This window comes from Mytilus edulis, chromosome 7 (assembly GCF_963676685.1).
Source record: "Mytilus edulis chromosome 7, xbMytEdul2.2, whole genome shotgun sequence".
Lineage (NCBI taxonomy): Eukaryota > Metazoa > Mollusca > Bivalvia > Mytilida > Mytilidae > Mytilus > Mytilus edulis.
In genome coordinates, this window is record NC_092350.1 from 72,288,082 (window position 1) to 72,360,170 (window position 72,089).

Below are 72,089 nucleotides of genomic sequence, written 5' to 3' on the forward strand. Positions count from 1 at the left end.
CGTGAGCGTGAGTGAAGTAATTTATTTTACAACATTTATCTTTAAGAATGAACTATTTTACTATTTTACTACGTAAACATATATAATTCCCCTGTATATATGTCCGGTAACTAGCCTATTAAACGCAACTAAGAATACATACTACAAGCTATACGTGCAACTAGAAAGTGATCCTGTATATATTAGTGGAGGATATAGTGTACATATTATATTCCTACATTCGTGGTGGTAGGTTTTGTTCTACACGCCGTAACGGTGTGGTTGTCCTACAAAGGATGTGAAGATTTAAAAGAAGAAGTTTACCTTATCTCCCTTCCAGAACTATTTATAGGTGGCGCTGTATACAGCATGGATGCTGATTTGTTTTGTGCATACAGAGTATAGTTTCAGTAAATTACATCCACATGGCGCAAAATTATTTAGTAAAGTTGTTTGATTGCCACAGGGATGTTACATCATATCTCAAAAGGTTAGGACTGAAATGTGGGCAGAGACAGAACAGAACAGAACATATTTTGGGCTCGCGGGTCTAAAATTATTTGAATTTTTTTTTATTTATGAAATATAGGATTTCTCTATATTTTTCTATAAATGAACTTTATCTTATACTTAATAGAAAAATGAAATAAAAAATGGGGTCACCGTTCATTTACGCTCACAATCTGCCTTCGAAAGGAGCATACATTTTTGTTAATGTCCTTTTTTTCTGTTGAACTAATAGGAGAAATAGCGGCAATATCGAAATAAAAAAATAACTAAATTACAGAAATTGCTAAAATTTTACAATTATTTAGTCTATGTACAGCTTATTCGAACTGATTTTTTGGAATGATTTTTGTACCATATGATAAAGTAACAGCTACTTAAGGTAATCAATAAAATTTGTAATGAAAAATTAATGTTTAATTTTTTTCTGAAAATCTTATACCCGCGAGCCTCCTTAAGGGCCCATAAGGGGCATATGTAACGGGTTATTTCTTCCTCTGTGATATTTTATCCTGAGGATAATTTGTCCGGGTAATTTTTTTCCAGGCATGGTACAGTACAGCCTGTGACTTCCTCTTAGTTATGTCCACCCTCTTGCATGGTCAACATCCAATGGTGAACATTTATTGGGGTATTCAATCTTGAGATGTTGGCCATTTATTGGGGGTCATAAATCATGGGCAGATTTTTTTTATCTAATTATGTTACCTGTTAAAATCAATCAGGGTTGAAGTTTTCAGCTGGTATGTTTCATTAAAATTTACCTGTACAGGTAACTTGGGTTTCTTTTAAAATTGACATTTCACCTTTTTTTGAAAATGTAGAATAAAGTATTGTTTTACTCTGTTAATTTATTATTATTTTTTGTCTTTAATGTTATTTAAATTTTTTATTTTTTAATTGTTTTTTTTTCATTTTTGTTTGTTTTGTTTCTTACTTTTTTGTTTCTTATTCTTTTAATTTCTTTTTAGTAAGAATCTTGAGTCGAAATGGCAAAAGTCAAAGCCAAAGTTATTGACTATAGCATTTGAAATAAACAGACTTTTAATAATTGTTTTTGAAGTAAAAGGTTTATATAAATGTACATCATTGTACATGATGTACATTGTATTCAATTGTTTGTTAACATTATTAAATGATTTATTATTATTAATAATAACTAATAATCATGCAAGTGATATTTTAAATAAAAAAAATGAAAGTAATTAAACAATTTGGTTTCTTAACAAAATAAGATGATCAATATCAATCCTTTTACAATAGATTTTGATATTAACATCTAATATTATTCAGGAAAACTACAAGTATCATTATATGGTTTAGGAAAAAAAAAACAATTTTGTTTATCTAAATTTTCTTCAAATCTCAAAACAAGAGTTGTGCACAAACAATCACCGAAAAGACTTATTTTCCAAATGTCCACCTAGTTATCATCAAATTTCTAGTATTTTTCACAGGTTGATTTTTTCCAGAGGAGTGAAAATCTATCTGTGTTATGCGGATAGTATGTACCGGTATATATTTGCCGTACTATATTTCACAGAACCGTGTGAAATAGAGTCCCATTAACTACTATGTAAGTTACTCACAATCAATATATACCTGACTATAATTATAAAATGTTTCACAATGGTAGACCAAATTTGCATAATTTATCAAAGGGAGGTAATTATGAGCAATTTATATTTTAAAGATATTTCCGAATCTATTTTAAAGTGAAATTTTTCCTTGAATCTTATTTTTTATATATTCATTTATATAAAAAGATGACTTACAACTTGATTTAATAAGACAGATAACATTTCACAGGTTAAAACTATCCAGCTGTTAAACATGCTTTTGTTCCAATATATTGTTATGCTATGATTTATCTGATTTCCATATAATCATGGAAGTAATATTTAGAAGGAATAACAACGACTAATTAGCATGTATTTATAGCATGCTGAGCTCTGTACTAAAGTCATACAATTTCATCCAATTATAGTCTCAGCGGTAAGACCCCTTTGGTTACTATCTGCGTTACCGCGGTTGTAAAATGGCATCTGGAATTTCTTATCAGTCACGTGGTTTTATCGAGTCCGGTAATTTTAAAGTACCTGTGTGAAATCCGAGGTTTATTAATAAGAAGGTGGCGCTGTATCATATAAAACCTCTGCCTTCAGATGAAGTCGTATGATGTAAAAAACTTGAAAAACGGACGAGAATTGTTCAAACTACAGCAGTTTAACATGGAAAATTGTATTTAATTTAGCATATTTTTGCTTTTTACCTTTTGTTTTAAACTGTTCTAAAAGTATTTTCCGGTTAAAAGCGGATCCCGAGTTAAACAGATAAATACCGTTGAATCGATCAGGTTTCACATGATGTTAAACAAAATAGTGTAGGCAAATGTAGGCATAGATTTTTTTACTGTTGAAATGTGCAAAGTTAATCGAGATTGAATAAAAGAATATTTACTTTCAAGTATTCTAAATTTATGTATATGTCATAAATGTCATTGATTGCATTATTGAAACTGGACAACTAAAATGGGGATAATATTTTCGTAAATATATATTATTGTGGAATGCTTGTATTAAGGCCGTTTTTATTTAATAAGTTGGTTTACGGACATCAGCCCAAAAAACTTCGGGTAGGAGGAGGGAAAAAAAATAAATTTAAACTAGATCTTTCCAGTTTTTGTTTTTTTACTTGGTTTACGGATATCAGCCACAAAAAAATAGGGTAGGAGGAAAAAAAAAAATAATTTAAACTTGATTGAAAAGACTTTTTTATAGTTCTGTAAAACTTGAAAAACCTTTTGATAATACCTTTTATTCAGCATCTTTTGTAGGTTTTGTGGAATTAATAAATGCGACAACAAAAACACATCACATAGAACAAGTCAATATTAAAAGACAAAGGCAAATCTATTAAAGAGCATATTGCATGTCAACACCTATAAGGACAGAGCATATCAGACAGTATTTAAAAGTATAAACAGAAATTTACTGTCAGGAGCCTGTAATTCAGTGGTTTAATATTGTTTGTTGGTGTGTTACATATTTGTTAATTTTTTTTAGTACATTTTTTTACATTTAATTAGGCTGTTTGTTTTCTCACGTAAATTGTTTTACATTTGTCATTTTGGGGCCTTTTATAGCTTATGCGGTATGGGCTTTGCTCATTGAAGAAGGCTGTACAGTGATCTATAGTTATTAATTTCTGTGTCATTTGGTCTCTTTATGAAAAATCATCTCATTGGCAAACACACCACATCTTTTTTATATGTATCAACCCTATAAACATACATCTGACAGACAAAGATTTGTATTAAGTGAAATATGCAATTGATGAAAGCAGTATGCATGTTTTTAATTATTAAAAACAAATGTAAATTGTTATTTTTTTCTTTTTTGCCCGACTTTGAGGGCATTTCTGGTATTTGGAATGTTTCCTTGGTCCAAACATGATTGGCATATGGGACGAACAATTCCACACTGGCATTTTATCATAAGGTACTTGGTATTAAAGTTGATAAGAACGTCCACCGGTGTAGTTTCAGGTGTAACGGTTCCATTGTCATTTATTTTGCCGTGGTCACTACTGCCGGCCCTTATTTCTTCAATCACAACATTAAAGTTTTCTAATTGTTCATTAATGACTTGACCTATGGTTTCATGACGAAGGCATTTCACAAATTTTTTGTCTGATAATATTGAATTGTTTAGGACGTCCACATCCAGATGGATGTACACTGGTTCATTCATAGTAAACAAACCATGCCCTGATATCGTCTGGTTCCTAAACGGAAGTCAGGGTTTAAGGATGCGCAAACACGTGAACAGCTAACCAGTCACGTTTCCGGTGCACTGGTTCACGATTTTTTAATGCAGTAATAGGAACCAGAATTACGAAACGTAAACACAAAAATACCGTTTAAAATTTTCTTAGTAAATCGATAAATATGAGGTCGGCGGAAATAATTTTTAAGGGCAAATGTGCGTTTATTTTTATTTGAATTAGCGAAAATTCGGGTCGGCGGATCCGTAAACCAACTTATTTAATAAAAACGGCCTAATATAATTAGCTATACAGCAAAAATTATAACAAACCGACGAAATGGGCTTGAATCTATCTGTCTTACGGTAAATTCATTTTTACACAAATTAGTTTATGTATCAAGACCTTAAATTGAAGGATAGAACCGTTTAGAATTGTGAATATTTTAATTGACTATAAATACAAGAAGGATTTAGATTTTTCGTATTAAATAAAGGGGGTCCAAATGTATTTTTTTTTTACAATCATCTTCTTAACTTACGGAAATGTTTTCTTAACTGTCTGTAAATATTAAAATTGAAATGACACAATCTTGTTCTATGTGATAGCTGTCGGTTTAAACTATTATGATCAAACTAACCAAAAAAAGGCAAAAATTGGACTAAAATAAAAATTGAACGAATGACTCTTTCGGCAGCGTACATCAACGGAATGTAACGAATGAACTATTCGGGTTACTTCGCACGTATAAACGACAAAATCTTATCTGTTCGTAGTTCTCCGTGAACACGAAAATGACCGATAAGTGTCAGTGATTTGATCGATCACATGCGGAGAATCAACTTCCATGCCAGATATTGAACCAATTAACAAGTTATTGAAAGATGGGCGGTAACGCAGATGAAACCTTTGAAGTGACGACGTTGTTATTCCTTCTAAATATTACTTCCATGATATAATCAACAACTACATCTCTGTCCCCAGACAAAACTATTTATATAGTTAAAAATATCATCATAATCAAATTCTTCTATTAGTTAACAGTAGTCATGGTAGTAATGCAACTATATTTCTACCTTACTTTTAAATTTATATTTGTACTGAGATCTAAAAACAACTCACTTTTACATGTATTTCATTAATCTTATTTAATCATGATATTATTTTCACAATTACGATCTTTGAAATTACTTCTGGTTTTCTTCCCTATGTTTCATGATAATTTTCTTTTTAAAAGGATAGATATTGACTTGAATATTTCAGGAAATTTTTTCAAGGATAATTTGTGAAATTATTTCCTATTATAATACATTTTTTTTTAACAATTTCGCTTTATTTCAAATACACTATTATTATTTCATAGTATTTTTAAAGGACAAGTTTTTTCTAATAACTATTCAATAAGTTAACTACCCAGATAGAATTTCACGGCAAAGGAAAAAATATCCCAGGGAAATATTTTCCTCCGGATAAAAAAATAACAACAACTACTGTGACATTTTTTCCTCCGGATCAAATTTCACCCGGATATAATTTTGCTTTACACATACAGAGCATACATGAATAAGGGAAAAGAACATTGATTTGCATAGATACATGGATACAAACAATTTTTTTTCATACAGTTACAATACAATTACTAACTCATATTCACAAGATTTTACAGCTGAAATTCTGTCGGAAGGCAATATAATCGCTATGCAGATAATTTGGGCAGTTTTTGTTTAAAATTTATTATGTGGGTTCGTGGTCTAGTATTTAAGACCGATGGCTACAGTGCTAAAGGTCCCAGGTTTGATCTTGACTCGGGGCGCTGGAAATTCAGTACCATAAGTAGGGTGATTTTCATCCTCCCACACACATCTCGGGGACCTAGACCGGAATGGGTATCCAACCGTAGTCTAAAATCGGTCATCTTGTCAGTTCGTTAGGTATTTGTGTTTGAACTTACATAATGTAAGACATGGGGAAACTACGCATTGACGTCACTACAGCGTAGAAAAACAGTGTTGAATACGTTTTTTTCTGCACTTTTGAATAAAAAAACATTTCTTAAGGTATGTTTTCATACACCTTATCGCTAATCCTGGCTGACCCGGCCGCTTAAACTTTTGACGTCAACAACAATCACTTTTTCATTGTGGTGTCAGATATTTTGCTTTATGAAGTCAAAATTTTATGGGAACCTGTGTGATATCCAGTAATAGCAGACAAATAGGGATAAGGTGTATTGTTGTTCCCAATTATTGCTAAAAAATGCCAATTTTCTAATGCTCATTTCGATCCTGATTTCCTATTGTCTAAAAACATTCTAGAACTTCACAAAATACCACTTCCTTCATCCATTGCTTTGTGTACATTGTTAATGTTAATTATCACTGAACTAGTATATATGTAAGCTTCAAAGCTATGTCCGGCCTCAAATCTATGTCCTTTCAGCAAATCTATGTCCTTTTTAATATTGCGTCATAGACGTTCCAAATATTCATCCTTTACTGTCTTTTTAGTAAATAAATATGTGCAGTTTCATTTTTGAAGGCGGCATACAATATTAACACATAAGTCATGTAAAGATTTTAACCACATACATGGAGAAATGACTTAATAAAAAAAGTCATAAGACCGTACTTTAAACAATATTATAAATACCAGCGAAATAATTTAGCCAGATTTACTTAACCATAAACTATATTTGAGCCCTTGCACACACATGGAGAACACATACCAACTTAATATTAAATTAAGGGAAATGACTTATATTATTGGAGGTTTCTCAACATCTTAGGAACGAACGAAAATTGCCCTAACTTAACGTTACTTGCCATAACGAGAAAAGAGGCAGAAATAATTTATTTAATAATATTGGACTATCGGCTGTGTTCTTCTTCCTTTTGAAATGTCTTTTATTTAAAAAAGAATATATACATGCTGTATTTTTTAAGACCATTTAGCATGTTTAGAGTCGTAGACATATCATACTGACTTGATATATATCATATAATATACAATTTATGGTTCAATCAATGACAGTTGGAAATCTTATTTATTGAAAAATTTTGTGAAAGAATATAAAATATTTAGACCAAGGACATTTATAAAAATATGCACCTTTCAACAAGAATACACAAAACTATTACTTTACGATTGGTCGAGTGCTCCTGTATATTTCTGTAACCTTTTCCTAAAAGATAATTTTCTTTTAAATAAATAGTGGTGTTCACGACATATTTATCCAAGATACTCTTGAGCATGTAAATGACGCTCATGCATACGCTCATGCGTATCAGCAAGTCGGACTACTTGGACCTAGTGCACCTTAAGACTATCCTGTTCGGTGCTTTATTTTAGGAGACAGTCTATACCCAAACAATTCTCCTTTATTCGTTCCATATTTATAAAGGATGTGTCGATATAATAAAAGAAAAATACTAAACTTGTGTCATATTAATCACTTTTCAATCCGTTATCAAACGCTAATTAATCTTGTCGTGAAATTCATGGAATACTTGCCACTGAACGTTTAACATCAAACAATCAATCAAATACAAACCAGACGCGCCAATTGTTTTTAACATTAACATTACATAACAATGATCTTTTAAAATGGATTAGGCAGATAAATGAAAAGCATATACGACATGTAAACAAACGAAACTCAACGTAAGAATATGTAACATTCAACAATAGAAAACAAATTGGAACACTAATGTTTACCCACAAAAATAAAATACAAGGTTGCAAAAAGACTAAGAAATTAATAACTGTTGTCTTTAAACACACGGGTATATCGGAAGAAATTTATCGTGGATTTTATTTTTACAAAATTACTACTCCATAACAATACGTTGGAGAGTTTCGTTCGTTCGTAAACTATGATGTTGAGAAACGTTTTATAAAACAAAAAACCTACAATGCCGAACTTATTAGATGGGCATAAATGTGCACATGGCGAAACAAACTGGAAAAAGGATTTAAAACATTACACAGATTTGAGGCCTTATCTTTTTTAACGGACATAGATTTGCAAATGACGTCACGATTGAAAATCGGACACAGATTTGAGACCGAATCTTTTTTACGGACATAGATTAGCGATGGACGTCACAATGGGGCATAAATTTGAGAAACAGATTTGAGGTCGTACACAGACCTGAGGTTTACATATATATTTATTTAGCTGTTTAGGGGACATCTGAAGGATGAGGGAATTTCTGGCTGCATTGAAGACCTTAATATGTGATACAAGGGGAAAATATTAATGAATTTAAAAAAATATTATAATCAAACGATTGTGTAATTACAATGAGTAGTTTTTATACGACCACAAAAATTTTAATTTTTCGTCGTATATTGCTATCACGTTGGCGTCATCGTCGTCGTCGTCCGAATACTTTTAGTTTTCGCACTCTAACTTGAGTAAAAGTGAATAGAAATCGATGAAATTTTGACACAAGGTTTATGACCACAAAAGGAAGGTTGGGATTGATTTTGGGAGTTTTGGTCCCAACATTTTAGGAATTAGGGGCCAAAAAGGGCCCAAATAAGCATTTTCTTGGTTTTTCGCACAATAACTTTAGTATAAGTAAATAGAAATCAGTGAAATTTAAACACAAGGTTTATGACCACAAAAGGAAGGTTGGGATTGATTTTGGGAGTTGAGGTCCCAACAGTTTAGGAATTAGGGGCCAAAAAGGGGCCCAAATAAGCATTATTCTTGGTTTTCGCACCATAATTTACGTAAATAGAAATCTATGAAATTTAAACACAAGATTTATGACCATAAAAGGAAGGTTGGGTTTGATTTTGGGAGTTTTGGTCCCAACAGTTTAGGAATAAGGGCCCAAAGGGTCCAAAATTGAACTTTGTTTGATTTCATCAAAAATTGAATAATTGGGGTTCTTTGATATGCTAAATCTAACTGTGTATGTAGATTCTTAATTTTTGGTCCCGTTTTCAAATTGGTCTACATTAAGGTCCAAAGGGTCAAAAATTAAACTTAGTTTGATTTTGACAAAAATTGAATCCTTGGGGTTCTTTAATATGTTGAATCTAAAAATGTACATGTACTTAGATTTTTAACCGGATTTTTGTGACAAAAATGTCGGTTATTGATTTGGGGATGTACGGCGGGCGGCCGGGCGGCCGGGCGGTCGGGCGGGCGGGCGGGCGGGCGGGCGGCAATCAAATGTTGTCCGTGCATTAACTCATGAACCGTTCAACCAAAGCTTTTAAAATTTTAATATGTTATTCCTGACAACTATACGAAGGTCAAGTTCAATAATGGCGATTTTGACTTTTACCGTTCAGGAGTTATGGTTCTTGAAAGATTGAAAAATGCAGTTGTCCGTGCATTTACGCATGAACTGTTCTACCAAAGCTTCCCAAATTTTAATATGTTGTTACTAATGAAAGAATGGAGGTCAAGTTCAATAATGACGAATTTGACTTTTATCGTTCAGGAGTTATGGTTCTTGAAAGATTGAAAAATGGAGTTTCCAGTCGTGTCCGTGCATTTATGCATGAACTGTTCTTCCAAAGCTTCCGAAATTTTAATATGCTGTTACTGATGACAAAATGGAGGTCAAGTTCAATAATGACGATTTTGACTTTTACCGTTCAGGAGTTATGGTTCTTGAAAGATTGAAAAATGGTTTCCTGTCGTGTCCGTGCATTTTCTCATGAACCATTCAACCAAAGCTTTTGAAATTTTAATATGTTGTTACTGATGACAAAATAGAGGTCAAGTTCAATAATGACGATTTTGACTTTTACCGTTCAGGAGTTATGGTTCTTGAAAGATCGTAAAATGGTGTTTCCATTCAGGTTGTTGCATTTACTCATGAACCATTCAATCTAAGCTTTTCAAATTTTAATATGTTGATACTGATGACAAAATGGAGGTCAAATTTGATATTGACGATTTTCACTTTCACCATTCATCAGTAATGGTTCTTGTGATATTGCCAGGACACAAATTAATGTTAATAAATCCGGTTTGCTGTCGTTGTGACAGCCTCTTGTTTATTATTGGCCCAGTTTTCAAGTTGGTCCAAATCAGGGTCCAAAATTAAACTTTTTTTGATTTCATCAAAAATTGAATAATTGGGGTTCTTTGATATGCCAAATCTAACTGTGTATGTAGATTCTTAATTTTTGGTCCCGTTTTCAAATTGGTCTACATTAAAGTTCACAGGGTCCAAAATTAAACTAAATTTGATTTTAACAAAAATTGAATTCTTATGCTTTTTTGATATGCTGAATCTAAACATGTACTTAGATTTTTGTTTATGGGCCCAGTTTTCAAGTTTGTTCAAATCAGGATCCAAAATTATTATATTAAGAATTGTGCAATAGCAAGAAATTTTCAATTGCACAGTATTCAGCAATAGCAAGAAATCTTCAATTGCACAGTATTGTGCAATAGCAAGAAATTTTCAATTGCTCAGTATTGCGCAATAGCAAGAAATCTTCAATTGCACAGTATTGTGCAATAGTAAATATTTTCAATTGCACAGTATTGCGCAATAGCCAGAAATATCTAATTGCACAATATTGTGCAATAGCAAGAAATTTTCAATTGATTGGAGTTATCTTTCTTTGTCCAGAATAGTAATTGAGGCCATAAAAAAGAATAGGTATGTTTGCCCAAACGCTACCTACCCAGAAAAAAGCTGCCTACTCAAATTCTTTTTTTGTCCTGATTTGAAGAAGTTTTTTTTTATCAGATAGGCATTAAGACTAATAGACACCCGATACTTCAATTTCTCTTTTTCAAAAAAACAAAAAAGAAAATGCCTACCTACCTACCCACTGTCTCAACCTTTGGGTAGGGTTTGGGCAAACCAAAATATTTTTAATTGTGGCCTGAGTCAACTTAAATCATTGTTTTATACAATATACAATGTATATTCACTTTTACTACCAACTGATAAATTAAAACAATCTTTACCATTCAGTGATAACAAGCACCTTTTGTTACATTTTAATATTTTATGATATATTTAAATGAGTAGTTATTGTTGCAAACTCCATTAGAAATTTGAATTGAGATCAGTTTTGGAAAAGGGGAAAGGGGTGTGTGAAAAAAAGGGGGGCGGGTTAAATTTTTCTCATTTGCTCAAAGGCAAAAACAAATTTTTAAGTTCATTAGACCACATTCATTCTGTGTCAGAAACCTATGCTGTGTCAACTATTTAATCACAATCCAAATTTAGAGCTGTATCCAGCTTGAATGTTGTGTCCATACTTGCCCCAACCGTCCAGGGTTCAACCTGTGCGGTCGTATAAAGCTGCGCCCTGCGGAGCATCTGGTTGAGTTATCAATTTTTAAAATTTTATTACCAATCAACATTATCCAGTCAGTCTTTTTAGGCAAAATTTTTAGATAATGGGTGAGGGGTACAAAAAATGATTTTACCAGAAGCATGTACATCCCATATCTCTTTTTTCTTTTCAAATTTCTTAGATATGTATTTTCTCAATCATTTATAACAAAGAAGTTAAAAAAATATGCATTTTGTTCTTCAAACACACAAATTTACAAAATCGACAGCATGGTGAATTTGACTCAAAAAGCATCAAAATATGATAAAACTTTCTTATATTAATACCTACCTATGTATAGTAATTTTAATTTAAACTTATTCAGATTCAGTGGTGGATCCAGCCATTTTAAAGGGGGGGGGTCCCCAACACAGAGTAAAGGGTGGATTCTAACTATATGCTCCCATTCAAATGCATTGATCGGCCAAAAAAAAGGGGGGATTCCAACTTTCGGAACCCCCCCTGGATCCGCCACTGCAGATTGGTCCTCTTCATCTTAATTGAAAGTATGAACAATGATGAAAAAAAGTTTAATTGTGGATTTGGGTGTTTTTTTCATGATAATAGCCCAAAAATAGGTAAAAATTGATGAAAAATGGGAAAATCATGAAAATTTGGTACTTTAAAAGGGCTGTAGCTAAACATTGCTAAAAAAGAAGTGCACCACCATATGATTTATAATGTCTTTACAAGACTTATAAACCCAAAAATCACTCAGAGGTGTGCATCCTTAATTCAATTTAAATATTTTCATAATTTCATTTTATTTCAGCACAATTACACTGTAAGTGGTCAAGTAACATCAAGCCAAGTAAACGTGTGCAATAATCCAAATTTAATTGTACGACAGTCTCCTGATTCATACAGCACACCTGCAGGATCAAATGTATCTACTTTGAAGCAACTCACAGAGTCCCATTGCATAACAACTGAAGAATATGAAGTCAATTATCCTATGGTAAGTTATCAGAGAGTGTTGGCAGTTTCTTAAAATGTTGGAGATTTGTTTGCCTCACCTACTACAATGTATAGTAGAGGGAATTATGTTTTCTGGATATTTGTTAATTTGTAATCTTTTTATCTATCTATAGTAGAACTTGTAAACATGAGAATTGTATTGAAAGCAAATGTCAAAATTAATGTTCGTCTTATATTTGTAGGTCAGACCCAGACGTGAATTTCTTGACCGTCATTGTACTTAAACAAGTAGGTGCATCATGGGAAGTGTTAACCAGAAAAGAGTAAAAATTTCTCTGAATTCAGAAATTATTTCCATGATTTTATTAATGCCAAAACTGCACAGCACCAGGTTTCACAATAATTAAAGCTTTTATTCATATTTTCAGTAGTGATTTTATCTTTATTGCAATCAACATATTTAAATACTGTAAACATAATAATAAATGAAGAAATTTATGTCAAGTTTTTATTATTCATGTTATTGTAAAAATGCTACCATATCAATTTTGACACTATAAAAACTTGCATTCTTAATTTCAACTGGTTTATGTGTAAATTGAAGGTCTGTAGTTATCTGAAGGATTACATTGGTAGCAGACAGTTGTATAATCCAAATGACCCTAGTATCGTGTTCTGTAAAAAAGATCCTCTGGGAAAAGTATTTGGAGTTGATAAGTTTACCTTCACAGAAGCAACGTAAGTATTTATCTATAATTGTATACATTATCACTGAACTAGTATACATATTTGTTTAGGGGACAGCTGAAGGACTCCTCAGGATGCTGGAGTTTCTCTTTGCATTGAAGACCCATTGGTGGCGTTCCACTGTTGTTGGCTCTATGGGCAAGTTGATGTCTCTTTGACACATTCCCCATTTCCATTCTCAATTTTATGTATATGTATATAATATGCATGTTCTGTACCATTGAGGCCACATTTAAAAGAATGTCTGTTTCCCTCCCCCGGGTCTACTCTTTGTAAACAAACCAGGCAGGCAGGTAATTTTTTTTCCATGGTTTGACTTGTCCACTGGAGGCCACTTATCAGTTGTTAGTGCTCAATTTGAGTGTATTTATTTAGATTATCAATCCTTTTGCTTTCAAGCACTATTCAAAATATGCACATTTAGTGCATAAAACTAATGTAGCATTAAAGTGTATATTTACTTCTTTCTGATTTGACAGTTATTAAAGCTTTTATTAATAACATATTTTAAAGTACAGCTATTTTTAGAACCAGGCAGATCTTAAAAAAAGTGATTCATCCAATATTCCAATTCTCAGTTTTTTGTGTATAAATATCTTCACTACAGTATTAAAGATAAGAATATACAAAAAAAATCACCAACAAATAGTAGTACAAATAAAAATAATGATATTAAATCACTAGTTGTTCCTATCATTCCTTTGTAAATTGCACACTATTGAATGATGCTTATTTGGATGAACAACTAAGAACCCAGTATAATTATACACCAAATTGAAGTTTTATAACTTTTCTATGTTTATCATGTAAACATGGTAAAAGTGTGTTTTTTTTTAATAAAAGTGTAGAAAAAGAAATTTGAAAATTTGTTAGTTTGCCTGAAATTATCTCCCTTTTCCCGTAAAATTATGGAGCTCTCTTACTTGAAAACCATAAAATGTCTATTGTTTATATTCCATATCAACAACTATGGAAGCAGACGTTGAGATGAGATGCAGTTTCTCATGCTTTAGTAATGTAAAATGTGATACATCAATCTTCTATCCCGCTGAAAACGCTGTGATTTTGTAAAAGGAATGCATTAAGGATATAAGAAATCACTTAATTTCTAACAAACTGGGAAAATTGACAAATTTAAATGAGGGACATTTAATTTGCTTTCGGGCTGGAATATTTTCTGTCATGGGAGAATATTTGGGGTGTCCGAACCACAGGTATTCTCTCGGTATGAAGTGGAGGAGGAGCAGCATATTATGTGGTCATCCTGACCACAAGGGTAAATCCAAGCCTGAATCCGACCGGGCAGTCACGCCTCAGATAAGCCACCACCTTTTGAGAACCAGAGGAGTTGTGCTTCCAATAGGATCAGGTAATCATCTCAAGTTTAAAGATAATTAGGAGGCTGTTTGATAACTTAATAAAACTTCAGAACCCAAGCCCTTAATTTGCAGTGTAGTACTGACAATTTTTTTAAAGAGTAATGTGGAACAAATGTGGGGGTAGAGTGAATTAATCTTAATTTTCAGTCTGAACTGTATCATGTCTGTTCGCCCTAATAACACATTTGCCCTGAGTCCATTTTCTAGAAAATATTAATATTCAGGGCATCGAAGTTGAATAAACTTATTCAGATATTCAGGGGGGGGGGGGGGGGGGAGCTATGCTAAACATGTATTTTAAAAAAAAAATCTAAGTAGGTTTACATTTTGTCTTGCTAGTACTAGTGGCTACATGTATGCAATTTTTTAAAGTCTGAACATGAAAGTAATATATTGTCAATATAGAACTTCCAAGGTCTGAAGAACCATATTTTTTGTCTGTATTATATCATTTAAACCAACCATTTTTGGAGTAATGTAGGTGCCTTTCAAACCATATGTGTACACCATAAAAATAAAATTGAGAAAGGAAATGGTGAATATGTCAAAGCGACAACCACCCGACCATAGAGCAAACAACAGCCGAAGGCAACCAATGGGTCTTCAATGTAGCGAGAATTCCCGCACCCGTAGGTGTCCTTCAGCTGGCCCCTAAAATATGCATAATAGTACAGTGATAATGGACGTCATACTAAACTCCGAATTATACACAAGAAACTAAAATTTAAAATCATACAAGACTAACAAAGGCCAGAGGCTCCTGACTTGGGACAGGCGCAAAATTGCGGCGGGGTTAAACATGTTTATGAGATCTCAACCCTCCCCCTATACCTCTAGCCAATGTAGAAAAGTAAAAGAATAACAATACGCACATTAAAATTCAGTTCAAGAGAAGTCCGAGTCTGATGTCAAAAGATGTAACAAAAGAAAATAAATAAAATGACAATAATACATAAATAACAACAGACTACTAGCAGTTAACTGACATGCCAGCTCCAGACCTCAATTAAACTGATTGAAAGATTATGTCTTCATCATATGAATATCAGGTACAATCCCTCCCGTTAGGGGTTTAGTATCATACTATCATAAAATATATGAGAAGAACATAACCCGTGTCATGCCAACAACTGTTTTTTTAGAAATAAATGTGTTTAGTTCCGATGCAAAGACCCTATCAGTGAATCAATGTTAAAGCCAAAATATGCAATCTTTAATGACCTGACAACAGTATCGTAACTATATCCCCTTTTAATAAGTCTATTTAAAGGTTTTGTTAGTTTCTGAGGAGAATACTGACATTTTTGTGCTTTATAAAGAATATTTCCATAAAATTTTGGATGTGAAATACCTAAACGTATAAGATGTCTGCATGTTGAGTTATATTTACGAATTATTTCCTTATACCGGTGATAAAATTTAGTAAATGTTTTGACCAGTTTGTGATATCGAAAACCCTGGTGTAATAATTTTTCAGTAATACATAAATTTCTCTCGCTAAAATCTAATACATTGTTACATACACGAGTGAATCGTACAAGTTGAGATATATAAACACCATAAGATGGTGACAAGGGAACGTCACCATCTAATAATGGATAATTAACAATAGGAAATGAAAAATCATCTCTTTTATCATAAATTTTTGTATTAAGCTTCCCGTTTATGATATAGATATCAAGATCGAGGAAAGGGCAGTGGTCATTGTTATCATTAGCTTTATTTAAAGTAAGTTCTACAGGATAAATTTCTTTAGTATACATACTGAAGTCGTCATTATTTAGAGCCAATATATCATCCAAATATCTAAAAGTATTGTTAAATTTTTGTATCAAATGTTGTTTTGATGGGTCTTTGCTAATTTTAGTCATAAATTGTAACTCATAACAATACAAAAACAGGTCCGCAATAAGTGGTGCACAGTTAGTCCCCATTGGAATTCCAATAACTTGACGATATACGGAATCTCCAAAGCGAACAAAAATGTTATCAAGTAAAAATTCAAGTGCATAAATAGTATCAAAGCATGTCCAATTGACATAGTTCTTTTGTTTATTGCTACTAAAAAATGATCTAAAAGAGTTTGAACATATGTACTCGCATTCCGACTTTTTAAATGCCCAGTTAATTAGGGATGTGAATTTTTTCTTAATAAGAATATGAGGCAAAGTGGTATATAGGGTAGAAAAATCAAAACTTCGAACAGATTCAAAATCACCAATATATGCATGCAATTTATCAAGTACTTCCAACGAGTTTTTGACACTCCAAAAGTAATTAATTCCACTATTTTCAAAGGCCTTATTTGAACAATTTATTATCAGGTTTTTAGCTCACCTGGCCCGAAGGGCCAAGTGAGCTTTTCTCATCACTTGGCGTCCGTCGTCCGTCGTCGTTAACTTTTACAAAAATCTTCTCCTCTGAAACTACTGGGCCAAATCAAACCAAACTTGGCCACAATCATCATTGGGGTATCTAGTTTAAAAAATGTGTGGCGTGACCCGGTCAACCAACCAAGATGGCCGCCACGGCTAAAAATAGAACATAGGGGTAAAATGCAGTTTTTGGCTTATAACTCAAAAACCAAAGCATTTAGAGCAAATCTGACATGGGGTAAAAATGTTTATCAGGTCAAGATCTATCTGCCCTGAAATTTTCAGATGAATCGGTCAATCGGTTGTTGGGTTGCTGCCCCTGAATTGGTAATTTTGAAGAAATTTTGCTGTTTTTGGTTATTATCTTGAATATTATTATAGTTAGAGATAAACTGTAAACAGCAATAATGTTCAGCAAAGTAAGATCTACAAATAAGTCAACATGACCAAAATGGTCAGTTGACCCGTTTAGGAGTTATTGCCCTTTATAGTCAATTTTTAACCATTTTTCGTTAATTAAAGTAATCTTTTACAAAAATCTTCTCCTCTGAAACTACTTGGCCAAATTAATCCAAATTTGGCCACAATCATTTTGGGGTATCTAGTTTAAAAAATGTGTGGCGTGACCTGGTCAACCAACCAAGATGGCCGCCACGGCTAAAAATAGAACAAAGGGGTAAAATGCAGTTTTTGGCTTATAACTCAAAAACCAAAGCATTTTGAGGAAATCTGACATGGGATAAAAATGTTTATCAGGTCAAGATCTATCTGCCCTGAAATTTTCAGATGAATCGGTCAATCGGTTGTTGGGTTGCTGCCCCTGAATTGGTAATTTTGAGGAAATTTTGCTGTTTTTGGTTATTATCTTGAATATTATTATAGATAGAGATAAACTGTAAACAGCAATAATGTTCAGCAAAGTAAGATCTACAAATAAGTCAACATGACCAAAATGGTCAGTTGACCCGTTTAGGAGTTATTGCCCTTTATAGTCAATTTTTAACCATTTTTCGTAAATTAAAGTAATCTTTTACAAAAATCTTCTCCTCTGAAACTACTTGGCCAAATTAATCCAAACTTGGCCACAATCATCTTTGGGGTATCTAGTTTAAAAAATGTGTGGCGTGACCTGGTCAACCAACCAAGATGGCCGCCACCGCTAAAAATAGAACATAGGGGTAAAATGCAGTTTTTGGCTTATAACTCAAAAACCAAAGCATTTTGAGGAAATCTGACATGGGATAAAAATGTTTATCAGGTCAAGAACTATCTGCCCTGAAATTTTCAGATGAATCGGTCAATCGGTTGTTGGGTTGCTGCCCCTGAATTGGTAATTTTGAGGAAATTTTGCTGTTTTTGGTTATTATCTTGAATATTATTATAGATAGAGATAAATTGTAAACAGCAATAATGTTCAGCAAAGTAAGATCTACAAATAAGTCAACATGACCAAAATGGTCAGTTGACCCCTTTAGGAGTTATTGCCCTTTATAGTCAATCTTTAACCATTTTTAGCTCACCTGGCCCGAAGGGCCAAGTGAGCTTTTCTCATCACTTGGCGTCCGGCGTCCGGCGTCCGGCGTCCGTCGTCGTTAACTTTTACAAAAATCTTCTCCTCTGAAACTACTGGGCCAAATCAAACCAAACTTGGCCACAATCATCATTGGGGTATCTAGTTTAAAAAATGTGTGGCGTGACCCGGTCAACCAACCAAGATGGCCGCCACGGCTAAAAATAGAACATAGGGGTAAAATGCAGTTTTTGGCTTATAACTCAAAAACCAAAGCATTTAGAGCAAATCTGACATGGGGTAAAAATGTTTATCAGGTCAAGATCTATCTGCCCTGAAATTTTCAGATGAATCGGTCAATCGGTTGTTGGGTTGCTGCCCCTGAATTGGTAATTTTGAGGAAATTTTGCTGTTTTTGGTTATTATCTTGAATATTATTATAGATAGAGATAAACTGTAAACAGCAATAATGTTCAGCAAAGTAAGATCTACAAATAAGTCAACATGACCAAAATGGTCAGTTGACCCGTTTAGGAGTTATTGCCCTTTATAGTCAATTTTTAACCATTTTTCGTAAATTAAAGTAATCTTTTACAAAAATCTTCTCCTCTGAAACTACTGGGCCAAATTAATTCAAACTTGGCCACAATCATCTTTGGGGTATCTAGTTTAAAAAATGTGTGGCGTGACCTGGTCAACCAACCAAGATGGCCGCCACCGCTAAAAATAGAACATAGGGGTAAAATGCAGTTTTTGGCTTATAACTCAAAAACCAAAGCATTTTGAGGAAATCTGACATGGGATAAAAATGTTTATCAGGTCAAGATCTATCTTCCCTGAAATTTTCAGATGAATCGGTCAATGGGTTGTTGGGTTGCTGCCCTCCAATTGGTAATTTTTAAAGAAATTTTGCCGTTTTTGGTTATCTTGAATACTATTATAGATAGCGATAAACTGTAAACAGCAATAATGTTCAGCAAAGTAAGATCTACAAATAAGTCAACATGACCTAAATGGTCAATTGACCCCTTAAGGAGTTATTGCCCTTTATAGTCAATTTTTAACAATTTTCATTAATTTGGTAAATTTATGTAAATTTTTACCAAATATAGTTCTCTGTTACTAATGGGCAAAGTTCATTATAGATATAATTGTAAGAAGCAAAATCATTCAGTAAAGTAAGAACTTCAAACACATCACCATCACCAAAATACAATTTTGTCATGAATCCATTTGTGTCCTTTGTTTAATATGCACATAGACCAAGGTGAGCGACACAGGCTCTTTAGAGCCTCTAGTTCATAAATCTAAGTAATCTTTTACAAAATCTCCACTGAAACTACTAGGCCACAATCATCTTTGGGGTATCTAGTTTGAAAAATGTGTCCGATGACCTGGCCATTCAACCAAGAAGGCCGCCACGGCTAAAAATAGAACATAGGGGTAAAATGCAGTTTTTTGCTTATAACTATGAAACCAAAGCATCTAGAGCAAATCTGACAAGAAGTTAAATTGTTAATCAAGTCAATATCTATCTGCCCTGAATTTTTCAGATGAATTGGACAACTGGTTGTTGGGTTGCTGCCCTCCAATTGGTAATTTTTAAAGAAATTTTGCCGTTTTTGGTTATCTTGAATACTATTATAGATAGCGATAAACTGTAAACAGTAATAATGTTCAGCAAAGTAAGATCTACAAATAAGTCAACATGACCTAAATGGTCAATTGACCCCTTAAGGAGTTATTGCCCTTTATAGTCAATTTTTAACAATTTTCATTAATTTGGTAAATTTATGTAAATTTTTACCAAATATAGTTCTCTGTTACTAATGGGCAAAGTTCATGATAGATATAATTGTAAGAAGCAAAATCGTTCAGTAAAGTAAGAACTTCAATCACATCACCATCACCAAAATACAATTTTGTCATGAATCCATTTGTGTCCTTTGTTTAATATGCGCATAGACCAAGGTGAGCGACACAGGCTCTTTAGAGCCTCTAGTTTATTGTACCAAGTGTACTAGTAAGTAAAACAGACAATTTAGTAGTTGAACAATGGCTGGAAGATGAAATAAATCTATATTTGTAAGGTTTTTTGTGCAGCTTCGGAAGCCAGTACATAGTTGGGACTTTCATTGTGTTTGGTTCTGCTTGTAAAGAAGTAGCTAAAAGTTTATGTTTGTTACAGATGTCGTTTTCTGAAAATGAAGTCAGTTGGAATGTTGGTGAATTCGTGATTTCCTTTTGCAGAACCTCTATATAAAATTTACGTCAAACAATAATGATATTATTCGCAGCTTTATCAGCCAGAACAAAAACAAATTCCTTGGCTAGTTCTGTTAGTTTATTTTTGATACGCGAAATAGGGTTTTTATAGTTTTTGTTGAGGGTAAAATGTTCTTTAAAATGTTGTATTCGAATATCAACTATCTTCATTACTGAATTAAAAAAAGAGTCCAAAGATTTTTTGTCAGCTTTTTCCCGTTTTACCCATTTCAAACAGTAGGCGCGGAGTGAGTCGTTGATGATATTACGACACTCATTCCAGTTAATAGTTGACGGGGGACGATATTTAGGTCCTTTACTGAGGAATGATTTTAACTCTCGGTCGCGAACGATGTTAAGGTCTCCTGTTATAACATGGGAAATTGGTCCATAGGTGTATTCTGAATTACTACAATTACACGACATAGGTGTATTTTCAGTGATATTTACATCTTTACACAATTGGCTATAATTAAACACATATTTTCGGGTAGATTTCTTGTAAATATAACAAATGAGAGGGAGTTCAGTATTATCAAAATATCCAGGAATTTGGTCTTTAACAGAATGGTCGTTAAAAATACCGGCAATATTTACAAAATCAAAACCTTTATTGACATACTTTATTTTAATAAAATGTTTTTTATGATCTTCAGGGCGATCAATTTTTGGAAACAGTTTAGAATAACAATATGCCATTATAATTTGGACAATTTCATACTTAGGACTGTAATATGAAATTGTGTTGCAATCCTCTAAAATTTTATTTAATTTATTTATAGGTAAAGAACAAAGCTTGGTTAACAGATAATGTCTGCCGTTGTTTTTTGAAATGGAAATTAGGTCCGAAATATTTGTATGGTTGGTCCGAAATTTTCTTTGATTGCGATTTTTTCTGCGTCCATGAGAACGATTTTTACGAACAGTTTTAGAAACTATATCCAAAATGTTAACAGAATCGGTTCTTGATATATTGCCAATTCCCATGATATTATCATTAAGACCGAGAGGGTAGACTGTCTGTAATTTTTTAATCCAATTTAATTCATTTATTTTTCGTGATCGTACAAACTTGGAATGAGATTCCCCAGGCTGCTTATTTACTACTTCTAAAGGTTGAACTGTTAAATATTTAATAGGATGACTGTGCTTCTTAAGATGTTGATAAATGATACTTTTGAATTTATTGGGTCTTTTAAAACGATACAGGTGTTCTTGCGTGCGTTTAGATAAATATCGCCCAGTTTCACCTACGTACTGAATACCGCATCCCGGTTTGTTTCATGTGAGTAAATAAATAATACTGTTTGTTTTTCAAGTAATATCAGTTTCAAAATTTAGAGAAAATGTGCGACCATTAAATGTGGACCTTACTGTATTGTTGGTGGAAAGACGGGGACACGTAAGTCATTTTTTGGCATGACACTTATCGATAGAAGGGTAACCACGATTTTTATTGTTAAAAACGTTAGCTATGGTAGTATTTTTAGATAAGCGATTCTGAAGATTGAGACGTGTAGATACCCTTTGAACGAGTTTAGTATTTAATATTTTTCCATTTCTAAGCTTCATATTTGTTTTTTGGTATGTAGATTTATTACAAAGGAGCAAAGACTGGCGTCCAGAATATGAACCATCACACAGTAGATTAAATTGTGTAAAAATGATAAAACTGTTCGGCTCAAGACGTCAAATGCTTATTGTCATAAGTTACCCGACAAATTTAACAAAAGATAGGGTATATCAAGGTAGCGACTGACGTCTGACTAAATAGATGAATGGGGCTGAATATTAAAATACTACTTTTTGATAGATATTCCTAAAGTAATGAACATAGAGAAGTTCTCGCTCGGACACACACTCCATAATCTAGTATAATGTACACATTTACTCCAAAAATGGTTGTTTTTTATGATATAATACAATGTAATACAGACAAAAATATGGTACAGGGTCTACTGAAATGTCTGCTTTTCTTGAATAGAACTATATATACAGTTGGGACAAAATTTAAGATGTGGTCTTCTGTGACATGTCATACATTTATGAATGTGCCAAAATTTAAACTTCAATCCCTGCATACAAGTGTTACTGTAAAAAATTTAGAAAACAATCAAGACTTATGAATGCAACAATGATTTCCCCATATACATGTTCATTATTTATATATTTCTTGACAATCTGTTCATTGCATGATTTGGTTTTTCACAGAATAAAACAATTGTAGTAATAAAATTATATTATCCCTAGGCCCATAGACATGATACACTTATTAAATTTAAAATAAAATGTACAAAATTTTAAAATTTATCACACACATTTGTACTTTTTTTATAAATTCAAAAATTAGCTTGAAAGTGCAAGTATCAAAATTATTTCTTTTTTTTATATAGGTTTGTGCAGAAATTGCAGACAGATTGTTACCAGAGAAATGGAAGAATCTATCTGGCCAAATTTTGAGGTACAACTTAAATGTGTACATGTATTATATAATCAAAGCAATACACCTTATCACTATTTATCTGCCATTACTGCAAAAATTCCAGTAAAATTTAAACGTCTGACATGATAGATAATATATCTGACACCACAATGGAAAAGTTATTGTTGTATTATCTCATAAGTTTAAGCAAAAGAGGTTTTTTGGTCAAGGGGAACAGATTTCCAAATACTGATATGGTGTATATATATACATGTAAATGCATACCAAAAAAAACCAAAACAATCAAAACATTTTATTTGTATTGACACAAAACATTTTTTTTTAATTTAAAACAACAGGCCTGAAGGTTATAAATTGTAGACATTCTGCAGAGAACTAAACGCAACCTTCAAAAATGAGCAAATCCCATACCACGGGGGGGGGGGTCTCTTCCTATATAAAGGTATATACATATGTGCTGCTGGAATGGGTCCCTTTTTTGATCCGTCAAATATATCAATGGGGTGCAATTTTACCGAGGAAATATATCAAAAGGTAGTAATTGACCGATTGTGATATATCAATGGGTCATAAATTTCAGTTTGTTGTGCAACGATCTTCACTGAATTTCCCAAACTCTTTGTCATTAAAATTTCCACACCTGCTGAAACTTATTTACACAAGTTTTGATATTGATTAAATTTAATTACACTGTCACAATTAATAATCTTCAGTAAATTACCCAGTAGATATTGAACCTTTTGCACTAGTTGCGTCATGTGAGTTGCGTAACACATCGATTTATTTGCACTTAATTTGTTGCGTCTATTCTCATTGACATTGTGTGTCTTGCTTAATCACTTTTAATTTGTTGAAAGAATTTGTCATTATTTGATTGCCAAAATGAAAGACATACGAAGCATTGACAGAGGGAAATGTTTAAATTGTCATGAATGTGAGGAATTTACTGGAACTTTAAGATGTGATTATTGTGACTGTGTAGCTGCAAAACACATTCGAAAACAAGAGGAGGAAGCTATAACGGGAGATGAATCAAACAAACATTTCAAATTGGACACTTTGGAACATAGTGGTCATAGTGATGTAGGATTAACATCACTGACGAGTGGGTTCGAGAATTTAGAAGAAAACTGCGTAGAAGAAGTTTCAAATGGTATGTGCAAACTTAATTTCAACCAAGTGTTGTATTTTTATTTGTTCGTCTATAATAAACAACGTTTCACGTTTAGGGGACGACCTTTTGATATTCTGGAGGGGGGGGGGGGGGGGGGCAGGAGTTTTTGTTTCGGATGAGTTATTTGTTTTCACTTTATGCCAATCCAACGTTATTTATTTTTCACCGCGTAACTGTTTATTTTCAGCTTTTGCCAGGACAAGTTATTTATTTTCAAAACCTGTTATTAATTTTCAAAATCCTGCCTGATGAGTTATTTATTTTCACTTTATGCTTAACCAGTTTATTTATTTTTCACGGCTTCGCTGCTCAACTATTTATTTTCAGCTTTTGCCAGGACAGGTTATTTATTTTCAAAATCCTCCTCCCCCTCCTTGGCAATATATCAATTACAATTTAAATATTTCCATTAAATATGATGTTTTGTAAAGAAAAGACTCTTGAACTAATTTATTTATGTGATATTTGGTTAAATTTTGCAAGATTGATGAAATGTGAAACCATTTTTAAAAAAACTATGTTTACATAATATAAACATTAACTGACCCTTTTAAAGTCTGACAATTGTAACATAATCTGATGAAGACTGTGTAAAAGACTGTCAATATAAAGATTAAAATAAGACTGTACATGTCTGGTGTTCAGAAGTCAGTTTCACAAAAAAACTTAAGACTAAGATTGATCATAAGTATACTGACTTGTTCATGACTTACGATCAACTGTAGTCGTAAGATTTTTTGTGAAAATGACTGCAGAATCTTATTATATATCAAAAATATACAATTCCTTGATTTCATTTTAATAAAAAGAATGAAGTCATTTAAAATGATATAACCAATTGTTTTCAACCAATTGTTCAGAGAACAATTGATGGTGGTGGTCTTTCCCCATTGGTTAGTTGGTTGGTAATTCTGCAAAAATCATTATTTTTATTGATTGATCGGCAATCTGTCACACAGATAAATGGGGGCCAGTATTACACATTGTACTTGGTAAATTGATTGATAGGCAATCTGTAACACAGATAAATGGAGCCCGTATTACAGTGTACTTGATAAATAAATTTCTAATCATGATTAAATGATTACTCTGAATCATGATTTGATTGATTAGATCTTCATGAAGATCGATTGAATGGTAATTAATAGTAAAACTCGATTGATTGATCGGCAATCTGTAAAACGTCAATGGGGCCCGTATTACACAGTGTACTTGATTGATTGATTACATGGTCATTTTGAATCAAGATTTGACTGATTAGATCTTTATGAAGATCGATTGATTGGTAATACATGGTAAAACTCGATCGATTGACTGGCAATCTGTAAAACGGCAATGTGGCCCGTATTACACAATGTACTCGGTTGATTGATGCCTGATCATGCATGGTTGATTACATTGTTATTTTGAATCATGATTTGATTGATAAGATCTTCGTGAAGATCGATTGATTGGTAATATATGGTAAAACTCGAGCGAGCGACTCCGTCCGTCAGTCCGTCCCATGAACTTTGTATATATGAAGTGTGATTATAATAAAGACACCGACCTACTGTCTGCCGATACTTCCATTTAAATCAAGAGAGGAAGTATTCTTAGCACGACACAGCTTGCATTATTGTTACTATTTAAGTGTTTATAAATAATGCATTTTATTTCTTTTGCAGTTAATGATAGCATTTTCCATGATGGGATTTCAAGATTGGAGAGTCTTATTAGTGAACTAGAGAAAGAAGAAGATGAAAAATTCAATGTAAGCTGTAAATTTAAAGTTGAGGAAGATGGAAAATCTATGTTTTCTTGCTCTCTTTGCAACAAAAATTACAAGTTGGGAGATTTTGGAAAGAAAATCCAAAATGTTAAATTTCATGCCAGTTCAAGGGGACATTTGGCAAATGTTTATGCAGTTGGGATGAACAAGGAATTTTTCTGCTTAATCGAAAGAATGCACATTGTCGCTGCTGCAAAATTGACATAAACTTGGGATGCAGAGGAAATCCTGTCCAGAGAGCCAGGGAACATGCAAACAGCAGAGACCATAAGGAACGACAGGCTAAGTTTCAGACTAACAAAACTAGAGACATTGCAAGCTTTTTCATTAAACGTAACTTGAATGAAGAGAAAACCAGTTGACTAGATGTGACAAAGTGTCAAGGATATTATTTAAATAATACAACATATCTCATGGCATCAGGAGAGGAACAGTCTTTCAATGTTAAATTATTAATCAATGATGTAAAGTAGGAGAAGACGACAACAATACAAGCTGGTATCCTTTGCCGTTTGTAACTGTTAATTTAAAGAAACATACAACAGAATTTAAAGGAACATTTAAGCATGTTAAATGTACTGGTTATGTGATGAAAGAAGAAAAGATATGTGAGCTGTGCAAAGGTATACCTACTTTGCCATCCTTCAAAAAGAGGTTACTCTTACGTACTCTCAACGTAAATGATGGGAACAGGGACTTAACAAAGGTTCGTTTTGATTACATGACTATAACAGAACAACTTAATTTACTTCAAAAGAAATCTGAAGAACTTAAAAAGTGTCGTTCAGATGCATTTTTTCTTAAAAGCAAACACATTCGATTAAAATTACGTACAAGAACACTTAGAGAGAAATTGACAGAATTTAGTTCAAGAGGTGACATTAAGGCAATTTACCATAAGCATGATAAGCTAGTAAAAGCTGAGGAAAAGGGAATTTTAGACAACAAAAATGTTTTCCTTGAAACAATTGAATCGATTGCCAACAATTTCCATGTGCAAGGACCGCACGGGAAACGATATAAGTCTAGTACACGAAAAATTTTCGAAGCACTGTTAATCATGGGAGGTCCGAAACTGGCAAACTTTGTTGCAATTAACTTGGAAGGGCCAAATCTGAATACCATGTATCGATGGCGGAAATTGCCCACTTTGAAATGGCTCCTGGAATACAAGAAAAAAACTTTGTTTACTATTCAAAACTAGTAAAGGGTATTATGGAAATTTACAAAATACCACGAACTCCTGTTTTAGCGGCAGAAGATGAGACAGCTATTGTTGGTACTGTTATGTATCACCAAGATAGAGATGAACTTTTGGGGTTTTGTGGACCTAAAGACAACCACAAATGCATGGAGAATAATCACATAAAAGTTGGCAACGACCGTGATGCTTATGACCGTCTGGTAAATGCATTTGACAAGAACATTATTGGTAAATATGCAAGAGTTATATTACTTAATCCTTTGCATGAAAAGATTCCACATTTAGTAGCATTACTTATGCCAACATGCAACCGATTCACTCATCATACTGTATACCATCAGTGGCAAAAGGTACAAAATTTGTATGAGCTACATCTGGAACATGAATTAGGACCGCTTATAGGTAATAGTTCTGATGGTGACAGCAGGCGAAGAAAACTGCATTTACAACTCATGACATGTACCGCAGGAGACAGATTCAGACCTATTGGATGACATCTTGGTTTCATATTTTCAGCTAGGAAAGAAGTGGTTGAAAATGGTTATGTAATAAGAGAAATTGGAGATCAAGACGTAATACATAACCATAAGAAAATCATAAATCACCTTGATCATACATCAAGAATGCTACATATTGGACCAGATTTGCTTGTACATATGAACCAAATTGAGCTGGTTATGAGATCATTCCCTGTTTTAGTGCACGGGTTGACACGAGATCATGTACGGAGAGATCGTGATCGTCAAAACTGGAAAGTAGCACAGGAGTTATCATTTCAGAGGGTGCAAGATTGTCTCAATGATCTAATTAATTGAAGTGACGACCGTGCTCCTATTCCTTCAGTCAAAGGAACTAAGGCCTTTCTTTATGTGGTACATCAGTATGTTGACATTTTCTTCAGTCCGAAAGCTTCGCTTGCTGAACGTATCTCTCTCGCAGGATTTGTCACACATTTTCTAGGAATTTGGCGGAATTATGTTTACCTTAATCAAGCACTTACTCTGACCTCCAATTTTTTGTCCCGAGAAACATATTGCGACATATTTATTTCAGTTCACTTTGCAGTAATGCTTATTTGCTTCTACAGAGATAATTTTCCAAACAGCCAATGCTTACTCCATCTAACAGGGTCAGATTGTTGCGAAGACTTCTTTTCAAAGAATGGCCAGTTTGTAGGCAACCATCATGTGTATCCATATGGTCAAATGTATCGCAATGTAAGCCATATGATCCGACTAAGTCAGATTGAAGCTAATGATAATGCCCCAAAGTTTGCCAAAGCCCACATTAAGCAGAAGAATGTATGGAAAAGTTAGTATCCTGGAGGAGTAACATTGAACATGTTCCTTGAGAGGCTACCCTGCTTTAGGCGAAGAAATTTCTGCATGGAAAATTGGAATACGTCGTGCCCGAGATCTTGCAAAGGAACTTGGAATAATTCCACGTGACCTCAACATAGATTTAGGGTTTGATGATGACGACGGGGATGATGACGATGGGGATGATGATGATGAGGATGATGACGACGATACTGATGACAATTATGGATGGTTTTATAAACCCTTTGATAATTGTAACCATGATAAACTGTTAAAAATCTATCAGGGGATACATGTAACAACAACAATCACGATTCTGATGAATATTGCGATGACGACGATTTGGATCCATGTATTGCTACGGATGAAACTCAGGAAATACATGATAGTAGTGATGATAGTCAAGATGAGAACTCTACATATACGCCAATGAGTAAGTACATTATGTTCAAAACAGTCTATTGACTTAAGGCACCTGAAAACACGTGTGCCTGAAAGTATATATGACAGACTATGGTCATAATTCTTTTAAAAGTATTCTTCAGGTTCTAAATTGTAAGATCGAACTATTTTTAGACAAATTTTGCGATCAATATGTCATCATACATGAAACAATTTTTAGTCACTTGTTTCCAATAACAATAATTTATAGTTCTACATGTTCTTTAAACAATAGTTTGTTCTGTGGAATTAATTATGCATAGGTGTTAAAATGATTTCTTGCCTTTTGACAAAAAGAACAAATACAAGTTAATAAACATATAAAAATATATTATTTATATAAAACATTTTTTGAAATCCCTAGTCAAGAGATTTGTCAACACGACCTCAGTTCCATTGAATGTTTAAAAAAAAATAGACTATTATAGCATAGGTTTAAATTGCACAAGTTTATTCATTACATAATGTGAATACAAAATGTAGATGTCTTAGAAATTCACGAAAATGGAAATGTCTAAGAAGAAAAAATCGTGACATGGAACAACACCTTAATATCATTGTTGATTGTCATTTTTTTAATATTATTCGATATTCTATTTTTTTGATTGGATACTTGTTAAAACAATAAAAGCAAACACAACTACAAATGTATTGTTTTATCCAAAAATCAAAGCTTCTTAATATAAAACAGAGATGATTTTTTTTACTTGTATCTAATGTAACCTTTATCAATATATTTCAGACATTTTTGAACCAACAAGTTCAGAATTCATGGAAATGCATGAATGTATAGATGTAGCAATCGACAATTTTGAAGAACACTCTGACCAGAATAGCGTTAATATTGATGACAGTATACCGAGCTCTTTACAGAAACGGTAATTTAATATATTTAATATATATATATTCAGGAATTCTAAGGCGATAGTGATTTACCGTGTCATGGGAAATGCATTTTCTCTCTCTCATAAAACCTGTACACATGTAATGTACGCATTATTTATCTATGTCACAGTTGTTCTTTGTGGTGAATGTTACCATGGTTACTGATATGTCTGTTTTTTAGTCTACAGTGGTGTGATGTATGTGTTATTTTTTACACTTGCCATACATGCGGGAGGTTTGACTGGCCATAAAACCAGGTTAAATCGACCATTATTTTCCGGAATAATGTCCTGTGCCAAGTCATGAATTGGCAACTGTAAATCAGACAGTCCGTTTCTGTGTTTTGGTGTTAGGCTTTGTGTAATTATGTGTTTGCTGTTTTCTTGTGGTTGGTTGTTTCCCTCGGTTTTGGTGTGTTTCACGGATTGTTCACTTTTTATCGTATTATGACTTTGTAAACAGCGGTATACTACTGTTGCTTATATTTATTTATGTTTGAGTACGCTGAATTAATTAAGAAGAAAGATAACCTTTACTGTAACAAACACTAAGGAAATAAGACATTAAAAGAAGTTACATGAGGCTCGCACAACGTTATCAAAGGACTCAGAATCAACCAATCAAATTATTGCCAGGTGTGATTCTGTCACCAGCTATGCTTGAATCACCCCCATCAGTACCCGAAAATGTGTGTTGCTAGCCAGTGCTATATGCACAAAAAACAAACCCAATAAGTAAAAACATCTTTATATTATATAAATGTTATAGTTAAGCATGGGAATTATGATAAGATTCTTCACATACTTTTACTGAATACAACCATGACAACTATTAATGAAAGATGTACAAAAGATCACTTAATTCAATGGAATTTCAGAGACAATTAATATTTTTTAGACAAAGAATAGACGCAACACTTCTGGTTCCAGAACATGGCATCCAACATAAGACAACTCTTGTAAAACTTCTAAATGAAGACCCAAATTTATCAAAAGACAGGTATGCAGTTAATTCTTACAGATACATTAATTTTTGTCAGATATCTTTCATGCCCTTAAATATAAGCCATACAAAAAGGCAGTGGCTATTTATCAAAATATCTAATTATAGCAGGCAAAATAGCATATTTCTAAAGCAATCTTCCTTTTAAGAAAAATCAAAAACAAAACCAATGCAGGTTGTCTTAGAATTTAAAAAATAATTTTACAAATTCACTCATATACAATGTATAAGTCGTTATACACAAAGAACTGACAAAGCGGAAAAAATAAGAAATTTTTATCATAGCCGGCAAAATAGCACGATGCCGGCAAAAATGTCAGCTGCCTACAAAAAGATTGATGAGGGGTCCTTGCAGTGGGTCATTGATGCATACACCTTTTAAAAAAAACCAATGGAATAATCGATTTGTTTTTAAAATACATACGGAAATGACTTACAAATTTATAATAACATTTTCCTGTGGTCGCAATGCAAAACATATGAATAAAGGCGGGTAGAGAGCAAGGAGGTGAACTGTGGTTTATTTTAATCAATAGTACAGAGTAAAGCGATGCTTGAGCTGTCTTGATTTGATTTGTGAGAATCATGACAACCGAAACATTGAAGGTCATGCTCTGACCTATAATTGCATATATTAAATAACTTGGGTCTTGGACGGAGAGGTGTCTCATTTGGTCATTGGCAACATAGCATATCTAATGTTTTGGCCTTCTTTTACTTTAAGGGTCCCTATACTTTAGAGTTAAGGAGCATTCGTGATTATGGTTAGGTTAGGGGTTGTTTTAGGTTAGGGTTAGGGCTAGTGTTAGGTTTAAGTATGGGTTACGGCAAGGTTTGAGGTAAGAATAGTTTTGTAGAGTTCTTTATGGGTTGGGATCCCTAAAGTAAAAGAAGGCCAATATTTTTTATGTATAAACCCTCTTTCATGGCATCATGCGTATGAATTCCTACATGCATAGGAAAACTAGTTTTTTTTTAAATATTTATGAAATATTTAATTAAGGCAAATTTTAAGTGCATTTGAAACTTAAAAAAAGCCTCCAAAAATGGATTTAATTTCGAAAATTGACGATTTATATTTGTTACAGGTTAGTGCATGTACGACAGGCTGCCTTACCAAATATGGCCAAATCGGCACAATTAGGAACAGACAACGGCATTAATCTTTTTGAGGACTTCGCCTATGTTGATAGGACAGCAAAGACTTTTCAAATTGGACGCATCCAAAGGATGCAAAGAACAATTGTAGCTAAAAACAAAAGGCAGTTGGACATAAAGATACGGTTTCTTTTTCGGCAGACTTTTTAAACGACTTACAAATTACATTTTCAAAGTACGAGAGGATAAGTGAAGACACGTACAAGATTAACATATTTGAAATAGTCTCAATAACAGCCTCTGATATCATATGCCATGTCAATTTAACATTTCAATCTGGTGTATTAATTCTTTCTGCAGAAGAATTATCTGTTATTGAGCAATCAGTCGAAAAGTTAATGAACACAAACCATGGTAAAACAAAAGAAGGTAGAGCTACAGGACAGAAGAGATCAGTTTCACATCAACATGCATTTCAGGACTTTGACGGGAGATTTGCTGAAGTTGTTATCCCGTCACATTCTGAATCGGACAATCGCCGAAGTTCAAGGATACAGAAGCAAATCCACTACATTACATAGGTGCAAAACCACCAAAGAGTTTTCTATTACTTATAAATAAGAAGATGTGGTATGAGTGTCAATGAGACAACTCTCCATGCAAGTCACAATGTATAAAAAGTTAACAGTTATAGGTCAAAGTACGGCCTTCAACACGGAACTTCTATTACTGTTTGTTAAATTAAATTTTTCAAAAAATTGTGCAGAATTTGCTTAACTTTTCAACTGATTGCTCATAGAGCAAAAAAAAATGCATTAAATACAGGTTTATTTCCTCAAAACTGCGTGTTTTTGGCTCATAATTATAACCAGCTGTGAAGTCATATTGTTTGTGCTATTGCACCTTCAAAACAGTGTTTTTACTTGTTATTGTTTGAAAAGTTCAATGTTTCATATAAATTAAAGTGTATTGTATAATTGAAAAGTGTTTTTGATGTATAATAAGATTGTATATGCATATAGGTACTATTTGAGCTGATAAATATATGAATGGGTTATGATTTCGCTGTGAAATATATGTATAGGTAGGGATTTCACAATTATTCAATATATGAATGGGGGGTGTTTTTAAAATCCCAGCTGCACACCTGTACCCAAAATCCCATGTTGAGACCCCCCGTGTCCCATACAGCCTAGTCAGATATAAAAAGCCGTGAAATCACAAATGTAAAACCATTCATACTAGAAAAATAAGGGCCTATAATTAGGGTAAAATTTCTTTTTTTAAGGAAAACCAATATATGTTACACAGCAACATATATCAACCACTTAATTACAGGCTCCTGACTTGGGACAGGCACATAACTTCAGAATGAGTCAAAATTTAAAATGTTAGCAGGATCCCAACCTTACTTCTAACCCGGGACCAGTTTTACATTACATGTTTATAAAATCATGCTTTTTTCATGACAATAAAATATAATGTCAGGACTAGTATACATGTAAGTAACATGTACATGTATTACATTTTAACAATGAACAAAAGTTATTCTGAGACCTGTCAAACATTGTCAAAAGGAGTTGCACATTAGACGGATATATTGATTTTAGTGATCAGCTTGTTATGATATTGATTTAATGTAAACATTTCTTCAAATATTTTATGATTGTAGGTTTTTATGCCCTGACAAAGGGCATTATATTTTTTTTGTCTGTCCGTTCATCTGTCTGTCCATTGGTCTGTTTGTCTGTCTTCAGGTTACAGTTTCAGGTCAAAGAAGTTTTTGATAAAGTACATTTAATCAACTTAAAATTTAGTACCAATCTTGCCTAAGATATGATATTTTAATCTCAATGCCAAATTGTCCACTGAACATAGTAATTGGTAGTGCAATTGGGGCTCATGTGATCTATGGACATATTCTTGTTTTTCTAGTTATTTTCAATGTTTGTAAGGCCTTGAAGAATATTTTTTCTGTTTTATTTTTCAGATATTTGTAGCACCAAGTAGAGCAGATCCTGTAGAAGAAAATAAAGACTTCAAGCCAAGATAGCTTATTAAAGGTATAAACCTTCATTATTGTACACACTATACTATGTTGCCAAAATATGTAAAACTTCTCTGGTCTACAAACAAATTTATTTCAAACTTTTTGTAGATGATGCACTTAAAACTTTTTTATTATCATGATTACATGTATATTCATGTAGATATGAGAAGATGACTGATATGGTATAAGTCCCAATGAGACAACTTTTCCTCCTAGTCATAATTTATTATACCGTTGCGGAGGGTATAATGTTTTTGACCCGCCAGTCCGTCCGTCAGTCCTGTTTCTTGTCATCGCAACTCCTCTCAAACCACACAACAGAATTTCACGAAACCTTTTCAGATGAAAAGGACATACTATGTAGTTGTGCATATCGACAGGAAATTGTGATTCAATTTTTTTTATAAGAGTTGCGCGCCTTTGAACTTATTTGCTTAATGTACTACTGCAACAGTTTGTCATCGCAACTCCTCTGAAACTACACAACAGAATTTCACGAAACCTTTTTAGATAATAAGGACATACTATGTAGATGTGCATATCGACAGGAAATTACGATTCAATTTTTTTTCTAGGAGTTACCCCCCTTTGAACTTATTTACTTTATTGTACTACTGCAACAGTTTGTCATCGCAACTCCTCTGAAACTACACAACAGAATTTCAGGAAACCTTTTAAGATAATAAGGACATACTATGTAGATGTGCATATCGACAGGAAATTACGATTCAATTTTTTTTCTAGGAGTTACATCTCTTTGAACTTATTTGCTTTAAGGTACTACTTCAACAGTTTGTCATCTCAACTCCTCTGAAACCACACAACAGAATTTCATGAACATTTGTAGATAATAAGGACATACTATGTAGATGTGCATATCAACAGGAAATTACGATTCAATTTTTTTTTCTAGGAGTTACGCCCCTTTGAACTTATTTGCTTCAATATACTTCTGCAACAGTTTGTCATCTCAACTCCTCTGAAACCACACAACAGAATTTCATGAAATTTTGTAGATAATAAGGACATACTATGTTGATGTGCATATATATTGACAGGAAATTATTATTCAATATTTTTTCTTATACAATTTTTTTTTTCTTACACTTATTTAATTTCTCCAATGACAATGTGGGGACGTGGGGTATGTGAGCGTGCTCACTAAGGTTCTTTAATTATGTCAAAAGTAAACATTTACAGGTCAATAATCTTCGAAAATATTAGGCAATGATGTCATTTATCCTCCTTCCTATAGTCGTCTGCTCAGTTGCTCCGAAATTCTATTAATATCACAGCTTTAACATCATCAAGTGCAAACAAACATTCATTACCGCTTGCTATAAAGTAAAAAAACATTAATATCTATGTACATGCATGCAGAAGAGTATCTTAAGAATGTAAGTATCTTTGCAATCTCAAGGAACTATAACTCTGCATGGATGATTACAGATTTTTTGCAGGAAGATACAAATGCCTACCCAAATCCATTCTATTAGAAAAATTGAAATTATATATATATATATATATTTGTACACACACATGGCTGCTCCCCAATACGCCAGCGTAAAGTGGCTTTTATCATCCACGCACGAGAGACTCACTCTCAGGAATAGAGATGTGATTTTTTTTCTAAGACAAGTACTTTTTGGACAATCCACAAGAACTTGGGTCATCCAATGTTCAGTACTTCAGTACTTTGATTATTAATTTGTTGCTGCACTCAATCACTAAAAAGGTTCACATTCAATGTGGCTAACGGCTGATATTTTACGATATCAATGTGTAAACCCAATACTATGTACGTAATAGTACAGCAGCATACATACATACCGTATATATATATATATATATATATACAGCTTAGTAACTATCACAATATTTTGCATGATTAAAAGTAGTTTTGCAAACTGTTTTTTTATACCCCCCGCTTTAAAAAAGGGGGGGTATACTGTTTTACCTCTGTCCGTCCGTCCGTCAGTCCGTCCATCCGTCAGTCAGTCCGTCCCATGAAACTTTCGTCACATTTTTCTCAGGAACTACACATCCACCCTTTCTGTAATTTGGTATCAACAATTATATATGTCAGCCATACCGTGTGATGCGTTTTCAGATTCATCACTTGACAACTTCCTGTTTACCGAACACTTGTATGATTTTACACATGATAGCCAAGTTGAAAATTTTCGTCACATTTTTCTCAGGAACTACAATACAATACAAGGATTTCTGAAATTTGGTTTCAGGGTTTACCTAAGTCAGCTATACCGTGTGATGCGTTTTCAGATTGATCACTTGATAACTTCCTGTTTACCGAACACTTGTATGATTTTACACATGATAGCCAAGTTGAAAATTTTCGTCACATTTTTCTCAGGAACTACACATCCACCCTTTCTGTAATTTGGTATCAACATTTATATATGTCAGCCATACCGTGTGATGCGTTTTCAGATTCATCACTTGACAACTTCCTGTTTACCAAACACTTGTATGAGTTTACACATGATAGCCAAGTTGAAAATTTTCGTCACATTTTTCTCAGGAACTACAATACAATACAAGGATTATCTAAGTCAGCTATACCGTGTGATGCGTTTTCAGATTGATCACTTGACAACTTCCTGTTTACCGAACACTTGTATGATTTTACACATGATAGCCAAGTTGAAAATTTTCGTCACATTTTTCTCAGGAACTACACATCCACCCTTTCTGTCATTTATATATGTCAGCCATACGGTGTGATGCGTTTTCAGATTCATCACTAGACAACTTCCTGTTTACCGAACACTTGTATGATTTTACACATGACAGCCAAGTTGAAAATTTTCGTCACATTTTTCTCAGGAACTACAATACAAGGATTTCTGAAATTTGGTTTCAGGATTTATATAAGTCAGCTATACCGTGTGATGCGTTTTCAGATTCATCACTCGACAACTTCCTGTTTACCGAACACTTGCATATTTTTACACTATTAATATTATCCACTTGCGGCGGGGGTATCATCAGTGAGCAGTAGCTCGCAGTTTCACTTGTTTTTTCAACAAAAAAATAGACGTATTGCCACCAAAATTATAATGACATTTTATTATTTATACACTTCATCAGCTTGCCCCAGCAAGCTTGCTTAATATTCTAGCTGATTCAATCAATAATGATGTATGTCTAATGTTTAGGGATTTTCTTAATTTCATGAATGCAAACATTGAATTTTATCAGAATGAAGAGCCTGTATTGAAAAGACCACGCAGAGAAATTGTCAGTTGTTTTGATACACCAGGACTGTATGAAGTATCATCACAGGTACAATGTAAATATAGTGTTCCCATACTCAAGTTTGGTGAAAATGTTATTTACATTTCAATATTGTAATGGGGAAAAAATGTCCATGAGACAAAAAACAAATTAAAACATTGAATATATAAGAATATAAAAAAAAAAAAGAATACTACACAGTCTACACAGTCAACATCAAGTAAAATAAGACAGGATCTGGGATTCTTAATGAGCCTTCGACTTCAGTCAAAAAAGCAAGACTGAGCGATCCTACATTACAGCGGCGGCGGTGACATCTACAAATATTCACTCTGTGGTTACAGCAAAAGTAGGCGAGACACTGGTTTCCAGGGACCCTTAAATTTTTTTTTTATTAATAATTGGACCACACGACCAATGAAGCCGCATTGAAGGTTTTATACAAATTATTATTTAATAAACTACTGCAAGGCTGGTTTAAATGTGAGTGGACTTAATGACCACTGAGGTTCAAAGAAAATGTGTTCAATCATTGCCAGCTAGGCCCTATTGCCACAAAATTAAAAAATAATTCTTAAGTCTGATAATGCTCTTAAAAAATTTGATGAAATCTGATAAGAGATTCGATTAAAAAATTGTTCATCATAAAAGCTTTAAAAAAAGTTTTGGTTTCATAATTAAACAATGAGGAACACTAAAAAAAATATAAATGTTCCTGGCCTACAGCAGGCACATAAATATTTCATGGAGTTCAACTTGATTTGAATATTTTAAAACCTGTCCCTTCATATGTACCAACAACTATTATGTCCATTAAAATGTTTTATTTCTTAGTATTTGAAATGGTTAACAGTTGTCAAAATTTGATAGAAAGCAAAATTGTAAACATTTGTTTTTCAGTCTGAACCATCATTGTCACAAGAATCCAGTTGGAGCCTAACTTCAGATGGTCAAAAGCATCTCAACAGCGGAATACATGTTTTGAATGAGCCACTTCAAAATCTAAGTAGTGGAAACATGAGTCCTATCAAATACATACTTCAACAGCCATTGGAATGTGTACAAGATATTACTAAGAGGTATTTTTTAAGAGTTCTTAAACAACAGAGAGGTCATTATAGAAACAATTCATGGCATATAAATCATATAATCATTGACTGCATATATTATATTTAAATTTCATACAGAGCAATAGCCAAGGATTAAATAAACAAATATAACAACAGTTTTTTTAATGGAAAATAACTATACACACAGTCCTGAATTATTTTTACTTGAACAGGGCAAAGAAGATCTATAATTTTCTCATTTGTCCAAGGACAGTTCTTTTTATTTGTATATGCCTGTTTACGTGAAGTATTATAGGGTTATTGCATGAATATTGGGGAATATTGCCCCGAGTAGAATTTTATATTACACGAGCTTGCGAGGGATAATATTCACCAATATTCATGCAATAACCCTTTTATTGTATAGCAATATGATATTTGGAAGTAAAAATTGGTTTAAACTAAGATTTTGTCGTTGATGATGTCATGAATTTTGACGTTTATTGCACTAGTGCAATATTAGAATTTATTGCACGCTAACTTTTGGTTACTTTTTGTGAGAAATATTATATTGCTATGCAATAATATGGTATACTGTTGTCCATCTGTCATCAACATGTCAAAATTACTTAAACCAATTTGCATAACACTTTGGTAAATCGTTTATATCTATTGACGTCAGCTCCCTTTTCCATTTTTATTAACTTTCTATTTTACATTGCCTTGTTATTATTCATTACAAAACGTGGGATTTTCCACTTTTAGTACAATAACTCAAAAATGTTTGAGCAGTTTTCATGAAACTTTGGTTAATTGTTTAAATTTATTAATGTTGTCTCCCTTTTCATTTTTATTAATTTTAAATTTAAGGTTGCTGAGTTCATGGAGTTGTGGGATTTTATTCATGAAATTGTGGGTAGTTTTCCAATTTTCGACAATAACTCAAAAAGAAGGGCATTAGGTTACACCCTTGTCTAAGTTGATTTCCGTTCTAAAACTTTTGAATGCCTCAACTAAATGGTATGACACTTATACACGATGCTTATCAATGCAAGATCAAGTTTGAATTTTGGTGGTGTCACTTTAACTGTTCTAGAGTTATGCCCCTTTACAAATTCAAAAATTGCTAAATTCTCGTATCCATTCTTGAACTTTATTTTGTCTCAACCAAATCGCACATGCTATGAAACTTATACAAAATGCTTATTACCACAAAATACAGATCAAGATTGAATTTTGGTCATGTCACTTATATTAATCTAGAGTTATGCCCCTTTACAAATTGAAAAACAGGTTTTTTTTACCTGTTCTCTGAGTTAACTAAAATTTGCCTCAACCAAATGTTATGAATACACAATGCTTAGTACCACAAAATATAGATTACAATTTTTTTTTAGCTGTTCCTGAGTTATGCATACAATATGCAAGCAGGGGCATCATCTGTGTCTCATAGACCCATTCCCATTTATTTTGTAATACTAACTCCTTTTTAATTTCAATCGCAGGTATGTAAGAAGAAAAGCCTCAGAAGCAGTTTGTACAGTGCTTGACCATATTGCACCTGGACAGTCATCAAAACTTCTTGATCTACTCGTGGAAGACATCTGTAATAATAATGCTGTTGACAAGCAAAATGAGAGCAAAGATGAATTATTGAATTTGATACTGAGATTATATGATGAAGCTGACAGTAATGCATTAAAAATGCAATTACTTTCAATAATATCAACCACATCATTAAACAGTAAATCACAGCTGCTAGAATTAAAACCTGGAATGTCAAAATGGAAAGTTGACCAGAGTAGAAGCCATGCAACACGCTTTGGTGTTGGGACAATACAAACTGAAAAGACCCCAAACTACAGAGATAAGATGGATAAGGAAAAACTGAAGCATGCAATGGCATTTTTTCTGGATCCTAATTTTATACAAATTTGTTCCTTTGGAAATAAGGACTTGCATTTTGATAATGGAGATGTCATAAATATACCCCAAGTTGTACGAAGAACTTGTCATTCTGCACTGATACATATGTACAAGACAGTATGCACAGAAGCTGATTTTACTCCTCTGTCAGACAGTACTCTTTTCAAAATTTTGACTACTTGTTCAGCAGCAAAACGGTCTAATTTATGTGGACTTGATAATATTACTACTGATGGCACTTTTGCAATTGAAAATCTTAGCAGAATGACAGAAACTCTAAAGGTTGGGATCAAATAACACAGTACTTTCATCCCTCAAAACAGCCTTGGCAAATTTCATGTTATATTTAAAAACAGAGTACAAGTTCCATGTAACTATGTCTAATTCATGCCAAACCCATTGTATCAAGTATGCATTGAGCAATCCAGGAAATGTTCTGCTTCAAGAAAAATGTGACCATCAACATCAGAATTACTGCTCCAAATGTTTACTGTTGACCAATGCAAGATCTCAACTTGAAGATGAAATTCAGAAAATACAATGTAAGTATTTTTTAAAATGTAGAAGATTATATATCTTTTGAGTGGCCATTGCAAAAGCATGGGTGTAAAACGCACACTCTTAAAGTACAGCCATTTAATATCAATCAATATCTAAAAATACCACATTTCCAATACTAATTTAACAACCACATGCACACATATATTAAACCTTAAATTAGTGTAGAGCGAAGCAGTCTATAGTTTTTTAGAAAGCTAAAACTTGTCGCAATTTAAGATCGGTTCCGCTAGCTATCTTTTAGAACATTGTAATACCATTTCCAGTTATTTCCCTTTGGATGCAATCAAATAAGTGTCATGATTGGATCGGCGATTGACAACATGGAAGTAATTTATCTGCGAATTTTAACTGAAGACAATTTAAAAGAAGACTAGACGATCGTCTGAGCTATATTTTTTAGATGCAGGGAATAAACTATAACATTTCAAAGATCAGTCGGCTGTTCATATATTTTCATATGACAATGATTTATACATGTATGTGTATCCGATATGATAATTTTTTAATGACTAATGTCCACGTGGAGCTTTTTACACCTCAAAATACACACCCCCAGCATCACTACATGTAATATATAAACTCACATTTTATACAACACACAGAAGGCATTCATCATTTTCCTTAAATCAGTAAGGTTTATGACCCCTTCTGTAGCCATTTTTAGCTTAAATGGCCCAAATGGCCAAGTGAGCTTTTCTCATCACTTGGCGTCCGTCGTGGTTTATAATCCGTCGTAGTCTGTAAAATTTTACAAAAATCTTCTCTGAAACCACTAGCCCAAATTTATCCACACTTGGCCGCAATCATGACATCAATTTGGGGTATGAACTGACGCGGCCAACGCCATGCAGAAATGACCATTTTTTTCTGTGTCCAGTAGCATCGTATTTCTTCAAATATTTTCTAGCACAATGTCTGGACATCGGTGGACATGCAACATTGCAAAACCACACGTTTAAAAATAAAAATTCGTAAGGGTTACGCGGAACCCAGTGTCTCGCCTACTTTTGCTGTTAATCGCAGACTCAACAAAATGAGGAAAACATCAATAAAAAATTTCCCTCTCGATACTGTCTTTTGATGGAAAGAAGCTTCCAAGTTTGGTAAAAAATCCAGGATAGTTTATGAATCTAATAAATGTTGTGCTTCTGTCTAAGTTTGGTAGAAATCCAGGATAGTTTAAGAACATTATAAAAATTTTAAAAACTTAAACCACAGAGTGAATGTTTTGTTTCTGGCTAAAAAATTAAGTCCATTTATAAGTAAAATACGGAAAAGTGGAAATTTATTTTACAAAATATTCTTCTTGATACTATCTTATGATCATAAACCAGCTTCTGTCCAAGTTTGGTACAAATCAAGGATAGTTTATGAAAGTAATTAAAATTTTTAAAACTTTAACCACAGAGTGAATGTAATGTTTCCTCGCAGAAAAACAAAGTCCATTTATAAGTAAAATACGGAAAAAATGGAATTTTATTTTTACAAAATATTCTTCTGGATACTTTCTTATGATCATAAACAAGCTTCTGTCCAAGTTTGGTAGAAATTCAGTATAGTTTAAGAAAGTTATTAAAATTTCAAAAACTTTAACCACAGAGTGAATATTTGTGGACGCTGATGACGACGACGGAATGTAGGATCGCTTAGTCTCGCTTTTTCAACTAAAGTCGAAGGCTCGACAAAAATCAACACCCAGACTATAGCTATAGTCATAAAGAAGGACAATAAATGAACAAAAGACAAACCCCGGGACACAGAAGTACAAACAATAGACCATCCACTCTGAAAACTAAAAGTAAGATAGAAACATGGATCACGAAAAACATGCAGGGACGACATCAGAGAGTGAAGAGAACTTGCTTCTTGCAAGACACTTTCTGTGAAAACAATTTGATATGAAGACAATTTTTGTTTTTATTTATGGTTTTTTTAGCTCACCTGGCCCCCAAGTGATTTAAACTTTGTAAATGAGTTGACTGTATCAAATGAAACTCAGATGTTTATTTTGCTATCTTCTACAGACTTGAAAAAAACTGCACATAAAAATCCAAGTAAGTTTTTAATTTTCTGAAACGTATACTATATTTAACTTATATACTAGTATATATCTAGTTCCTGCCATGCCTTAAATTTTTCCTAGACGTTGCAGTTTGTCTGTACTCATAGTAACTTTTGAGGTGTAAACACAGCCATATTTTTCAATTCCTTATAATGAACCTTAATTGGTTCCTGATTGAACACACAAAGTTTACACAGACATGACAGAAAACAACTGATAATAATTTATTTTATATGTTTAGTAGTAAATACGCTTTATCATATATTTCAACAGACGAGTATTATATTATATGAACTGTTTTCTGATCCATAGCACTGGGTTACCTTCAGTTCTACTTTTGTCTTGTTTCAAAGGCCTTAAAAGAACTGCTCAATTACTTATCCGAAGCACCATGGGTACCTTACATTTTGCGTGCTGTTGTTTTAATAATATTTTGTTTATTATTGTATTTATTTGTGTGTTTTGTATTTTTAAGTCAGGGGACTTACTTAAACAAGTGATTTTCTAAATCACTGATTCAAGTAACATTATTTCCATAAAGGTTGGAAGTTAGAGTTGTCTTTCTTTAATAATCACCTATTTAAGTAGTACAAATTAATCACTAGAAGAAGTGATTTAATATTAGTGTAGCTTTAAATATAGAATACTAATGATCCAGGGACTAATTATGTTTCTAAACTTATCAGAACCAACATCTGTGTTGTCTAGGATGACCAGTTCATTTCAGGTGATGACCTTGTACTGAATCTAGGATAATGACATAAAAATATCAGACCTCAATTTCCTTCCAAAAAATCACTTCTTTAAGTATCATTCTTTTAATAACCCCCACTAATTTCAACACCCCCGAACAGTGAAATTTTTATCGCGAACAGAAGAATTTTATTACATAATCTGAAAGATGAAACCTTGAACTTCACAGGAAAAATACTCCCACTGCTGTGAAAAATCTTTCAAGAAAGTATCAGTTCATTATGTAAAGCCATTAATATAGCATTTTTATATGACCGCAAAATTTGAAAAAATTTTCGTCGTATATTGCTATCACGTTGGCGTTGGCGTCGGCGTCATCGTCGTCCGAATACTTTTAGTTTTCGCACTCTAACTTTAGTAAAAGTGAATAGAAATCAATGAAATTTTAACACAAGGTTCATGACCACAAAAGGAAGGTTGGGATTGTTTTTGGGAGTTTTGGTCCCAACATTTTATGAATTAGGGGCCAAAAAGGGCCCAAATATGCATTTTCTTGGTTTTCGCACTATAACTTTAGTTTAAGTGAATAGAAATCTATGAAATTTTGACACAAGGTTTATGACCACAAAAGGAAGGTTGGGATTGATTTTGGGAGTTTTGGTTCCAACAGTTTAGGAATTAAGGGCCAAAAAAGGGCCCAAATAAGCATTATTCTTGGTTTTCGCACAATAACTTTAGTATAAGTAAATAGAAATCAATGAAATTTTAACACAAGGTTTATGACCACAAAAGGAAGGTTGGGATTGATTTTTGGAGTTGAGGTCACAACAGTTTATGAATTAGGGGCCAAAAAGGGGCCCAAATAAGCATTATTTTTGGTTTTTGCACCATAACTTTAGTATAAGTAAATAGAAATCTATGAAATTTAAATACAAGGTTTATGACCATAAAAGGAAGGTTGGGTTTGATTTTGGGAGTTTTGGTCCTAACAGTTTAGGAATAAGGGGCCCAAAGGGTCCAAAATTGAACTTTGTGTGATTTCATCAAAAATTGAATAATTGGGGTTCTTTGATATGCCGAATCTAACTATGTATGTAGATTCTTAATTTTTGGTCCCGTTTTCAAATTGGTCTACATTAAGGTCCAAAGGGTCCAAAATTAAACTTAGTTTGATTTTAACAAAAATTGAATCCTTGGGGTTCTTTGATATGCTGAATTTAAAAATGTACTTAGATTTTTAATTATTGGCCTAGTTTTCAAGTTGGTCCAAATGGGGGTCCAAAATTAAACTTTGTTTCAGGGTTTCCGCTGGCGGTCGCCATTTTCGCAACTTGCGAAAAAAATATAATTGTGGCGAAAAAAAATCATCATTTGCGAAAAACTTTGGCGATAGAATTATAAAAATGTTTGAAGTCGTCCATCTTGTTTTTTCTTTCGTAATTCTCGGATTTTTCTCTAATCAGTCAACACTCGGGTTTTTACCTTGAACTCGTCACGCGATACGATTTTGACAGAAAATCAATAATCAGCTGATTGTCAATAAGTACAAACATTAGATAGCTATCGGCAATAAACTAGGCAATACAAAGGTGTTAATTATATGGTTTTATTAAATTGTGTGGTCGAATGGCTTCATATGTCCCATAAGTGAGTTGTTTTAAGATCTTTTAACAACTTTTATAAAAATTATTGTTACGAAGTTTAATCTTCACAATCGTTTTAGCACTCCCGTTTTAAAGATATTTTTTACGTTTTATCTTTACATTTTAACGATGGGCCGAAAAAGGAAACTTTTTTTTGAAGAAACACCTACAAAGATACGAAAAATCTCGGATTTTATTCAGAGTCCTTCTACTTTGTCTAAACGAAATTCTATACCAGAACATGTACAATTGTTGGAAGACGAAATCAGACCAGCTGATGGTGTACATACAATTACTAGGACACCATCAAAATCATCAAAAAAGGTTGCAGTTAGAAATTTTAGGGAACAGTGGTGCCACAATAGACCTTGGTTGAAATACCACCCAGAAACGAAGAGCATGTACTGTACTATTTGTCAACGTGCCCAGGCTAAAAATGTGTTTTCTGTCGAACCAGGATGTACTGTCTTAAAGTTGGAAAATATAACCAAGCATGAAGCAGGAAAAGGTACATGTTCAATATTTATTTTAATTATGTTAATCTGAATTTACTTGTTCAAATATGTTTTTCCCTTGCTCTGGAACATAAATTTATAAAAATATTAACAGAGATGTGATATTCCGGTATGATTGCAAATGAGACAAATATCCACGAGAGATAAAATAGTGTGAATATAAATCATATAATATTTGTCACAGTACGGTCTTCAACAATGACTAAATCCTATACCGTATAGTTAGCTATACAAAGGCTTTAATATTTTATCTTATTTCAGGTGAAAACAGTCATACTGCTTCAGAAAAAGTTCTAAATGCAGGTCAACAGTTCCAGACTGCACAGCGAAAGCTATTAGAAAAGTCTGAGGCATCAGTAACGGCAGCTATGCGTAACATCTACTTTATGGCACAATTCAACTTATCCAACCACATATTTGCAGATTTCAACAAACATTGTATTAATCAGGTACGTAGTTAACATTGCTAGTAGACTTTAACTGTATTAATAAATATCCATATAAATTATGTAAGAATTGCACCAGAAATCTGAATTAAACAAAAATTATTATTTTTAACTTTTAACAATGTTAATCATCAATAAAATCATTTAAAACAAATAAACTAAAATTTTAATTATTTGTAGGGCTGTAGTGACCTCATAGGCTTGAAGGTGGACAAACATACAACTTATGAACACAGCAATAGTATTCATGACTTTCAAGATGCCATATCCACAGTCATTATTGAAGACATTATTAAAAGTGTAGACAATAAACCTTATAGCATTATGATTGATGAATCAACTGATATTAGTGTTGATCAGAACTTGTTAATTTATATAAGATTCTTAAATCAATCTCTAGGTAAATTTGAACCTAAGTCATGCTTACTTGGTGTTAGGAAATTACGAGATGGAGCCACTGCTGACAAAATAACACAAGAAATATTTGAATCCTTAAATGATTTTAATATAAATATATCCAATATGTGTGGAATAGCAACAGATGGGGCTGCAGTTATGGTAGGGAGACACAGTGGTGTAGTCACTAGAATAAAAGAAACTGTTCCCGGATTACTTTCTTCTCATTGTATAGCCCATAGGTTGGCATTAGCTAGTGGTGCAGCTGCAGATTCTGTACAATATTTGGTCAAATTCCAAGAAATAATTAGTTCTATTTATAAATATTTTTCTAAGTCCCCTAAAAATATGAGCAGGTTAGATAAAATTTTTGATATTGTGAAAAAATCTGAATGTGAAGCACATGCTACAAGATTTAAACAGGTGTTCCATACAAGATGGTTGAGTTTTGATGGAAGTGTCTCTGCTATTTGTGAAAATTTTTCATCTTTATTATCTGTTTTGTCTGAAGACAAAGGAGCTAAAGCTCAAGGTATATTGAAAAGTGTGTCAAGTTATAAATTTTTACACTGTTCATTTTTCATGTCTGATATTTTGAAAGACTTGAGTATATTATGTAAGGCTTATCAGTCTTCAACTATAGAATATACAGTTGTTCATCCTTTATTGTCTGTTACTGTTGACAAAATCAACGGACATTTTGAGAATGAAGATGGTTTTATGTTTACAAAGTTTTTAGATGATGTACCAAGTGTTTTTGACTGTGAAAAGTTTCATTTTAAAGGGCATGATATAAGGGATAGTGGCAAATATAGAGATGAAGCAAAATCTGCTTGTAGAAATTTTGTGTCTAATTTGTTAGAAAATTTAAATAAAAGATTTTCTTTTGAAGGTGATTCTGAAGTGCTATCTTCAATGTGTAATATATTTAATCCTATTTTATATAGCAATGATTGCAAAGATAAATTTTTGAAAAGTGCAAAACAAGTTGTACAACATTTTTCTGATTGTAAGTTAAATGATTTTGAAAGTGAAGAAATGTTAGACCAAATTGTTACATTTTCACATGTTGTGAAGTCATCTTATTCACATTGTTCAAACAGTATTAATGATGTATGTCAAGTAGCTCTTAAGCATAAAGAAGTCTACCCATATGTATACAGAGCAGCAGAAAAATTATTAACTGTTCCCGTATCATCTGTGGAGTGTGAGCGGGGGTTCAGCAGACAAAACATTATAAAAACTAAGCTTAGAAATAGACTAAGTACTGATTCATTGTTTCATCTGATGATGATTTCTTTAGAAGGGCCTTCTTCAGATATATTTGATTTTAATAGAGCTTTTAAAAGATGGGCAGATCAGAAAAATAGAAGAATTTGTACTGTTTTTAAATGATTTTACATGTATGTTTTAAAGTTTTTAATGTGACTAGATCTTTTTACTTTTAACATTTGTCTGGTTTTAGCTGTGACAAGTTAAATATAATTGTATTGCCTTTGGAATGTATTTTAACTGTATCTATACAATAGATAAATGATAAATAAAATATGTAAGTCTAATTTGGTGTTCATTTATTGAAATACATATTATTAAAGAAAGATGTGGGGTAAATGTACATGAGACAACAATGCAGCACATTGAACTTTATCTTCATTTTAGTAAAGAAATTCAGTTGGCGAATACATTTTAAAAGTGGCGAAAAAATATTAAAAGTGGCGAAAAAATATTTAAAGTGGCGAAAGAGGTGGCGAAAAAAAATATTGACCCAGGGGAAACCCTGCTTTGTTTGATTTCATCAAAAATTGAATAAATGGGTTCTTTGATATGCCAAATCTAACTGTGTATGTAGATTCTTAATTTTTGGTCCAGTTTTCAAATTGGTCTACATTAAGGTCCAAAGGGTCCAAAATTAAACTAAGTTTGATTTTAACAAAAATTAAATTCTTGGGCTTATTTGATATGCTTTATCTAAATATGTACTTTGATTTTTGATTATGGGCCCAGTTTTCAAGTTGGTCCAAATCAGGATTCCATATCAAGTATTGTGCAATAGCAAGAAATTTTCAATTGCACAGTATTGCACAATAGCAAGAAATATCTAATTGCACAATATTGTGCAATAGCAATTAATTTTCAATTGGAGTTATCTTTCTTTGTATAGAATAGTAGTTGATAATATATGTTGGAAATTTGCCAGACATGACTATGATGTCATTTTCTATTTTTATTTGCCAATAACTTTATGTAAATAACTTCATTGGAAATTTGCCAATACAAAATGTTGCTGATGAAGCTTTTTTTCCTTATCTTATCTAAAATGTTTTTAGATAATGTATGTTGGACATTTGCCAGACATGACTATGATGTCATTTTCTATTTTTATTTGCCAATAACTTTATGTAAATAACTTCATTGGAAATTTGCCAATATAAAATGTTGCTGATGAAGTTTTTTTTTATTGTTTTATACAATAAACAATGTATATTCACTTTTACTACCAACCAATCTTTACCATTCAGTGATAACAAGCACTTTATTTTACATTTTAATATTTTATGATGTATTTAAAAGAGTAGTTATTGTTGCAAACTCCATTAGAAATTTGAATTGATATCAGTTTTTGAGAAAGGGAAACGGGGATGTGAAAAAAAAAGGGGGGGGGGGGGTTTAAATTTTTCTCATTTCAGATTTCATAAATAAAAAGAAAATTTCTTCAAACATTTTTTTGAGAGGATTAATATTCAACAGCATAGTGAATTGCTCAAAGGCAAAAAAAAACTTTTAAGTTCATTAGACCACATTCATTCTGTGTCAGAAACCTATGCTGTGTCAACTATTTAATTTTAGATTTAAAAAGTTTGAAGAAGACATCTTTAATTGATTTGTAAAATCTTGACATTTGTTTTGTGTAAAAAAAAACCCATGTAATGTCAGAAATTTGATCACAATCCAAATTCAGAGCTGTATCACGCTTGAATGTTTTGTCCATACTTGCCCCAACTGTTCAGGGTTCGACCTCTGCGGTCGTATAAAGCTGCGCCCTCCGGAGCACCTGGTTTCAACTAAAATAGAATTTTCAGGTAAATGATAGCATCAAAGGCATAAACCTTGCTACTTAAAAGAAGCAAAAAGTTCATATTTTTTAATTTTACTAATTAAAAGATGTTATTTAAACTTATGTGTTTAAAATTTTGAAAAAACTACAAAATCCCAATTTGTGACAAAACCTTGAATTTGCTACTCAAATAAGTGATTTAAAAATCACTTATTTCAGTAAGTCCCCTGACTGAGTTTATAGTTGCATTTAGCATGTTTAGTGTGCCAAAAAATATGAAAACTTGACGTTTGTGATGTCGCATACAATATGAAAACTTGACATTCGTGACGTCACATACCAAACAATGTCGTCATTCAAAAAATTGACCTTTTTAAGGAAAATTTTTCTTAAGCAAAAAAAAAAAGTAGGGGTGAGATAAAGGGTGTGCGATATAGGGTGCGCATCAAAGTTGCGCGATATTGATTTATCAGCAGGCTATTTATCAAATATGCAAAACTACTGTATTTACTACTAAACATATGATAAATATATTTATTTATTTTTTTATAGTTTACTTCCATATATCAGTATATATTAACTTACATTCATTTTCTCTTTTGATTGCTATTTATAGAAAGATTGTGAGGTTTTAATTTTTCTCAACCGGATTTTGTACATCATCAGGATTTTATTATTTGTTTCATCCTAATCATGCTAATGAGTGTTGTCTAGCCATTAAAAACATGTTGATCCCAATAAATAACTGGAGCATTCTTAAAGTGTTGTTGTTGTACATATATGTATAAATAGAATCTTCTACAGTATTTTTTGTAAATTTTATTTAAGTTGTTTATAATGATGATTTTAATTTTTCAACAGATTGAGACTTCAAGTTTTGTGTATCAATGAAATGCAAATTCACTGGTTTGAGCATGGTGACAGTCAGCATTGTTGTAAAATCTGCTGCACTTTTCTCAATCCACTGGTATGCATAATACAGCAAAGTTCCATAGACGATTGGTGGATTAGCAGAACAGAAAATCATGCTGGAAATGAACATCATTAGCAAAAGGCTACAGCTTCATGTACATGTACAGTAGATGCATTTTACTTGTTAATAAAAGTAAATGTCTCAATTGGATTTTTTGGAAAATGACGCTTTCAGCGGCATGTTTCCGATACTATTGACCTGAACTTCCATTACATTTCTTTGCCTACCGCGCTTGGTTCGTATTTACTTTCCATTACATTTCTCTGTCTACCGCACTTGGTTTCGTATTTACTATTTTACATACAAACTGGAATCTGCTTGTATTATCATTATTGTGTAGTAATAAACCGGGAACCAGTTTACATACTTTATTTACAGAATAAAACATTTTGACCTGTTCATATGTTTATTGTTACCACAGTTGTATTTTGAGCTTTCCCTTAGTTATATTTTTCATATTTATTCAAGCTTTCGCTTTTAACGTAATAAACAAATAGATCCGTATTGACATGGTTCTGGACTTTTCTAGACAAAATAGTTCTCCTAAATAATGTCAGCCTTTCTTACCCTTTCCACTTAACAACCATTAAGAAAGTATTAATCAGAATCATCTTGACATCCATTGGATAGATACTGGTCTTTATCCAGATCTACGAAGTTTTGAATAATCGGAAATTAATACCAACGCAGTGCGTATGAATCATCTGATGACACAGGGTCTCCGCTCCTTCTTATTACCAAAAAGATCGAAGTGTACCAACACGATGTTGTTAAGATACTCATAAATCTATTTTTATAACTTTATTGATTATGTGAAGTAAAACTAAAACATTGTAAAAACAAAGATATATAATTAATCAGGGAAAACTTGATAGTCTTTTCGTTTTACAAACAATTGCCTTTATTATAAGAAAATATAATGTGTCCGTGTTGGTCCACTTTCTACTGGTTATAAGACAGAAGTAAGTACCGACTCAATCTTTGTTTACAAAGTTACAACAGTCTGTAACAGACTGAATCTGTATGACATGTGAATAAGTTATCGATATCGATGCTGGGTTTAATACAACGGTTTGAGAGAGTGCCGCCGATTTATTGGGGTATCAGGTCTGTTCGCGCCCAATATACTTTCGCACCCTAAACGTTCGCACCTCGCACGTTCGCACCCAAGGTCCGTTCGCACTCTACAGGTTCGCACCCAATTTTAATTAAAATTCGAGTTGAATAATTGGAAAATCATGATTGTTGTTTTTAATTGCTTTCGTGTAAATACTGAATGTATTTATAGCTTGGTATGAGTAAAAGATTGAAGATTTTAAATGAAAAACACAAAAGATAATTGTTTTTAACAGCTTGGTCCCTTTGATCTGAAATAATGAAACAATACACTATTATATATTACTATACATTATGAAATTTAATCAACACACAAAAAAAAAAAAAAAAACGTAGTCAGAATCTCACTTCATTTTGAAACAAGTCAATGAAACAAAAGTTATAGCAATACACTAACCAAAACATGATAAACAGTTATTCAACACAAAATAAAACGTTGACAGAATCCCACTTTATTTAGAAAGGAATATAATTTTTTTTAACAATACACTATCCAAAACATGATTAAGATTTATTCAACACAAAAAAAAATGCTGTCTTACTTTATTTTGAGACCATGAAAACAATTATACTTATAAGAATACTACTTGCCAAAACTTGATTACAAAGTTATTAAACACAAAACCAATTAAAATTGGGCGCGAACATGTAGGGGGCGAACGGACCTGGATTCATTTATTGGCGGGGCGGGAGAACAGATTTGAAGCTCTCTACGTTTGATGCGTGCAAAACAGTGTCGTCTAGCTGATTCGGTGCGATCACTGTCTTACAAAGGATGAGTTTGAATTTTGTACGGTGTTTTACTTGATGGAATGTCAATACACTCACAGTTAGAGTTATTCTTCACTTGCTTTTCCACAATAATTGTTGCGTGGTATTCTTTGAATTTCTCGGCAGTTATGGTTCTCTTCGGTCATGCTTTTTAGAGGAATTCATCTGGTTCAATAGCGTGAATCAGCCCCTCAACTACTTTTCACATAAAAACTAACTTTGGCTTCCATGCCTTGTTCGTCCTTGTCTGGAGATCTTGTTGTAGTTCCAGTTTGGCAAGCATTTTGGAGACTTATCCATCCTATCTTGACTTGTAATTTCTGGTGATAAATTTTGCCGCTTGACATGTTTATTTTTGTTACCGGGTAGGGGTTGCATACTATGGCTCCATATTAAATTATGAGATCAATTCCTAAAGGTCTAGTTCATTATCCAATCTGACACAAATTTCAATAACTGGAATGCCACCCAAGTTGAATATATGGTGACCCACTATAACAGCATATTAATTACTTGGAATTGTGTTTAATACCATGATGGTTCAATGGCATAAACTTAAATGGAGACAAAAATTTGACATGAAAGATTGTGGATTAGTGTAAAATAAAAAAACTAGCTTTACTATGATATATGATTAAAGAATGAATATCAATTATATGGGTCATGGGCAGAGTTGTTATAAAATATCAATATGGCAGAGAATGGTTTCAAGTTTCATATAAAGTGACCTGACTGACATGAAATAAAAAATCAAAGGAGTATCCCTATTTGTCTAATCTTCAAGGTGAAATAAAACAAGTATAACAATAGTATGCTATTGTGTAAATCTACAGAAATAGAATTTGCTTCAAGTAACAGAAATAACTGTCACTAGTAACTTATTTAATGAGTATGAGGGTAATCAGTCCTATAACATATGACCTCGGGAGAATTATTTATTATATCTATTTACTGTTCTGATAAAAAAAAAAAATACTATCAATGTGCCACACTTTGCATTCAAAAAAAAATTTAAAAAATGAAAATATCAGTATAAAAACGTTAAAAATTGAATGAGAATGCGAAGTCATATGTTATAGGACTAGTGGGGTATAAGAGCTTGTTACAACAGGCTCTTCATATTTATTTGGTTTGAAAAGGATACTAGTAGTCTGTATTCTTGATTTAGAAAATTGTAATTGCAAGAACAAAATTACACATTACTTAGAATACTTTAGATCATTCAGGTAGTCTTTATTTAGTATGTACAAAAGAACAGCCAGTAGTCATTGGATATTGTAGATCATTTAAATAGTCTTGACCTATTTATTAGTACAAAAGAACAGCTAATAATCATTGGATATTGTAGATCATTCCAGTATTCTTGACTTATTTATTTGTACAAAAAAATCAGCCAGTAGTCATTGGATACTGTAGATCATTCAGGTAGTCTTGACCTATTTATTTGTACCAAAAAAAAACCAGCTAGTGGTCATTGGATACTGAAGATCATTCAGGTAGTCTTGACTCTTAATCTATTCATTTGTACTAAAAAAAAACAGTCAGTTGTCATCTTCACTTCACACACACATATACGAATATCAATTATATGATAACGAGACATGTTGCAATGTTAAACTTATTAGGATATGTGAAAATCAAGACTTGCATAAAAAATATCCCAATATTAGAGGCAGTGGCGTCATTTTTCCTCAGAACTTTCAGCTCTTTGATTATATCACAGCCATGTAACTCATATCAATAACTGGTGTATAAGTGAATGTTCCTCTGAAATTGTTCCAAACTTCAAAAGGAAGGTTATGATTGAATTTTGGGGCTATCATGGCTATGGCCCAAACCATAATGGCATTTAGGAATATGATTTTCATGTTTGGGGACAATAACTTGAGCAAAAGTCTATGGATCGTTATGAAATTGTACCACAGGTTCCCAACCAAAAAAGGAATGTTAGGATTGATTTAATTTTGAGGGTTAAATAGGTGCCGAAAAAAAAACTTAAACTATTATGCTGATTCTTACAATGTTGTTAGATTTTTGATTTTTATGCCCTACCTACGATAGTAGAAGGGTATTCTGTTTGCTGGGTTTTTTTTTCCTGACCGTCTGTCCTGCTTCTGGTCAAAGTTTTTGGTCAAGGTAGTTTTTGATGAAGTTGAATTTTAATCAACTTAAAACTTAGTACACATGTTCCCCATGATATGATTTTTCTAAATCAATGCTGAATCAAAATTTTGACCCCAATTTCACTTTCCACTGAACATAGAAAATCATAGTGTGAAGTTCAGGTTGAAGTTTTAGTTTTTTGTTGAAGGTACTTTTTGATGTAGTTGAAGTCCAACCAACTTGAAACATGTTCCCTGTGATATGATCTTTCTTATTTTAATGCCAAAGCAAAGGTTTGACCCTAATTTCACGGTCCACTGAACATGAAAAATTATAGTGCAAGTGGGGTATCACTGTACTATAGACACATTCTTGTTTACCTATAAATTGGTCCACAGGGTCCATATTAAACTTTGTTCTATTTTTTTAGCAAAAATTTATTTTATGGAGTTCCTTGGTATATAATACTGAATCTTACCATGCTTATTGCGTAGTTATATATTGATTTTTTATCAAATAGACTGTCCAAATTTATTTATATATGTATTTGCATTTTTTGTCAAGCCTGTGACTTTTGTTGTAAAAGCGAGACATAGCGATCCTACCATGCCTACATTCTGTGTCGGCGGGGTCCATGATTATTCACGCTATTGTTAAAGTTTTTGAAATTTTAACAACTTTCTTAAACTATCCTGGATTTCTACCAAACTTGGTCGGAAGCTTGTTTAAGATCATAAGATAGTATCCAGAGGTAAATTTTGTTAAAAAAATCCTGTGTATCAGCATTTTATTTATAAATGGTCTTTGTTTTTCTGCCAACAAACATCACATTCACTCTGTGGTTAAAGTTTCGAAATGTTTATATTCTTTTTTAAATATCTTGGATTTCTACCAAACTTGGATAGAAACTTGGATACAATCATAAGAAGTTATCAGGAAGTAAATTTGGTACAAAAAAAAATCCTGATTATCAGTATTAGAATTACTTATTTTTCTGCCAGTTAACAAATACATTCACTCTGGTTAAAGTTTTAATTTTTTTTTATAAATTTCTTAAACTATTCTGGATTTGTACCAAACTTGGACAGAAGCTTATAAATTTTGTCATAAATTCTACTTTTTGTCTACAATATTTGTCAACTGTTTAACTATAATAGAATACGGTGTACAACACAGGCTCTTTAGACTTTTTATACGACCGCATATATTGGTATCACGTCGTCATCGTTAGCGTCATCCGAAGACGGATGGTTTCCGGATAATAACTTTAATATAAGTAATTAGAAATCAATAAAATTTTAACACAATGTTTATAACAACAAAAGGAAGGTTGTGATTGATTTATGGGGTTATGGTCCCATCGGTTTAGAAATTAGGGGCCCAAAGGGGCCCAAAATATACATTTATCTAGTTTCAGGACAATAAGTTGTGTATAAGTATTTCAATTATTCTGAAATTGTACCACAATGTCCATACCATTAAGTAGAAGGTTAGGATCTAATTTAAGGGTTATGGGGCAAACAGTCTAGGAATTAAGGGCCAAAAACAAGCATTTTTGAAGTTTTAGGACAGTAACTTATGTTTTACTGTATGAACACTGGACACTTTTAATTTGCAAAACACTCATTTGCAAATCCGCCGCCGCCTCAAACAAGAGCTACAGTATCATGTATATAACCAAAATGTGCGGAATTACATGGGATTCAATAATTTCATTGCTTTTCTACTGTTTCTATGATATTTATTTTGCTATTTGATTTATAAAAACATGGGATTTTCAATATCCCATGGGACAGGGCAAAATCCCATGGGATTTACCATTATCCCATGGGATTTTGGTTAAATCCCATGGGATTTTTTTTGGTCCCATGGGATAATTGTTGTCCCATGGGATATTTCTTGTCCCATGGGACAAAAAAAATCCCATGGGACAAAAAAAATCCCATGGGATTATAATTATCCCATGGGATTTTTAATATCCCATGGGACAAAATAAAATCCTATGGGATTCAAATTATAAATATATAGACATAATTATACAGTAATGTGTATGTTACAATGAATGCTGTTTGGTAGTAAATAGTTTTAAATGTATACAAGTATTTTTATATTTTATATATATATTTATTTTTTTCATTTTGTTACAAACATGTTTTTTATTTGTTTATATGACAATAAAGATTATTCTTATTTTTGAATGTATAATAATATATATATACGGTCAAAGAGTAAATTCCTTTAAGTAAAACAAAATGATGACATGTCTAAATAAATGAAAAAAATGTTGTTTTGAAATCTTTGTCTTTTTATTTTATTTTAAAAAATAGAACTTTTCTTTGTTAAAGCATGTATAGTTTCATTGCAATACATGAATATGCAAACAATTTGAATTATATACCTTATACATAATATTATGGGTATATTTGCAAATTAATAATACAAACACTTTTTCTGTTAAAGTTGTAGTTTTCTTTTTTCATTGCTTGCTATGTACAATTATTCAGTCCACTATACATGCTACATAAGAATTAAGTCAATAAACAGTAAAACTATTTCATCCACCAGAATATTCCTGCAATTCTTAGACAAAACATTTTTTCAATCTGTTCTTCAAAGATCTTCCTCTATACATCTTTATTGGATGGAGCAATTCAAATGAGAAGCAAGTTTATTTGGACAACAACAAACTAATTTTTTTTTCATTCAGTCCTTCTTCCAATTGATAATTCCGTACATTGTTGCATTTCCGTGATCAAGTTCTTGTGCATCTAGACTACGATTGTGATGATATGACTCGATCTTTTTGTTTAGTCATTATGTTGAAATTTCCTCTTTCTAATAAATGAAGGAAAAAACATGTTCCATTTCAAATTCATAAAAAAAGTCGCACTATGGAGAAAAATATCAACTTTAAGTTTTCTGTTCAGTATTGATATTGATTTGTTGAATGATGACCATGAAAATCAAGATGTCTGACCTACAAATACACAAAATTCAAAAATTATCAGTTAAGAGCAGCAATAAAATAGCTATTTTATCATGTTTACGAACATTTCGATAAACTTTCATTTGAATATTCATTGTTAGTACTCTTATTTTAGTGCTTTGTGTCTATGATTTACATATTACCGTTTGTTGTTTGGTTCCTTGGTGCAGACTTTTAAGATAACCCCATTGCAACAAATGTTTACAATTTGTTCAAATGTTGTGTGCTGTTATTAAAACCACTGTCGAGTATAAAGTTTGCTCATTGTCAAAGGCTGTACAGTGAACTATTTTTGTTAAATTAATGGGCTTGCGGGTCTAAATCATTTTTATAGGATTTCGCTATATTTTTCTATAAATGAACTTTATCAAATATTTCAAAGAAAAAGAAAAGAAAAAAATAGGGTCACCATTTATTTACGCTTACAATGCCCCTTAGAAAGAAGCATACATTTTTGTAAAGGTACTTTTTTTTCTGTTGAACTAATAGGAGAAATAGAGGTAATATTGAAATGAAAAAAGAACTAAATTACGGAAATGGCTTAAATTTTATAATAGTTTAGTTTAAGAACGGTTTATTTGAAAATGATAATAAAAACTTAAGGTCACAGATGAGTTAAAAAAGATATTACAATTCTAATGCTGAAAAATGGCATTTTGGCACCAAAGGGAGATAATTTTGAGCTTTCAATGATACAAAGGAATATACATTTTGAAAGTCATCTGAATGATTTTTGTACCATATGATAAATTAACAACTTATATAATAAATAAAGTTAAGTTATGAAAAAAAAAACCTGTCCCAAGTCAGGAGCCTGTAATTTTGTTTATGTGTTACATATTTGTTTTTTGTTCATTTTTTTTACATAAATAAGGCCGTTAGTTTTCTCGCTTGATTGTTTTACATTGTCTTATCAGGGCCTTTTATAGCTGACTATATGCGGTATGGGCTTTGCTCATTGTTGAAGGCCGTACGGTGACCTGTCACCAATAATTGTTAATGTTTGTGTCATTTTGGTCTTTTGTGGATAGTTGTCTCATTGGCAATCATACCACATCTTCTTTTTTATATACCCAAGAGCCTCCTTAAATGTCATTTGAACCCTATTGGAGAAAAGTCTAATTGGATATCAGACTGCCTCTTATTTTTATATCAACCCAGAAATATTATACCTGTCTAATATCAGGAGCTTGTACATAGTTCAGTGGTTGATGTTGTTTCATATATGTCATTTTGGTTTTTTATAATTTTTTGTTTTTAAAAATTTGTATGGTATATTTAAGTTTGAATTGTTGCTTTGTTTTAAATTGTGTTAGTGTTGTCTTTTATAGATTACTATATTATGTATAGGGTATGGGTTTTTTGTATTACTTACAGGCCATCATTGGCCTCTAATAATTAAGTACAATGCTTACATCCTCTTAATTGAACTCTGATAGATAGTTTTCTCATTTATCATACCACATCTTATTTTAATAAATATTTAATCATTGTTCAAGGTCAAAAACTTTAATAACAGTGGACTTACCATTTAGACTTGTTGACCTTTGTAAATCTATTTTTGTTGATAACTTCTTCTGTTTATAGTTTCCCTTTATCTTTAATGTTCTTGCCCTACACCTAAAGGGGTAAACATTATCTTAATTTTAATGACAAAAATAACTACTACATGTACATGTATTACATAACTAGTAAGCAACTGAAAATTATGCCTCATTTGTATATAAAGTTGACATTGCTCATTATTCTTGCTGTTTAAAATTATCATTATTCTATGAAAATGAGGTCACAGTAAAATTAACCTTGGCAGACAGACATCTTCCTATTTTTATATGACACCTTGCAGTCATTCCATACAACATGAAGTAGACCCATGCTTATAATATCTGATAAAATGACAAAACCAAGAAAACTAAGCATTGACCCAAGAACCATACAATGTGGTCATGGTTATATGAATCTGCCAGACAGACATGCACATCTTAATTGTTACATATCCACCAGATATAATCTACTAGTACCTGTAACTTTAAGCATATATGATAAAATGACAAAACAATGCAGTGTTACATTGACTAATGAACCATAAAAATGAGGTCAAGGTCATATAAAATATGGCAGACAGACATGTGCATCCTACAGTCATTCCATTCACTAAATCAAGGAGCATTATTGCTTACAGTATCCGGAAAAAGGACCAAACCACAAAAACTAAACATTTTCATAGTTTCTTATACCCTGCCACATTTGTTTATGTATGTGCCTGTGTAACGGTTTATTTCTTCCTCTGTGATATTTTATCCTGGGGATAATTTGTCCCGGTAATATTTTTCCAGGCATGGTATTTCACAGGTTGATTTTTTCCAGAGGAGTGAAAATCTATCTGTGTTATGCGGATAGTATGTTCCGGTATATATTTGCCGTACAATATTTCACAGAACCTTGTGAAATATAGTCCCATTAACTAGTAAGTAGGTTACTCACAATCAATATATACCTGACTATAATTATAAAATGTTTCACAAAGGTAGAACAAATTTGCATAATTTATCAAAGGGAGGTAATTATGAGCAATTTATATTTTAAAGACATTAATATAATAATATTCCTGAATCTATTTCATAGTGAAATTTTGTCCTTGAATCTTATTTTTTGTATATTCATTTATATAAAAAGATTACTTACAACATAATTTTTTAATAAGACAGATAAAATTTAACAGGTAAATACTATCCAGCTGTTAAAATTGCTTTTGTTCCAATATATTGTTATGCTATAATTAATCTGATTTCCATATGCAACTACATCTTTTTCACCAGACAAAACTATTTATATAGTTAAAAATATTATCATTATCAACTTCTTCAATTACTGTTTAACAGTAGTAATGCAACTATATTTCTACCTTTACTTTTTAATTTATAATTGTACTGAGATCTGAAAACAACTCACTTTTACATGTATTTCGCTTACCTTATTTGATCATGATATTATTTCACAATTACGATCTTTGAAATTATTTCTGGTTTTCTTTCTTATGTTTATATAGATGTAATACCCATCAATGGTTTAATGATAATTTTCTTTTTAAAAGAATGATATTTACTTGAATATTTCAGGATTTTTTTTCAATAATTTGTGAAATGAATCCCATTATAATACATTTTAGTTTCCAATAGAGGTTTAATTCAAATACACTTTTATTATTTCATAGTGTTTGTAAAGGATAAGTTTTTGCTAAGGACTATTCAATAAGTTAACTACTCAGATAGAATTTCACGGCAAAGGAAAAAATATCCCAGGAAAATATTCTCCTCTGGATAAAAAACAACAACAACTACTGTCACATTTTTTCCTCCGGATCAAATTTCTTTCACCCGGATATAATTTTGCTTTACACCTGTTCCAAATCAGAAGCCTATAATTCAGTGATTGTCGTTTGTTTATGTGTAACATATCTGTTTTTCCATCTTTCATAAGTTTTGTACATAAATAAACGTTAGTTTTCTTGTTTGAATTGTTTTACATTGTCATTTCTGGACCTTTTATAGCTGACTATGCAGTATGGGCTTTGTTCATTGTTGAAGGCTGTACAGTGACATTGAGTTGTTAATTTCTGTTTCATTTGGTCACTTGTGGATAGTTGTCATATCTAGTCATATATTATAGGACGAACTATTTGTCCTATCAAATTTTTGACTTTATTTACTGTGTCTTTTTCTCCTGTGACTCAGTTTATTTACTGTGTCTTTTTATCCTGTGACTTTCTTCCGTGATTACCTTCCTTCTAAATCAGTGAACTGAATATTTGTTTTTTGCAGTAGTACGGGTAACGAGTCGATATCTGTTATTAATCATGCAAATTGAGTGTCAACACTTACACAATACCTTTTTCAGAGTGTCAGCTAAAATAAGGAATCACTGGTGATAGGGGAGTGTAACCGGTGATTTGCTTCTGAATCAGATAAGATTTTCCAAAGCCAGGAGAACCTCTTTTAAAATTGAGCACAAAGTCGCCTGAGGAATTATTAATAATGCTACTAAAAATATGTTATTCCCCCCATTTTTCACTTTAATTACCAAATCTTCACGCGACTGTGCTTTGCGTGAATATAAAAAAAAAATGACGAGGTCGACCTCACGAATGAATATACAATTGAAATACTGGACCATCGATTAGCAGAGCTCGAGCAGCAGACTGAGTAAACTTCCACATAAATATCTAAGTTATTTACGACTAATACTTACTGTGCTCCTTTAAAATCAGAATAAAGTTGTTAAATACATTAATTTGTGTTTTTACTGCGACGAATTCGAAATATGTGAATCAAATGCTAAGTATGCACCAGTTGGACTGAGCAGAGAATTATTCTCAACCAGGAACAGTCTATACTTAATAAAACTGTTAACAATAAGAATAGAAAGTCCCTGTAAAAAGGCAGTCAAATCCTAACAGAACTGTAACTTAATGATACATGCATTTCAAGTTCCAGCACCCTCACTCAGCACCCTGGCCCAATACACTGAGTAAGCAAACTTGTGTGTGTGACTGTCAGTCTTATAATATAAAACTGCGTAGGTTCATAACGTTTGAATCAACGTTTGTTTGGATATTTTTTTAGGATCTTTGTAAAATAATATCTTAATCTTTGTTAAAATACGATTTTAAATTCTTCTATTCTTTTTTTCATAATAAATTTTGTAAAGTGTACTTTTTAAAGTTTTAAATTTTAAATATAAAAATAAATAATCCATTTTGATTTGAGGAAATCTTTTTGAACTGTAATGACATGGTCAGTCAACTGATTTGTTGAAATGCTGATTACAGGTAATTATAACATTCAGTAATTTTCCATTACCCCCCACAGTGTGTGTGCCCTCGGGTGTATAACGTATAGTTTTCTAGAAAACATCCTGTCTACGTGTAATACAGATTGATGACATTACACAAAATTTCTTTTGTTAAATGTATCTGTGTCCATTCCCAATTTTAACACACATTTTTTTTCAAAAAATCATATGATAAAGAAGAAAAGCAGCAAATATAAACTTTAGTAACTGCGCATTTAAAAAACATTAATTCAATATTGCACGAACCTGGGAACAGTATATATATATGTTCCTGCACGAACCAACCCTTGAGAAAACGTATACATGTATGCAGATGTGTTTTAAAAAAAAAACTCAATTCCCATTGGCTTTATTTCACATACGACTTAAGATAACCAGAAAGAAGCATGCAGTGTTTATCCAGATAAATGTGGACCCATTAACTTCCAGTCATGCTTCAGTGATTTCCTATTCAATCTACCATTTTTCCCCGAAGATTAGGGGGGGGGGGGGCTGGAAAAAACCTAAATCCGCCTCTGCTAGCCTAATACGGAAATCATTTGGTCTGATACACAATGATATGTATACCTATTATGAACAAAATTAAGAACAACTTCAAATATATGCATGTAAAATAATGGAACGTCTAAAAACCATTCGGGATCTCCTGGTGCACGCAGGACATAAAATGTCACCTAGGAAATGTATCTATATACGTTTTAGTGAGCGTTGAGGGTATACATTCGGTTGATAACTCATTAAATAATCTTGAAATTATTTTTTTTTGGATAAAATCAGAGACATACAATACATGTATCGAGACTTATAATACATGTATTATATGTCTCTGATAAAATCAAACCATCTTGAAGGAAGTTATTTAAGTTTAAATCGGCTGTTTTTTGCATTGGGATGCCAACGCTAACCTTAATTTTATTAACAAAAATGCCAAAACCTGCAAATATATTTTAAGCAGAAATAGACATTTTATATATCGATTATTTTTACACCAAACGTTTTCGTAATTTGTTTTAGAAATATTAATTAGTTCATGTACATAGTTTAATTGTGTAAATATATATAATTGTGTGTGGTGAGACATTAATAAAATATTGAATCTGATTCTAGTTTTATTATGTCCATCATTGCTTCAATTAACCCCTTGAAGAAATTTCAATGGCGAGATCCGTTAATTAATAAATTAAGTATCAATCTATCTATCGGTTTACGCCGTTATTTGGGATACGTCACCTGTTCACGGATGACCGATGATCATATTCAATACCAATCATCATGTGAGTTAGGTTAATTGATCTTGAACCATTAGGACTGAGTGGAGATGACATAATGTGTCTCTGGTGATGATTATAAACACATAGAAGTAAACTTTGCCAAAAAAAGTTTCCTTCGAAAAAATTATAAAAATTCTGTTATCCGGCGTGACGTAGCAGCCGGTAGTTACAGCATCCGGGCATCACTGTAGGTGACGCTTTTCCCTAGATACCCCAATCACCGCTAATGGTCAGTGGTAATACCCGAGGGTAAGTTAATTGAGATAACACTTTACATTTATTAATTAAGGTGTAAACAATAATTAGATGGCATACAATTATTTTGATAAGCTAGACAGTGTGGCACAAGGTCGTTATAGTACCAAATTAGTGTTAATTAACAGTGATGAATGTCCATACAAGTTCCCTGCAGGTGTTTGGAAAAATAACCCATCATGTTGGCCAGATCTCCAGTTTGGAGATGTGTATTCATATTTAATTGACTCGCCAGGTATTTAGAATTAAAAATTATTAAGCTGAGCACACCTATAGATAACTTTAATTTTTTTTTTTCGGTTTTGAAGAATAAGGGTGTACCGATTTATGCAGTGAAATATTAGTATGAAAAGAAGAGACATATATATGTCTCTGTGTATTAAAAGTAAGCAGAAACATAATAAACACATCCTTGAAATAACTAACAAAATATAAAAAAAAATATATTCACGGCGATATTATTTAGAACTAATCAAAGATTGATACATATGTAATATAGATTAATTGTGTAGCAAAGTTAATTTGGTTATAATTCTGTTCTTTTAAGTTTGATTTAAAAAAAAAATGTAAAGGACGCGGACCATGATAGAAGTTGTTATATATGAAGATGAGATGACACATCTTTGGCAATAAACTTTGCACAGTGGGTGATTTCCTCCCAGGTCAGGTGTGAAAGGATACTAGATTTAATATTCGTTTAGTGTCCATGTAAACTTTTTAATTAATACACGAAGTTATAATTATGATATGTGTCAAGTTTTTAAAATGACATGAAGCTGAAGATATAGATTAAAATAAAAAGTGAATAACTTTTAAGAATGTTACAGAATATTACTTTAAATTATTAGGAATAATACTAGGTTACGTATTTTAAAAAATGTTTTAAACATTTGTTTTAAAATATTTGTCAGTTATACTGAAAATTAAATAATGTACAAAAAAATGTACAAAGCTCCTTGTATGCTTAAGGTACTATGGAACAGAATAAATTCTTTTAGCCTTCCCCTTTTTACAAAAATCTGGGTTTTTTTGTTTGTTTCTAGTAATTTAAATTGTTTTTGCTTATACCGGTATCTTGACATATATATTTACCATATTTAGAGTGAACTTTTTAAAAAGGTTAATATTGGAACCTATTAAATTTAAATTGAATATAGGACAGTAAATATGCCCAGCCGCAAGGACTTGTTCTTATGTTAGTCAATGTATGATTTTCAGGCATTTTTACCCGAGCAAGTATGAAATCCTTTAAGAGTTTGGATGCCCACAACTATTTTCAGTCAGGATGGGTTCAGACAGTTTACAGCTATAAGCCTGCCACCAGTGCATACACTATACTGAAAGCAGATGTTAAGCCGTCACAAAGACTGAACGAGGAACCTCATCACCCATGGGTTGCCCTCTCTGGAGATGGTTCAGTAGCCGTGGCTCACTGCAATTGCATGGCAGGGTAGGTTTTAAAATCGTATTTAAATCATTTATATTTATTATGCATTCAGGTTACTTTGAAGGTTGTTCTCTTTTTTTTTTTGCTTTGCTTATGACTGTTGCAAATTTTGTATATGATAATGTAAAGACAGGAAAATAGTAATGGAAAAAAGGTCACAATATTTTTTTATGTATGAAACTTGTCATAATAGTCTGTACACATATATCTCTAGATAGCAAAACAAAAATCCTATTTTTTTTTAGGCTTGCAGAATCATGTTCCCATATTGCAGGCCTTCTCTTCAAAGTAGAAGCCGCTGTGAGACTGGGATATACCACTAAACTATGCACTGAGCTACCATGCAAGTGGAATGCTGATTTCGTTAAAAAGGTACAGCCTGCGCCCGTAAAAGACATTCAATTCTATAAAACCAGCTGTATTAACAAAGCAAAGAAGGTAAAAGTTCGACATTTGTCATCAACCCAACAAGAACAACAGACTCTTCTTCAAACTTTGCATGCTTGTAACAGCAAACCTGTGGTTCTAAGTACATTTGACAACTTCTCTGACAAATTTCACTGGCAAAAAACTGTTTCCTCAGATCCGATTGTACCACAATGTCTTAGATCTCTGTACAAGGCAGAGTATGCAGACTTCACAAAAATAGATTTAAGCAGGAAATGCTCCGAAATTAATGATAGTTACAGCATGAATAAAGAGACAATCAAGTATATCTACGATGTTACTCAAAAACAGAGCTCATCTTTAACATGGCATGAACAACGCATTGGTCGAATAACATCTTCAGTAGTGTACAGTGTTTTACATACAGATTTCAACAATCCAGCGCCATCACTACTTAAAACTTTGTGTAACCCTAGTTCAAAATCACTTGATCATGTACCTGCAATTCATTGGGGTAAAGAAAATGAAAAAGTTGCGCTGGATCAGTACAGTGCAACCATGAAGACACAACATCAACATTTTAATATGAGTTCTGCAGGCTTCTTAATTTCTAAAGAAACCCCTTTTATTGGTGCTAGTGCTGACTCTGTAGCCAGCTGTTCCTGTCACGGAAATAGAGTTATAGAGGTCAAATGTCCGTTCAGTCACAAGGAATCGACATTACAGGAGTATGTAAAAGACCCTTCATCCTGCATTGTGGCTAATGGCAGAGAGGTGAAGACTACACACAAATATTACTATCAAATCCAGCTTCATATGTACGTGCATGATGTAAATTTATGTGACTTGGTAATTTATACATCAAAGGTAACAGCGATATTTTATATTTTACGCAATGACGTCTTCATTAAAGATATGATAACAAAACTGAAAGATTTTCACATTCGTCATGTGATGACAGAACTATTGACGAGACAATTGGAAAACAAGATTAAACAAGTACCTTTGAGAAATGATAAATTGTATTGCTACTGCCGATCAAAGGATGATGGAAAGGAGAATATGATTGGTTGTGACAACCCACAATGTAAAACTCAGTGGTATCATCTTAAATGTTTGAAAATGAAAAGAATACCAAAAGGACAATGGTTATGTAAAGACTGTAAAAACATTCCCGTTACTAGCTCTTAATAAATACTTTTGCATGTGGACCTGTCACCATCAGAGACGTATATAACAGTGTTCAACTTTTGTAGTTATTTATTGTTATAATTTTGTTTTTGGAGGCCATTACAGCAAATTTCCTAATGCATGTAAAGGAAAACTTTGTTGGCTTGTTTGCTTTGTTTGTATAATTGCTGACACAAAGGCATAGTTAAACTTGTATACTAGTATATAATATTTGAATTTAATTGGGTGTTATCCTAATGATTGTACAATATAAAAACAAAGCAAGCAAGTTAACTTAAGTCTTGCTCTACATGCTTTAGGAAATTAGCTGTAAATACTGAACTCAACAACAGTCAGATATTGATCATAAGTGCATGCATATATGTAACCTAGAACTACATATATTTTTTATTTACTATGTATATACAGTCAATATTTGAAAATAATAAACATTTATCATTCAGCCACTCTAAAAAGGATGTTCTAAATTAGAGGTATTGTCAATCACTTTCTTCATTGTAGACAATTCCTTCCCCCATGTTGGTTAATGATCCGCAAATGCGGACGAGTTTGTCTATTCGAGCTTGCTTCTTGGTGGATGCCTCATCGGTGGTTGATTTAAGCATATTGATTGGTATAGTCCCTTGTAGAATTTTGTACCGGTTTTTCATCAAACCGATCACTCTCTCAATATGAATTCTGATGCTGCTCATTTTACGCGATGTTTCAACCTCCTCTGCAGATAACTGTGATTTTCCCTTTGTAAAAGCCGGAATTATAAGTTCTGCAGAGCATACACTGGCAAAATCGTCTTGAAGAGTAAAGCCTCTATCTGCAAGAATTTGATCACCTGGGTGATGATAAATTGAACTTATAAACCCAGATGACCTCACAATTTCGGTGTCTGACACTCTACCGCCCCATACTTCAGATAAAAATGTTATTGAACCTAAAGGGCTACAGCCAATTAAAACTTTAACAGTACTGTGCTTTTTATAGTTGGAGTAGCATTTTGCTCTGGCGTTTAATTTTTTTGGTCTATCTATAAATATTTCAAAGCAGTCTATTATACATGTTAGTCGAGGGTATTTGACCTTGAAAACACTTGGTAAGGTACGTTTCATTGTTTCACGATCAGGCCAGTGTATCAGAAAGTCAAGCTTTGTACTCATTAGATCAATCCACCTCCAGAACATGTCATGAAGAGTAGAAGAAGGAATTCCACATTGGTCTGCAATATACTCAAACGGCATATCTAACTTTAATTTAACTAATGTCACAAAGAATTGATCACGCAATGCCAATTTACTTGCTAGAGGCGTTCTTGTCATAAATGTCTGTAAAAATGTAAATACGGACAGGAAAACATCCCACTTCAACCCAGTATAAAAATTGGATTTGACGTCATTTTTTTCGATGATAGAGGAAGAAAGTCTAAGCGTTGTTATCTGAGAAGAGAGTTTATCATTTTCCTGTATCAGACGGTCACGTTCTGATCGTAAGTTGTCCATTTCACTATAAATCATTTCCCGTTCAGATGAGGTAACGGGTCTGTGTATGGCAGACGTGCCCCTAGCAGGTGATTCCATGAAAGCATGATTAAGAGGTTCATTCCCTCTATTCCCACTTTTTATAAATCTGGTAAGAAAAGGTAAAATTTCATGTGGGAATAGAAGGAAAACTTGTGCAAACAAAGGATTATACTGTACAAACATTTTTTAATCAACTGTTAATTGACCAGTGTTTTTTTTATTAGAACAGGTAATAAGTTATTTTTGCATCTGTATGAATTCTGTTTTTTTTAAAACAAAATAAATAATGAAGTAAAGTTAACAGTTTTCACCCATTATTTTATATCTTTGATTATTGGTCCAAGTAATTATATTTTAGAGTATACTTTTATTCCACATCTTAAGCCAACAGGAATCACCAAAAGCATTAAATTATCGTTTATTTAAAGTTACTTTGGAGTTTGAGAAATATTTATTTTGGATGACCGGCAGATATCCTTATTTCTTAAATTTGGAACTTTGAACATGAAATCTCCAATAGAAACTGGAAGATGGCAAAACATAGAAAGAGAAAACAGAAAATGTGTATTCAGATGCCATTGGTGATGAATACCATTACATTTTTAATCGTTCAGCTTTCGATAATTGTAGAAAACAATGTATTGCATTTTACAATAGAAATAGAACAAACACATTGAAGTTTTATGACTTAATGAATTCCCCAAAATGTACATGTGTAGAAATGAACGAACTTTGTAAACTTATTAAGGAGATCAATAACAAATTGAACTTTTCTGGATGAACAACTGTGAACGCCTCTATCTACTTTCGTACATTATTTATTCATGTAATTGTATTGAAATATGTATAATTATCTCTATACCTTACTGTAATTTTGTTTGTGATAATAAAGATATATATATATATATATATATAAGATTATACTTGGTTATAATATTATTTATATCATGATTTAATAGTAAAGCAGACAATTTTTTAAAGTTACAAATTCAAAAATTTTAAAATAAATCTGACTCCAATCTATTTATCATAATTTTTCTTTATTCTTAAGTACAAATTCAAAAGTTTAAAAATAAATCTAACTCCAATCTATTTATCATAATTTTTCTCTATTTCTAAGTAATTATTTGATGAAAAAAGAAACATATTACAAATAAACAAGGTATTATACCTAAACAGTGGACCAAATATGTTATGCTTTAAAAAAAAATACAGGTAAATCTTAGGTGAAATTCTAATTAACCCTGATTGTTATAAAAACAAATTATTTATCAAAACATCTATTGTTATTTGCAAGTGGGAATAGAAGGAATAGTATTTTTAAAAAGTGGGAATAGGAGGAAGACACCGATTAAGATACGGCATGGGTGACAACGGTGAAGTTGCTATATTTTCCTTCTTCTGTCTTAAAGGTGAACATGGTGTTGCTTCATACATAATACATGTTTCAGGGGTTGGAAGATTTTGGTCAAATTTCACCCTTTTCACTGCTGAATCTGGTGATGTGAAGTGGATTTTCCTTTTAGCTACGTTTTCATAACGCTCTATTTTTTTCTGTTGAACTGTCTTTGTATTGGTTACAGCAAAGGAGAACACAGAAGGCACATAGTCAGGGTGATCGTGATCTTCATTTGGTTTGCCTGAAATATTATATTTACTCAATTCAGTTAATGGAAAAAAAAATGCTTAGAGGTTAGATAGTCTAGATATATTTTTAAATACATGTACTATACTAATAGTTCAAATCGAGAGGTGTATTTATTTGAATTTGTTTTGATTTTAAACAGCGTATTTTAATGACCAATAAATTCAAGGTAACATTTAAAATTCGGGTTTCACTTGTCTTAATGCAAACACAATACTTATTTATGTTTATGTGGTCAGAATCACCTTTCTGTTAATTAGTTTCCATTCAAGATAAACAGTTCATATGTTATCAGACTGATCAACTTGTTAGCACCTTACAAAAACAGCTTGATTCTAAATTTTATCTTTGCCAGATGACCACATCTACCTGTTATCTTTGATGTTTATAATTTTAATATCGCAATTAATTTCAACAGGAATACGATCGTGGCTAATCAAACAAGATATACAATCGCACATGGCTTGGGATTCATTAAAATAATTTCTAATATCCATTTGACTTCAAAATGTTTTATTTTACATCAATTATAAAGGTATTGCAAACAGACTTAAAATAAGTTAAATTAAATGAAAAATATTCAAAAACAGGATTTTAAAAACTTGTCTTTAGGAATTAAAAAATAACAAGACGGTAAGTGCTGAAAAAAATAAATTTTGAAGGTGTGTGTTTGTGAGTTGAAATAAAACAGTTAAGATCGTATACATCGGTATGTTTTAAAACAGAGAAATTAATTAATTTATAATCATTTTAAACATATGAAGTGAAATACAAATGTATTACCTGTGATGAAATGCTCGCTTCATATTACTGAGTGTTTTATTGGAACCCACGGTGTACCGTCTGGTTTGTCTCTTTTAAGTGCAGCTAACCACTTAATTTGTCTGTCTGCATTTCTAGGAAATCTAAAGAATGATAATCTTTTCAGCATCAAGTTGTGATTTTTACAGCCAACTGCACAACATGACTTGGGCATGTTTCAATTAAAATAACAATATAAGACACAGGTGCATTCACGACAAATTCTTTATTAAAAATGAGCATCTGCCCTATTATTATCTATGCATCAAAGCTTCACCTCCTTGACATCGGAAATCGGCGTAACTAGGAAAGGGAGATTACTCGTTTTGAAAATGCCCGTATGTTCGGATAACAGAATATGAATATTCTTAGTATTTTTTATTTCGTATGTAATAATTGAAGACGTTAAGAAATATAAAAAATCTTCACATAGTTGGGAAATTTTCGATTGAAGTTTAAAATTTCAATTAAAAACGTTTAGAAATATAGATCTTATTCGATGTACAATTATGTGGCCCGTATGGATTGGAGATCAAATCCCCGTTTAATTATATGGGTTGCCTACTTTCGTCTATTTATATTGCCCATTCTATATAAATCAAGGGTTTGTACAAGCCCTTGCTAGAATGAAACGAATCTCGTCGCCAATGTCACCATAATAACATAAAGTTTAGATACAATCTTCTCCTAAATAGTTTGCCATCTAACAATTCCAAAAGAAATTTTGAGTCGAAACTGAAGTATTAAATTTATGAAAAGAATCACTGTTGTTTTTTAGCAGTAGATGTCGAAAATAAAACTGTATATATTCTTTTTTCAAAACTCCTCAAATAATATAACATTATCTATAGACAGCTTATATATGCAAATTTTTTTAGAAGTATGTGAGCGTATAGTAAAATTTGTTTACCCCCCCCCTTTTTCCTTCTATAAAATTTAATTGTAAACGATTTTGATTTTAGTTTGTGTTTGCTAATTAACTGCGGTTCATGCTGTCAAAAGTAAAAAAAATGTCTCCTTGT

The 72,089-nt window shown here is 32.4% G+C and overlaps 4 protein-coding genes and 4 long non-coding RNA genes across 10 annotated transcripts; 6 read left to right on the plus strand and 2 right to left on the minus strand.

Moving 5' to 3' along the window:
• The first annotated feature begins 315 nt into the window (after positions 1-315).
• On the plus strand, positions 316-12,816 carry LOC139483623 (uncharacterized). Its single transcript, XR_011655049.1, has 3 exons — positions 316-469; positions 12,347-12,532; positions 12,735-12,816. It is a non-coding gene; the product is annotated as an uncharacterized lncRNA (long non-coding RNA).
• Positions 3,066-4,333, plus strand: LOC139482142 (uncharacterized). Its single transcript, XR_011654776.1, has 2 exons — positions 3,066-3,392; positions 4,003-4,333. It is a non-coding gene; the product is annotated as an uncharacterized lncRNA (long non-coding RNA).
• Positions 12,817-13,532: 716 nt separating the features above from the next.
• Positions 13,533-26,363, plus strand: LOC139483405 (uncharacterized). The gene is made up of 4 exons (XM_071267423.1): positions 13,533-14,608; positions 23,162-23,229; positions 24,069-24,364; positions 26,053-26,363. Exons 3-4 carry the CDS (start codon positions 24,094-24,096, stop codon positions 26,361-26,363), a joined length of 582 nt encoding a protein of 193 aa, XP_071123524.1. The 5' UTR covers positions 13,533-14,608; positions 23,162-23,229; positions 24,069-24,093.
• Positions 26,364-28,697: 2,334 nt separating this feature from the next.
• On the plus strand, positions 28,698-31,167 carry LOC139482143 (uncharacterized). Its single transcript, XR_011654777.1, has 3 exons — positions 28,698-29,112; positions 29,863-29,998; positions 30,903-31,167. It is a non-coding gene; the product is annotated as an uncharacterized lncRNA (long non-coding RNA).
• A 13,833-nt stretch (positions 31,168-45,000) lies between these two features.
• On the plus strand, positions 45,001-48,263 carry LOC139482144 (zinc finger protein 862-like). The gene is made up of 3 exons (XM_071265829.1): positions 45,001-45,855; positions 46,124-46,311; positions 46,489-48,263. The coding sequence occupies exons 1-3, from the start codon at positions 45,477-45,479 to the stop codon at positions 48,097-48,099; spliced, it is 2,178 nt and encodes a 725-aa protein (XP_071121930.1). The 5' UTR covers positions 45,001-45,476; the 3' UTR covers positions 48,100-48,263.
• An 8,690-nt stretch (positions 48,264-56,953) lies between these two features.
• On the minus strand, positions 56,954-61,729 carry LOC139483624 (uncharacterized). 2 transcript variants are annotated; one of them, XR_011655051.1, is made up of 3 exons: positions 61,597-61,729; positions 59,237-59,328; positions 56,954-57,699 (listed from the first exon to the last, which is right to left on the minus strand). It is a non-coding gene; the product is annotated as an uncharacterized lncRNA (long non-coding RNA). The 2 variants fall into 2 exon arrangements; XR_011655050.1 differs by having other exon boundaries at positions 61,590-61,729.
• A 2,260-nt stretch (positions 61,730-63,989) lies between these two features.
• On the plus strand, positions 63,990-67,469 carry LOC139482145 (uncharacterized). 2 transcript variants are annotated; one of them, XM_071265830.1, is made up of 3 exons: positions 63,990-64,079; positions 65,304-65,535; positions 65,778-67,469. In XM_071265830.1, exons 2-3 carry the CDS (start codon positions 65,324-65,326, stop codon positions 67,108-67,110), a joined length of 1,545 nt encoding a protein of 514 aa, XP_071121931.1. In that variant the 5' UTR covers positions 63,990-64,079; positions 65,304-65,323; the 3' UTR covers positions 67,111-67,469. The 2 variants fall into 2 exon arrangements, with proteins under 2 accessions (XP_071121931.1, XP_071121932.1); XM_071265831.1 differs by lacking the exon at positions 63,990-64,079 and having other exon boundaries at positions 65,178-65,535.
• A 120-nt stretch (positions 67,470-67,589) lies between these two features.
• Positions 67,590-68,688, minus strand: LOC139482146 (uncharacterized). Its single transcript, XM_071265833.1, has one exon. The coding sequence runs from the start codon at positions 68,676-68,678 to the stop codon at positions 67,590-67,592; it is 1,089 nt and encodes a 362-aa protein (XP_071121934.1). The 5' UTR covers positions 68,679-68,688.
• Positions 68,689-72,089: the final 3,401 nt, after the last annotated feature.

Bases quoted from the DNA above. Each gene is read 5' to 3' on its own strand.
- LOC139483405 (XM_071267423.1), top strand. From the start codon at position 24,094: ATGAAAGACATACGAAGCATTGACAGAGGGAAATGTTTAAATTGTCAT. The intron at 24,365-26,052 runs GTATGTGCAAAC...TTTCTTTTGCAG, and splicing joins CGTAGAAGAAGTTTCAAATG to TTAATGATAGCATTTTCCAT.
- LOC139482144 (XM_071265829.1), top strand. From the start codon at position 45,477: ATGGGCCGAAAAAGGAAACTTTTTTTTGAAGAAACACCTACAAAGATA. The intron at 45,856-46,123 runs GTACATGTTCAA...ATCTTATTTCAG, and splicing joins CAAGCATGAAGCAGGAAAAG to GTGAAAACAGTCATACTGCT. The intron at 46,312-46,488 runs GTACGTAGTTAA...AATTATTTGTAG, and splicing joins ACAAACATTGTATTAATCAG to GGCTGTAGTGACCTCATAGG.
- LOC139482145 (XM_071265830.1), top strand. From the start codon at position 65,324: ATGAAATCCTTTAAGAGTTTGGATGCCCACAACTATTTTCAGTCAGGA. The intron at 65,536-65,777 runs GTAGGTTTTAAA...ATTTTTTTTTAG, and splicing joins CACTGCAATTGCATGGCAGG to GCTTGCAGAATCATGTTCCC.
- LOC139482146 (XM_071265833.1), bottom strand. From the start codon at position 68,678: ATGGAATCACCTGCTAGGGGCACGTCTGCCATACACAGACCCGTTACC.